At 40.8% G+C, this 72,089-nt stretch overlaps 2 protein-coding genes across 7 annotated transcripts in view; one reads left to right on the plus strand and one right to left on the minus strand.

The window, feature by feature from the left end:
• Positions 1 to 2,343: 2,343 nt before the first annotated feature.
• AGL (amylo-alpha-1, 6-glucosidase, 4-alpha-glucanotransferase) lies at positions 2,344 to 48,216 on the minus strand. Of its 4 annotated transcripts, none has more exons than XM_044432261.1 (35): positions 48,096 to 48,216; positions 47,396 to 47,545; positions 43,808 to 44,018; positions 41,884 to 42,050; positions 41,134 to 41,337; positions 38,591 to 38,772; positions 37,726 to 37,837; positions 35,231 to 35,351; positions 34,307 to 34,409; positions 34,106 to 34,203; positions 33,094 to 33,233; positions 31,923 to 32,110; positions 28,630 to 28,753; positions 28,109 to 28,303; positions 25,786 to 25,949; positions 25,080 to 25,181; positions 24,080 to 24,235; positions 23,507 to 23,657; positions 21,720 to 21,844; positions 21,506 to 21,618; positions 20,707 to 20,841; positions 19,158 to 19,288; positions 17,260 to 17,396; positions 16,998 to 17,131; positions 16,487 to 16,662; positions 13,598 to 13,700; positions 12,705 to 12,930; positions 10,936 to 11,047; positions 10,441 to 10,576; positions 9,459 to 9,571; positions 6,602 to 6,813; positions 5,148 to 5,245; positions 4,061 to 4,148; positions 3,829 to 3,962; positions 2,344 to 2,667 (listed from the first exon to the last, which is right to left on the minus strand). In XM_044432261.1, the coding sequence occupies exons 2-35, from the start codon at positions 47,475 to 47,477 to the stop codon at positions 2,550 to 2,552; spliced, it is 4,791 nt and encodes a 1,596-aa protein (XP_044288196.1). In that variant the 5' UTR covers positions 47,478 to 47,545; positions 48,096 to 48,216; the 3' UTR covers positions 2,344 to 2,549. The 4 variants fall into 4 exon arrangements, with proteins under 4 accessions (XP_044288196.1, XP_044288195.1, XP_044288199.1 ...); XM_044432260.1 differs by lacking the exon at positions 48,096 to 48,216 and adding an exon at positions 47,704 to 48,008; XM_044432264.1 differs by lacking the exons at positions 28,109 to 28,303; positions 48,096 to 48,216 and adding an exon at positions 47,704 to 48,006.
• A 23,026-nt stretch (positions 48,217 to 71,242) lies between these two features.
• The window catches only part of FRRS1 (ferric chelate reductase 1), a 28,392-nt gene continuing 27,545 nt past the window's right edge, over positions 71,243 to 72,089 (plus strand). The window contains exons 1-2 of one of the 3 annotated variants that reach the window (XM_044432615.1): positions 71,243 to 71,378; positions 71,681 to 71,802. The gene's annotated coding sequence lies outside the window, so the exon portion shown is untranslated. The remainder of the gene's footprint in view (positions 71,379 to 71,680; positions 71,803 to 72,089) is intronic. The other 2 variants (XM_044432614.1, XM_044432618.1) reach the window with 2 other exon arrangements.

Here is a 72,089-nt window from a genome sequence, read left to right on the forward strand (position 1 = left end):
GAATTCACTGACACAATTACACGTACTAAATGAAGTAATAGTGCAAGTGTCCATTATCAAGATCTTTTAAATTAATCACAGAATCAAAGAACCAATAAGAACACATTAAATATAAAGTTTAAAAAGGCGATACACACCACAATATTGCTGCAGAGTAGCATTACTTTTTTTTTACTACATGCTTCTGCCATTAGCATGTCCTCTGATAAACCTCAAACTATTTGCATTTGCTCTGGAGATAAGTATTACCCACAGTGCTAAAATAGTTAAAGCACACAGTAAAATTATTATTAGACACACAGATTGAAATAGGCAGTGAGATTTGCATTGTCACAACCCCATATGTTAAGTCATAGTTTACTAGTTCCTTTTGCAATAGAAAGGGATAGCCTTGCCTGATCTGGCTTTTGCTGATTAGGTGCACTGAGATAACCACACAGCTGAATTCAGGCTGCTGAGTTCCAGATGCTTTCACTAAACCCTAATCTAAAGTACCTAAAAACACATTGGCTTGAACCCAGGGAAGAAATCTCTTATAATAACCTGCTAAAGAGCAGTTCTCTTCCTGCAGGTTACCTAGGGCTGATGTACAAATTGACATTATGTGTAAGGGGATGTAAATGGTTTTCAAACTTCGTAGTTTCTTTTGTAAGCATCAGGTTTTTCTGTTGCATAGCTCAACTCACCCATGTTCCTTCTCAGCACCAAGTCAAGTGGGACTTACAATAAAGGGGTGATGTGAGAGTCTCAGTATATAATAACAACCCATGGAACAATTCAAGAACTGCCTTATTACTGTTTCTGCTATTATTATTATTATTAAAAATAATTCTAGACCTTGAGAAAACTTGAGGGTTTGTTACATGGTCAGGTCAGACTGTTGCATAGCATGAGTAGCTTTGCACAAAATGTTAGCCTTAGGGGTTAGTATCCAATTGTGCCTAGTGTAAGTATAAACCAGCTCTTGCACAACATTCCTGTCATTTGTTACAGCAACAGGGAAGGGGGGGAAAGAGGCAGAAAACTGCCTTTTCCTTTTGCTCTAGTGAGTATCAGCTGCACTGTGCAGGTATCAGTTTATGCCAATGCAATGTCATTAACACTAGTGCTGGGACACAGCTAAATGCTATCCAGTGTGTTAAACTAGAGCTTCTAGAGCAAAAATAAAGGGGACAGCATCCTTGAGAAATTGATGTTCCTGGAATGTGCTGTGATGGTCAGAAAACCTCAAACTGACAGCTGGGACCAAAAGTTCAGAGTTGGATTAGTCACGAAGAAGCATCTGCCACAACCATATTGGGAGTGGGAGCTTGGGCAGCCCACTCTGAAGAACAAGCAGGACATATCAGGAAGGCGTGCAAAATCTGTCTGTGTGGCATTAGCAACTTCGTATAAAGAAAACTTGCATAAAATGTTTTATAGATGGTTATCTGTTGCCAAATAGATTAGCTAAGATGTTTCCAAATATGTCAAATAGATGTTGGAAATGTAAACATAAATTGGGTACTTTTTATCATATGTGGTAGACTTGTGATAATGTGAAAAAGTATTGGATTAAAATACATAAATGGCTCGAGGAAATGTTACAAAAATCCTTAGCTTTTAAACCTGAAGTTTTTTTTTATTAGGCATTATACTGGAGGACATAGTAAACAAGAAATGTATTTGATTTTACATGTAATCACTGCGGCGAGGATTGCATTCGCTCAACACTGGAAAAGTGAAGAACTACCCACCGATGAACTGATTCTGAAAAAGATCCTGGACTGTGCAGAAATGGATAGATTGACTATCATTGAAGGAGAAGGAAGATACTGACTTCGATCAAACTTTGGTACTCTTTTTATTATTGACTAGCGAAATGGGACTTCGCATAGATTCAAATATGTTTTTTAACTTATCATAAATGTAAAAAGAAGGGTGTGGGGGCTGACCCAGCAGGCTCAATGTTTTTGATGGTGGATGTTGTTTGTAGTTTTCTTTTGGTTTTTTTAGGATTATAATTTTTTTTAATAAAACTTATTTAAAAAAATCTTTCTGTGTGGCTAAAATCTTATTTCCCCATGGTTGTCCTCTGATGCCACTTTCCCTTTACCTGGGCTCAGAGAAGGGACTTGGGAAAGGACTTACAGAATGGTAAATGGCAGTCTTGGGGAAGATTCCACTGTTTTTCCTCTTCTAAACAGATAATACTTTCTATTTGGTTATGGCAGCTCTAGGTTTAAACATATTTAATTTGGCCTTCAGCTCCTTATACTTGCTCAAATATGCATATATGGGAGTTCTTCCACCACCTTTGAATAAAACCTTGCTGCATGCAAGACATTTGAGTTTGAATCTTGGTACAGTATAATTACACTTTTTAATGTTTCTAGCAATTACATATATGGCATGATTCTCAAATGGACACCCATGAACACTATTGCAAGTTTCTGGAAAGTACAGGCACAGGCCGTTTCTAAAAGCAGGACTTTTTTGACTATAGGACACAAATGATTACTTGCGTTCAGGGAAAAAGCTAGCAGTTGCAGCAAGACAATGAACCACTTTTATAAGTCATAGAGAACCTCAAGAATGACAGCAATTGACCAGGCCTGGGTTTCACAGCTGAAAGGGCAATACTGACCATTTTCGTTAGTCAGTTCTGGAAGTCCCTTCCAAGGGGATCTGCAAACAAACAGATTATTATTATTATTATTATTATTATTATTATTATTATTATTATTATTATATTTCTATGCCGCCCCTTGCCGAAGCCTTGGGGCGGCTTACAACACAATAAAATACATTGAAATACAATAGAACATAATAATTGTTAATATAGCAATATCAGACTAATGGGACATGTTTATTTCTTAACTTGCAAGCATGCATCTCATACAAGGGAATATCCCACATGGATGCGAGTGTCTAAGGGTATGCCAAGAAGATCTGGGTGGAGGTACAGATGTTTCGCCATGGCACTGGGTTTCAAAACACACAGGCTCCCAAATGCACAGAACAGTCCATGTAAAGTTACTGAGTATACAGCAAAAATGGAGATGGAAAATAATGCTCTCTCAGTGCCCATCTGATGCAGTAGGTTTGGGCACCTGTTTTCTGGTTTTCATTGAGAGGTCTGAGACCCATAAGGAATTTCCGATTGCAATCAATTAATTTTTGGAGGTGGAAAAGGAAATGTGGTCCAAGTCTCACCCCCCAGCATTTTTTCTCTTGCTTCATTAAGGATTGGATGCTCCTTCTCAGATTTAATTCAGGGCAATTCTGTGTCAGGGACAATGTACTATCAGGGTGGCAAACAGAAAATACAGAAACAATGCCTCTCCCATACAACTGTGAATGAGCATCTGGACTGCTTTTTGATGCAGACATTTTGTACCATCTTTCTCTCTATCCTCATTCCTGGAAGCAGGAGCTGCTTATCTTTCTAGTATGCACAGACAAATTGCAATTTCCTGCTTCTGCATGCAGATTGCTGCTGATGGATCAGAATGATAAGTTGCTGCAATGTAAAAGCATTTAGGATTGATGTATAAACTTTTTACAAAAATTAAGTTTGCTTTGGTCTCATCCTCATCTATCATATAAAACTAAGAATCATAATTCCATTTCATGGGTTTTGTGAATACTAGTGGTAACGTTCACCCTGTTACCCTGTTGAAGTGCCTATTAATCTTCCTTTTCTACCTACCCCTCTTCCATGTTTGCTACACATATAAATATTTTATTTATTTATTTGAAAAACTTAAATATTCACACTGAGACCATTTTATATTGAACTGAATATCAAACAGTAATACTATTTCAGGTTGTCAAAATGAAAAGTACCTCTCAAGATGAACATAATGTCGAGAAAGAACGTTCTTAATCAGAAACATGGTCTTTGCATATATTTCTGGCCCAATTAACTTGGAGAAGTACAATTTGGCACGGAGGAAATATCCAATGGGCCAAAGCCATTCCTTAAAAAAAAAAAGCAAGTAAACCAGAATTACAAACTTAATTTTTTGATCAGGAACAATTAAATTATTGCTGAAAACTGCTAAAGTGCAAATCTTACAGGCCCTTGATGGTAATTAAATCCTTTAGCCACATTGTAGTTATCATTGTCTAAGGCATTGTCGTACACACCACAGTAAACCATATCACTGTAACAAAAGGGAAAAAATACAGACAGTAAGGCAATAAAGATCTTTTAGAAAGAAATTATTTTAGATCAGCATAATTTTATTCAGCACTTTTTCAACATCTCTTAAACCTATTTATTATTTCTAAGCAGTGTTCTGTGGTTGTGAGATTCCCTTCTCAGGGATGTTTGGCCTGCTCTCTTTCTTCCAACTGGTTTTCAAATAATAAGTTAGGTTTTCCTTTGTTTTTTATTTTCAAAAGTTTGGGAGGTTATCATTAAAACTCATTTTAGCTGCTGGCCTTCTGAGGAGAGTTTACTGCTGGTTTTTATGGACGTTAAGTCCATCTGTTTTTTTAAAAGTTACTGAAGTTTACTTTTAGTTTTTTCCCTGATTACTCTGTCAACACCTACTTCAGCTATGACTTCCAAAGGATGTGAATGGTGTGAATGCCATAGCTCACAGTAGTCCGGCCATCTTTCTCCAATTTTATGGGGCATTTTAAAATGTGTATTATCAGCCATGGATTCCTGATGCCCATAAATCTCAGAACTCACCCTGATGTATAAAGCTAGGGAGGTCTACTTTTCAAGACACCAGACCAGATAGGAAAGAAGAACCTGACACGTATTGATACTGGGGAGACCTTTTCTCAGATTCAACCGGAAGCCAGTTTTCTTGTTTGTGTAATCAACTATGCAGCAGTTGGAGAAGCACAGCCAACACCTGAATCTCTGACCAGCGATAAGCCAATCCTAATTTCTGATGGGATTCATATCACACAAAATGCTTCAGCCCATGGGACCATTTCACTTGGATGTTGCAATGTATTTATTTTTCCAACCAAGTGTGTTCCAGTGTTGGTTACAGTATAAAAGCGGATGGGGATTTAGGAGCTGAACGGAGAGGGGAATCTGGAAAAGTAGATGCTATTTACAGCCTAACAAGTTGAGAAGTTTTGAACAAATTCAGCGTGACTAAGGATTGTCTTTGTATTAACTAGCTCTCTATCATACTTACTCTGGGTCTAAAGTTTTCATGCCAAGTGGACCAAGTAGTTTTTGCTCTAACATTTCAAGTGCTTTCCAAGCACGTTCAGGTGAGAACATTTCAGGTGCCTACACACACACACACACACACACACAGAGCGAGAGAGAGAGAGAGAGAGAGAGAGAGAGAGAGAGAGAGAGAGAGCGCTTAACAAAATAACTCGAATGCAATATTCCTACTGGTCATATTTTAATCCCCCACCCATATGTCCATAATGTAATCTAAAATGTCATTTTAAAATAAGAGCTTAAATTATTAGAGAATAATCCTGTGCATGTTTAGAAAGAAAGAAATAGTTCTACAAATCCCAACATTTTCCAGCTTTGCTGCTGCAGCCCTTTCTTATTTTGGCTGGTCAGAGTGGGTAGTTCAACTTAAGGAAATGCAAAGCATTTTTAGAGATTAGAGACTTTATCACCAAGTTACTGCACAACGGCCACTAACACTGTTGTGGATGGCAGAAGCCATTACAACAGCTCAGCTGAGACACCCCAGGCATGTGGTTTTTATGGGGAGCTGTTGTGTTAGGACTTGTACAAGTTTTCTTAATAGCTGGGCAGCAGAGGGACTTTGCTGTCTCTAGACCTCAGATAATCCAGAGATGGAATCACAGTACCACAGCATCCTACAGTACTGCATAGCACAGCACAATTATCCTAAGAATTTAGGACAGCCTGTAACAAAGACAGGAAAAAGAGTCTCTAATGTGTTTATTCCTTAGCAATATTAACTGGTAGTCCTATTGTGATGCTCATAAGCCCCTGAACTTGGAGACTTATGGGCATCCCACATAGAGCGGAAGGCAACAGAGATTATCTTCACTTCCTGTTCCTCCCATCCTGCATCCTGTTGCTAGATGGGCTTTTTGCCTGCTTAGCTGGGGTTGCTCAAAGAGAGAGGGACGGAAGCTGGGGTGACTTCAGGATACCTTATATCCTTGCCTCTCCAGTTTCCTCCTATTTCCAACCACTGGAATGTTCCCTTCCCTTCTTAAAGGTTGCTTTCCTGACCTTGAAGAACAGCCATCACAGTTCTTTCCATGCCAGCTGAGAGTGTGTACATTCATGTATGACATTAATTTGATTCCCAGTTTTGAGGTTGGATTGCGGTCTTTGACCTCAGGTCTGGGGACCTGAAATATTTGGTGCCCCTCAGACAGTGTCCAGAAGCTCTCTAAACACTTATATCAACTAAGAACAACCGGTTAAGAAATATAAATACATGCTAAGGGTTTTGAGAGGGTTCAGAAGTAAGATTCAATGTTCTTCCCCTCCTAAATAATATCCAACCCATCATCAAAGATATAATTGAAACAGTTTGTAAAGCATCTGCAAAAGAAAATAAACAATGTAATGCAAGCTTATTTTAAAGCCAAATAAAATATGTATAGAATAATTTGTAAAATACATCTAGACAACACATACCACAACCATTGCTATTGGGAAATTTGGCCTTAGCTGATAGTCACACCAGGGGCTTGACGCCCCATAGCTATCCTTGTAGATGCCCCGCTTATGAACCAACGTTGGATGCTTCTCATTGGGATCTCCTGGGTTCTCAGAGACAAAGAATAGCTTTTCAAAGTTTGCTTGGATTTTTCTGTCCCACTGCTCATATGTAATGTTCTCTTCTTTCCCTGGAAAACAGTATAACATAATAGATTGATACTAGTGTATGACACAAAACCAAAAGACACATATATGTACAGTGTGGCAATGCTGTGATTATTTTGCAGTGGTGCAAATCTTCTTTCAGTCAGAGGACCAAATTCCATTTCAAAGAAACTTTTCTAGGGCTGGGCTGAACGCAAAGGAACAGCCATGAAATAACAGCCTACTGTAGCTCAACACTCTTACTGCCAGTAGCTAAGCCTTGAGTTTAGAATAAGGACAGATATGCATAGCAATGTAGCAGTGTCTTCTGTCCTTCATTTCTCCTGCACCACCACTGCAAGCCTGCAAACAGTGATCCATTAAAGCAGGGGTGCAGAACCTGCTCAGTTCCCCAATCCAGGTCTCAGGACCATGGTCCTCTGCAGAAATCCCCACTTTTATCTCAGATCTCAGATCAAAGATAAGAGCAGGGATACGGGAGCAGGGGACACACTGGTGCTGGCAACAGTGGGGGCCCATGAAGATGCTACAAAGCAAAGGATTCTGCTGCCACTGGCAGGAGAAAGCTGCTTCTTCCAGTGACATCCAGTCTGTCTTTGCTATTCTTTCTCTTAGCATGGACAAAGGCTAAAATAGGCAGGAAAATGACATGACTGAGAGGGGCTATACCTACTAACATCATACAGCTTGCTGAGGGCCTAGTGGGAGACAATCTAGCTCCCCTCCTTTATATAGGCCTGCATCCATGTGGTAAAGTGAATGGGTGACTCTTTTGCTCTATAAACTGCAGGCCTCCCACTGCCCCCCCCCCCATCTTGGTCAGGCTCATAGCATAGATTAATGCCCCTTAACCTTCATTTTAGGATTCTAATCTAGATTGGGTGTCCTGCACTTACTCTAGAGTAAAAGAGAGAGAGAGCGCGCAAGCATGATGAAGCCTTGAATGCAGTGCCAAGGAAACTTCTCCCAGTGTTGGTTTTACAATTTCCTCTGTGGATACAAACACAGCCTATGTCTGAGGCCTGCTCTACATACGCACCAGTATGGAGGTAGATGGGGCTGTGCCATTTCAGGCTACACATTAGATTCTTGAATATTTTGTGCAAGTAGAATGCTAGAATATCATAAAGAAGGATTAGAACCTCTTTTCTGGATATGCTAGTATCTGAGTTCTGCTGTGCTTTGACTTGTAAGAATGTTCCACTTATAAACCCAAGGGGGTATGAAAAAATGCCGCTGAATCCTTTCCAGTTTGTCCACATCTTTCTTAAACTGTGGTGCCCAAAACTGGATACAGTGCTAAAGATGAGGCCTAGTCAGTGCTGAGAAGCGATACTTCTGTTAATGCAGCCAAAGTAGTATTTGCCTTATTTGTAGCTACATTAAATTATTAACTCACATTCATCTTGGGATCTACAGTGATCCCAAGATCCTGCATTGTGTAATACCTGTGCATTTGGTTTCCTCTTGCTAGGACAGAATTTGGCATTTCATTCTGTTGTTTTCAGCTCAGTGCTCCTACCTATCAAGATCACTTTGAATTTTGTTTGTCTTCTAGGGTATTAGCTCTCCCACCCTGTTTTATGTCATCCATGCATTTGATAAGCAGTCCCAGCACATCCACATCATTAACAACAATGCAGACAAGTACGCAGGATTGGGTCCAGGACTGAACCCTATGGTGTCCCACTCTCACCAGTTTGAGTTCAGCAAGGGGTGTTTGGGACCACAGCTGTCTCTCAACTTAAGCTTCATGACTCAGAAGGAATTCCAATACAGCCCTCTTCCCCACATTCAGTTGTATATACTATCGTAATTCTCTACTGGATTACTCAAAGTAAAAACAATATTACCTGCACCAGACTTTCCCAGCAAGATACCCTCCAGATTTTAACTCCTATCTTCTCCAGCACTGACTGGTGATGACAGAAACTTAGTCTAACATTTAGTCTAAAGGACACCAGGAAGGAAGGCTCCTGTTGTCATCTAATGTCTTCTTATAAATTGAAAAAGTAAACAGGCCACAGATGGGAGAAGAGACATTATAGCTAGCTCTAAATATAAATCTGTAGGTCAAGAAATTTAAGCTTACTTCAAGCACTCAAGTTACAGTAGAAGATGAAATTGCACTTGAGAAACAGGCTATTCTAGCATAGCCAGAATAATATATTCAGGATAAAAGCCAAGAACATTAAACAGAAAAAAAGAAACAAAATTATGTTTCAGAAGAAAGGAAAATTACATCAGAAAAAAAAGTCCTTGCATATTTTGCATTACAAATGTAACACAGAGGAGATCTTGACCTGGTATTATTTTTAAAAGAAATTAGAGATCAACAGTAATTTGTTAATTTTTTGAAAATTAAAAAAGATGAAAATGGGATTAGATTCATATCATAATTTTTATGATGCAGATGTTTGAAATTAAAAACAAGAAGAAATTCATCCCATGTAACAGTGGGGAAAACGGTCCCTTAAGCTGAAAACTTTGAAAACCACTACCATAAAATATAATGTAATGGTTCACAAAATTATTATGTTTAGTTTACCTTACAATGGTTTAATAAGGACTGTAAACATTTGGAAGTCCTATACCAATGTTAAGTATGAATATTTTTAGTAATACATTTTCCCTGCTCCTATTGTACATTGGAGGTAGAACTACTTACCATGCGCTTTCACAGTAACTCCAGAATAAGGAAATAGGTTCTTCCTGGACAGCTCCAGTAACCAGTGAACTGTTGATTTGCACAAACCAACGATTTCCACAGCAGAACCATCTCTAAAGGAAGACCACACTGGCTTAAAACAGGACTCCAGAGATAGCTGCACTTAACATAAGCTAAGCATCCTTTCCATAATATATTCAAAGTCAAGTCTAAGGATGCTCAACTAAGATCACTCCAAGAATCACTTTGATATATTTCAACTAAGGCTGCATTCTCAGAGAGCTTTTTTTAACATTTATGAAAGGACTGGATTCTAGACCTTGGAGAACCCCTGCCACTCAGAAGAGACTCCAGTTGGCTGGAACAATCAACAGCCTGACATGACATAGAATGGTTCCCTACATTCTTGATGATGTAGAGACCTGAATGAAAGGATAGTAATGGATTTGTGCAATTTTAAATATACATTTATATATATTTGCCATTTGCACTTCAGATTAAATAATAGTTTAACATCATGCACACAATCTGGAAAGAACCTGAATACTTCTCCCTCCCCTTCCTGTGCAGCTGGCTAAGGGCTTTTGACAATGTTTGTTTTTAGTTTCTGTTAATTGCATGTGAGAACAGACTCCTGGCTTGTAACAACTGTAGCCAGTTTCAAAATAAGCCTACTTCAAACCATCAGAGATGGAGCTGGCTTGTTAAAACTAACCAGGGTTTGTTATAGACCACAGTTCTGGGTTGATAGGCAACCTCTAATAAGCCAAAGTTATAGAGGAAACTGAAAGAAAACATTACCAAAGTCTTCTGCCCAGCTGCAAAAGCAGGAACAGGAGCACATGAACTCAAGACATACGTGTGGTCATTGCAGCTGTGCAAAACCGTGATGCCTTCATGATTTAGCACAGGTTAGAGAACAGGACTGAATTCAAGTCAAGACTGAAGAGATCGAGAATACTGTAAAACTTTTACGCTGTACCTTGGTGTTGCTGGAATTCCCTTGTTCCGACCCCGATCACTCTCTCCCATTTTGTCCATCCACGTACCACAATTAAAACGATTTCCTCCATAAACAAAGCCAGTTTCCATGTCCACACCTGCAGTCACATTAAAACCTACACACCGCAAAAGGCAGATTACTTTCCAATAAACCACACGAATCACACTTAGAGGTAACACCCAAGGTAACACTATCAAAACTAATTACTACTTCCAGTTCATCAGAGTTAACAATTTATAAAGGACTACTTTGAATAAGTATGAGAACTTAAATATTGGGGTATAAAAAATTAAATGTAGTGAGCTGACAAAAAGTTCTAATCAAGTGCAAAAAATAGATTGCAAAAGTAATATTTAAGGTGGTTTGAAGGATGAATCACTTCATTTCTATTTTCACTGGCAACTCTGAAAATAAACACAAGAGCAGCTCTGAAAGTTCAGAGCCTTAAAAAAACCCTGTCAGAAGATTACATACCTTCATCTCTCATATTTCGATCTATCTGTGGGCCAGCATTCCTTTCTCGAAACTGTATGCCTTGCATATGTCTCTGCAGGGCTTCCTGTATCACTTCATATAGTGGCTGATCCTGAGTTATGGTAGTTTGGATTAAGGAGATGAAAAGGATAGAAAGTAAAAACAATACACAACCAAAGCATTGATTAGTTCAGGATTGTCATAATATTTTATGAGGTGCTTAAAACATTCTCCCTTCTAAAACATAACCAAAAGTATCTAAATCATGTCATATGATCAGTTACAAAACTATTGTAAATAGCTAGACATTTGTTTCATGACTATGGAGACGGTCCCATTTATCATGTTTAAACAAATGTTAGTTTCCATCATCAATAACAAATAGGCATACTATTCAGACAAAGAGATTACCGAACACAAAACAAGTGGGTAGTCAGTGGGGTGGTGCTGCATTTTCATTACTTTTAATGTTTGTATACCTGTGTTATTTTGGAATCCCACCCTTTCAGCAAGGAGCTCAAGCTGAATATAAGATCATAGGCAGTCTCCTTTTGGACACAGGCTGGAGTCAGGGCAGGACTTTGGGGAGGAAGTCCAAGACCCTTTAGCCCCAGGGGCCTGCAGATGCCATCCAGAGAATGATGGAGCTTACTGGAGCAGATGATATGTACCTACAGCATCCCTTCTTTCTTTCTATTTTAAAAATATTTTATAGTCATAAGGTGGCAAGCTAGCCACGTAAATCGTTACAGGTGCTTATTTTATTACAGTACTTTTACAACATGTTATCCTTTCCCCCAACAAAATGGTGCATTTTCACAACGAAATGGGTTTACCATCAGGGCAGCAGAAGCACACTCAATGTTATTCCCATAGTTATGATGGTACTAAAACGTAAGTGAATTTGAAATGCAAACCTGCACATGCTCAAAGTATTTCTTTTTAAAATCAGGGCAAGGAAATGGTTTGATTTCCTCTTTTATGTTCTAATGTATCAGGAATGCAGAAAACACTGTAAAGCATGGCATGTGGGTGGCTGGAGAAGCGAGATATTAGTTGTGTGCTTCCTAACTGAAGTAACCCATGGCCAAGCCAAGTCTCTCCCGCTCCATGTCCTTAAGGCCTTTCAGTGCAGAAGCTAAAATTACCTAGCTGCACCACTGCAAGCTAGGCCAAGATCTGCTTAGCTGATCAGATGCACTGCATGATCAGATGCACTACCTTCAGACTGTTCCTCGTGCCCCAAATAGCACCAGACACTGTCTTTTATCAGAGACCATTTTATTTACTTGATATTTTAAATTTTAAATATTTTAATTATGTTTTTATCCTCAGTCATGTGTTATTATGTTGTATTTGTTAGGTGTTTTACATTGTTAGCCATCCAGAGATGAACTGTAATGGACGGGTCAGAAATACTCAAACAAACAAACAAATAAATCAGTAAATCAATACATACATACATACTACAAATGAGGGTGGGACTGTTTAAGCTTCTTGCCAAAAAATCACCTGGCACCTGAATGTATCTATATGTTCCACAGGCCTATAACAGGAGGATTTCTGCCCAAGTGAAGCTTGTCCATGGCTCAACCAAGCAAGCAAGAGGGTAAAGCTGCAAGTTTATTTACACATTTAAAGCATTTCTACCCCATTCTTGAGAGCCAAAAATGCTCTCAAGTGCAGTGCAAAATATCCATAATAAAATAACCCCTGCTCTTGGGCTTATAGTCTACCACAAGCTGCAAGAGAAGGCAAGTTCTAATTACCTTTATGCCTGCTGGCTGAGGAGGGGAATCATCTGTAGGGTACATTCTAGATACAGGATACTTGAGAATGTCAGTGCCATTGGGAACAATTTTGCAGTAATCTTGGATACACTGAAGCCACCACCACACAGCATCACGGCAATTGAATCTGGCATGAGTCCCCTGGCCAAGCAAGTTGGGAATGAGGCCATGTCTTAGTGTACCAGCAAATGCTAAAATTATATTTCTGAAACCAAGAGATGGAGAAAGGAAGTTAACATCAAATGGCAGATTTCCAAGTTAACATTTATTCACATTTGATATGTTCCAGAAAACATAAACAGGCAAACAGCAACAAGAATACCAAAGGTAGTCAGAATGCAAGGGAGAAAGGGGAATTTTCTTTTACGCTGAGGATTTATTATTCTTTAGCACAGCAGAGTCTACTTGTTAACAATATACAGTTGGGCAATACCTTCATTAGGGGAAAGCAAAGTTCTACAAAGCTGTACAAGCTTTCCACAATTTCTCTTGGACCAAATTTAAAAAATATTAACAGTCCATCTATTTTGATATGTACGTATCACAAAACATACAATAAAGATAATGCTTTAAAGATACAGCTCAGATAAAGCTTTAAACATCCACACAATTTAGGAACAATTTTTAGTTCAGGTTCCCCAAGCCTATGCCTTTGAAATTAACAACTTGCTGTATGCAGCAGAAATCATGCACGTATTTATCTTTTAAGCCTCATTTGGAAACTATTAAGAAAAAAGTAAGCACAAACAGGTGTACGTGAGGCAAATCACACCATGGGAACAGTTTTTCCAAAGTGCTTCAAAATATCTATTTTTATTTCATGCTGCAACCTTATATGAATGGCTACGTCAGGATGTGCCTATGCATCTTACCTTGCTTCCAAGTAACGCCCAGTAACTAACATCAGTCCTCTTAGTGCAATGAATGTGTCCCTTCCCCAGCAGCGGAAAATACCGGCTGAAAAATGAGGTAGACCTAAACCGTGCAAGAAAAAGTAAATATAACTTTGGAATTCAGTGGCGCTCTGCTATCTGAAAATGGTCTTGCCCACATTTGTGGCTGGGTCCTGCTCCCCTCCCTATCAAGAACTTATTTCGAGCCCTACTGGAATGCATGTTGTTATGCTGCAACGAATCAACAAAATAAAAGTGGTGACCTGCCATGCCCTCTGTCTGTCTGCATCATTAACATGGACCTTTAACCCTTCTGCTTGTTGAGACTTACCCTGAAACACCTGTCTGCACATGAGAAACCATAAATGTGTCACAGTGGGCTTTACACATATTACTGGACTGCTTCCAACCCTCTGTATCTGATATCTGACTGTAACACTGACGCAAGTTCAGCACTGCATGGTGTGTTACCAACCCATTCAGTGTATCTCTGAGTGGCAATTCCTGTATCCCTGCTTGACCATTGCAACAGTAAACTGGAAATTAAGGCTTGGACTCCAGTACCTTCAAAATTACTATCTGTCAGCGCAGCCCACAATTCTTGCCACCTGCAGTATCTAGCGCAAACAGGTGGAGGATAAGGATTGGATGGAATTTCCAATGTTTCTTGACAGAGAGGCAGGACACATGGAAATGCCCCGAATGTAGGTTTGGCTCATTTCAAACCTTCCATGTGTATGCCATCTATAGACTCCCAGGAGGGGCACCACATGTACTGACCTTTTGCTCTCTCAAGAGCACTTCAATTGCTGCTGGAATATTAAATATATGTGTTAAGTGTTGGTAAAGCAACACTTGGGGACCTAAAAGCATGTGAAGTTTTGCTCAAGTTTGATTTTCTGCACAAGAAGCTCATACCATACTTGAAGAAATGATGGCATTTGGTTATTATAATAATAGATGTTACCAGCATTATTTTAAGTTCTATGCCTCCCAAGAGCTGCAGTCAAGGGACCACCAATGAGAAGGCCCTCCAAGCCTCCCTTGGAATTGGCACTCAAAGGAAGGCCCCAGAGGTTGCTTATGTTGCCTTGGTAGAGGGTGGTTGGGAGAGGCTTCATAGGTTAAAACCAGCACCCTGAAGGGGGCTCAGGAGCGTACAGGCAGTTAATGTGAGCAGGCCAGAAATGTTATCTTCTTATTTCTTGCCTTGTGCATGTGTGCAGCTTGGGAGTGCTCCTTGACCCAGAGCTGTCACTGGAATCCCAGGTGGAGGTGGTGGCAAGGAGCGCTTTCCTACAGCTTCGGCTGATCCACCAGCTGTGCCTTTATCTGGACAAGCACTGCCTAGCAACGGTGATTCATGCTCTGGTAACCTCCCAGTTGGATTACTGTAATGCGCTCTATGTGGGGCTACCCTTGAAGACGGTTCAGATACTTCAGCTGGTACAGAACAGAGCTGTTGCTGACGGGGACCGGTCGTTATTCTCATATAACACCAGTTCTCTACCAGCTACAGTGGCTTCCAGTTGAAGTCTGGGCCCAATTCAAGGTGCTGGTTTTAACCTATAAAGCCCTGAATGGCTTGGGACCAGGATACCTGAAGGAGCGCCTCTTCCCTTACATGCCCTCACACCCCTTAAGATCTGCGGGAGAGGCTTTGCTCTGAGAGCCCTCTTTAAAGGAGATATAAAGAACAACTACCCAAAGTAGGGCCATCTCTGCAGTGGCGCCCAGATTTTGGAATGTGCTCCCTGGAGAGGTGCGTCTGGCACCGAGTTTATATTCTTTTTGGCGCCAGGTTAAAACCTTTTTAATTGTTATTTTAAAAATTAATTATTTTTATCATTAACAGTTGCTTTTTTGTTTTTTATATAATTTTATGGAATTTGTATTGTTTTATTGTTTTTAATTGTACATTTGTGAGCTGTCCTGAGAGGCCGAGGCATGTGGTGACAGCATGGTAAAAGTTTTAAATCAATCAATCAATCAATCAATCAATCTCAGGACCATAACAGAAGGATATCTGTGCAAAGATTAAACAAGTTAAACTATTTACTGTAGACAGGTAGATAATTCAGTTGAAAATGAGTGCCTTACAAAACATAGTTTACCCAGCTGTGAAACCATGCAAAACTTTTTGCATTATATAGTCAGATGAGAGCCAAAGGGAGCCTGGAAAGCAGGTATGAGAGAACTCCCATAGAATGGGAAAGAGAATCTGAGCCAAGGGTACAGTTTATTCAAAAGCTACAAAGCAGTCATACAGGACTGGTAACCTGCAGGTCAAAGTATCTGGAAGGTCAGAATTCTCATGAGGAATTACTGCCAGTAGGCAATAATGAGGAAGACCAAAGCACCTGGAATTCATAAGTCCCCCATCCCTGCACACTGCACAACCTGCAGAATCCAGAAACCCATGAAAGAGAGCTAGTGAACAAAAGGGCCAAAAATCTGACCAAGCAGATAACTCAAGACAGTGCTCCTGTAGCATACATGTGTTTGAGATAAATGTTCAATAAATCAAATCCCAAAATTACTACATGCCAAAAATTTAGTTTAGAAAATGCCTCAGCTGTTGTTCTTGGTGGTATTCTTCACTTCTACACGAGGAATAGGTACAGTAAGTACAGGGCACCCAGAATCTCTTTCTAGGTTGGCATGGTCTTTCCTACTCAAGCACCGGTGACTAAGTTGTTAGTGCTCATCTCCCTCCCACAAGCCTTCCTGGTTTTCTAAGCCTTCTGAAAACATCAGCTCGCCTGCTTGTACTGCATAGGACAGAATCAAAATATTCAGGTTCATGATATTCCTACTCATCTTTAAGACAGCCTATTTCAAGAACCCACAGAGTGAATGTCCACTTACCAGCTGCTAAAGAAACACAGCACTGTTCTCTCTCTTTTGTAATTTCATTCAGCCTATAGGGAACGTCTTGTAAGGAAGAAGACAGAGGTGGTAAAGCAGGATATTTTCCTATCCCACACATCTGAACTGAACCCAAGGAGAGATGTTTAACAAATGTGGATCCATTCTGAACAAAGCTGTAATTAAAGCAACATTATTTCAAGGCCAAGAACTTGCTCCTCTTTCCAGAGTTCAAGGTAAATTTAATGCTCAGTGGGGATTTTAACTGTATTGGTTGTTGAAATCTGTGAAGAGTTTTGGATCGTCTGCTATTTGAGAATACATGAAAATGAGGCATGCTAAGTGTACTGGATGGAGTCATCAGCTGGGCTGGAGAAGAGTGCCGGTAACGGTCTTTGAGTCTGCGTTTACAAGGGCCAACGTCTATCCATTCCTAAAATACTGATAGATCCATGTTCAGTTTCCCAGAAGAGCTCATGCACCACCCGTAATAAATGCAGTGAAAACATACCTAGACATCTGTTTCCAAGCCAGGTCAAGAAGTGTGGTATATGCACCAACTAATATGGCATCAAAATAACATGGAATGAGATAACGAGGAATCCGCTTCAAGTATATAAACATTGCTTTCAGCCACTTGCCAACCTAATATTTCAAGGAAAGAAATTGCCACACTGAATTTAAAACATGTAATTTTTAAAAATCCTTGAAAATCACCATGCAATTTATAAAGGTCTATCTAAAAGGGACATGTTCTTTTTGCATTAACTTACTTCAGCACAGGCTCCAGCACGGGAAATTAAACGATCGCTCACATAATCTATCATCCAGTCTCCAGATCTCAAGTTTCCACAGAAAGGATGGCCCAAATCATTCTTTGGTCGTATATCTCCCATCACTGACATTATTCCTGAAAGCCCATAGAAACATGGTTCTGTATTACAGGTCATGAAACTATCATGGAGAGTGGATTAAGAACCCAAGAATAAAAACAAAGGAACAGCTATGAAAGAAATTATTTTCTGAAAATATAAGACACTCCAATCAAGATGGGCTTGATTAATGGGCTTAGAAAAATTAAGATGCATATGTTTTTTAAAAAAGCGACACTCTTCTGCCCTCAGCCCTCATGCTACTCCCAGTCCTGAAGAAGTAGAGCAACAGTGGGTAACCAAGCAAGGAACATGTATTACGTTCTTGTCAACTGCTCTTAAGGTTCAGCTTTGAAAATACTCTGTGAAATGGGGCCAGCAACTGGACTAGGAAAATCTGTCAGTTTCTGTTTCTCAGAGTTTTTCTTTTTTCCAAACCATTTCTGCATCATGCATTTTTTAAAAGTCCACACAGACTAAAAGTCCACATTTTTTAAAAGTCCACATGGATTTTTGAACACATATCTCCCAATAAGCACATCTCTGTAGTCACTTTTGCCCAGTATACACATTTTTGCAAATGGTTTGTCATCATAGAATGCTTTCTGTTTATTAATTTCAATACTGTATTTTTGTACACACTTTCTTCTAATATGCACATTTTTGTCTAGAAAACTGGGTCACAAATTCCAGAGAAAGATGAAATGCCTAAGGCAACAGTGCTCCAGTTTCTTTATTAATTTGGGAAATGTACAATCTGAACAGAATTCCCTCCCATCTCTAATTCCAACATAATAGCAAAAGTGAAGCCCTGGTTTAGATTTCTGTCTGACTCATAATTTATACAGTGCTATTAAGCAAGTTTTCAAATTACAGTTTGAAGCTGGTTTACAAACCATAGTTTGTGATGTGGTGATGTCTGAATCTACAAATTACTCAGAAACCAAAGTTAGGATCAGGGAATGAAAACAAAAAAGCGGCTTTAAAACATTGTTTGCCTTTCTGTATGCCTGTACATCAAGAAGTTCATTCTGAACAGTGCAGCTGTTTAATTAAAGCTAGCATAATCCATGGTTTGTTGCAATGTCTGAACTGAGCCTGTAGCACTGACCTTTCAGGTTCTTAAAAAGATATTCCCAATTTCACCACCAGGGGCCTACAATCTTGTACAAAAATTGTACCCACGAGCAGCTGTACCTCCTTGTTCCCCATGTGCCAAGCCTTCTTGCCATTCCCCAAGGAGAAGGCCAAGGAAAAGGGAGATGCATGCATGGTTAAGCACCACTGCCTGAAGGCACACACAGCACCTTTATGGAGCAGCATCCTTGTCTCCTCCCTGCTGTTTTCCTGCTCTAAAGGATCTGGCAAGACCATCTGTGATTAAGGATCTTCAGGCACCTTGGCCAAACAGATCCCAAAGAATCTCCATTCTTTCTCTCAGTTTAGAGTCTTCAGGGATCCTGAAAGTTCAAGTTCTCAGATGATCCCATTTTCTGAAAAAGGCTTGGCACTCACCCTACCTGAGTCAGGGTGATACACCACAATTGCAAGGGCAAATGGATTGCTGAAGTCTGTATTTCACCACCTTCCTCTATCCAGAAATCTGATACTAATTCTCAGAAAGGAAAGAGCAACATAAAAGCAGGATGTTATCACCCCCACAATATGGCTTGTGGGGCATATTTGGATCACAGAACAAAGGCAAAATTTTAATTTGTGTTTGGAGAATTTAGATCAGGAATAAGGATAGCCCAATCTGTTGATCAGAAACATGTAAACCCCTATATTTTTTTTTTTACCTTGAAGGCCTGCATATTTAAGTGATGTCCAGGTTGGTATGTTATAACATCCTCCACCATCTTCCTGTTCCTCTGCATCACACCGATATAACACGTGATTTAGGTCCGCCAAGGTTAATTTTGATGCAATGCTGAGAAAAGTCAGAAAGTGCATTAAAAAGTTTTTGTTAAATTCATTTTCAGGATGAAATCTATTTTTAAATACAAAAGGTACACCATATAAAATCTATGTTGTACAACAGATGGGCCACAGTTAACAAAAGATTATCCTCCTACACATGAGAAAATAATGTGATACTTCTGCAATGTTTTCTTAGGGCCAAGCTTTATGTTAGATTTCCACTTGTTTCTGTGTATATATTTTTAAACAAAACAACTCTTGAGGAGTGTTCCCTTGCCAATCTTGTTCTGACACAAATCTGGGATTATGGGGTAAAATACAGATAGAATTAAAATCCAAATGCAATTTCTAGAATAGCTTTATTAAGATAAAGTGCAGTTCAGTTCAATCCATTCACACCGGTTCACTCAGATACGAGTGTTACACATGTTGGAGCAATAAAGTCTGGTGACCAGTCAAGTCATTCAAAAGCAGGAGGCATCCCATATCTTTGCAAGATGTGCAAAAACACATCTGCTGACGATGTGTCCTGGCTGTACATTCACTGAGCTTATCTTACTCCTAAAAAAACAACAACAAGCAAACCTTCTTTTTGATGCTAAGATACTACCCTTACCTCAGAGGTCTTAAGTACTACTTCACCTTCTGGCACTCATAAGACATTTGCCTCGTGGCTCAAGACTTATCTTTCTTCATTGTTTCCATCTTCCAAACTCTGCTGATTATATCCATCTTGTTCTTCATGTTCTCTGGTCAGCTTTGCAAGTGTACACACCTGGTGTTTAGCTTTCTCCCCTTCTGGTCACTTTCTACGTTCTGTTTCCCAACACCTTCCTACTCAAACTTCAGGAACCTTTTCAGCCCCCGGGGTGGGGAGGGGAGGGATTTTATGATTTTCTGTAAATGGCGAATTGTGGCAGGGCTGGAGGAAAGGTTACACCTTGCCTCCTGCACTGTGTCCCCTGTGTATATAACCCCCAATTGTTATTTGCTCCCGAATGGGGAACAGGTTCTTGGCACCACTTTCAGACTTGGGAGAGTTAAGCGGGGGGGGGGGGGGGGGGATTTTAACTGAGGCTGAAGGATTGTATTTACCCTTGACCCATGCAATGATTCTAGTTTGAATTAGAGCCTCCCACAAACAGAAGAATCCAAGAACTCACCACCTCAGCCTAATTCCAGGTTTCAATTTCAGTTCTTCAGTTTTTAAAAACCATGTTAACACAGTTTGAGATGCTGCTGCTGCTAGCTTTTACTCTGGTTTTATTCTGTTTCAAAAACATTTTAGGCCTTTAGGTTACACTTCATTGTGGTTTTGCATTTTAGGGTTGAAGCATTTGCTCAGCAGACTGTCTCGACAGCAAACTATTAGGCAGCAGAAATGTAACAACTAAAGGAGTTTTACCCAAAACTCTCCACTGTACTTACGTGGAAAAGGGTTTTCTGAGTATAGCTTCAGAACCATCATCAGGAAGGCTTCCAGATTTAAAGTGAGGACTGAACTGGATCAGATGATTACGAAGTACTCCTACAGCATCTTGAGCCTTTGGGTCAAGGCTAACTCTGCAAATATTAGCATGGAACAAACATTATTAATCTGGAAATCTCCAACAAAAAACCTGGAGACCAAATGGCGTAGGCAGGGCAAACAGGGACCAGGGGACAGGTGTGGGGAGACATTAGTTGGCACACAGACCTGGAAAGGTTAAATAACTGGCCACAACCTGTATTGGTTAAAGCTACATAGACTTCGGTGGGGGCACACTGCAGAGTCACAGTTTCAGTTATCAGGCAGTGTGCATGCTTCTGACAACTGTGGTCCAGGGCTTCTACAGGGTATCTAAGGTGGGCAGATGCAGAAGCTGGTCTTGCAGAGTCTTCCTAGCCCTGGATGCATCAGTCAGCTTGTTATCCCCAGAGCTCTGGTACAGAAGCCAGAAGCCTGGCCAGAATTGCTCCAGCCCAACGGTGGACTGGAGCAAGAAGATTCTCACTCTGGTCTGTCCCAAAGCCACCCACCCGATTTGCCAGCCAACATTCTGACTAGTTCCCTGAGAACAGGTCCTAGCCTGCTGCCATAGGCTGAAGTAGCAGCTGCTGCTCCCACCTGCCACTTTCCTGCCTGCCATGCAAATTGGGGCTGCTGCAGAGGCTGTGAACTCTCATTTATTACGCTGAATAAATCAGTCACCAAATAGTTTGCACAACAGAAGGTATCATGTTTTACCTAAATATAATCACACTTCCTGGTGTTAGCTTTTCAAATTCTATCTCTTGAACAAATTCATTAGGGCCTTTTGTAGCAATCGAAGCTTGCTTTATGATTCTACTTTCATTGAGCTGTCAAGAAAAGAAAAACAGCTGAATTCTGTAAACTGCTTTACTGTGATGGCTACATTTTCAGGGAAATCAAATGAATGGGGAAAAACCCCCAAAGCTACCTGGATGTGTTCTCTGAGCTCAACTGTATAGTCAGGCAATCCATTGATTGAGTGCTCATCTTTATTATAAGGGCCAGCATTTCTCTCAACAGTTCTAGCCTCAAGGACCACCTCTTCAATTTTGCCTAAAGAGAATGTAAGACAAAAGACAGCTCTTGCATATAGCTAGCAAAACATCCATTGCTATGATTAGTAGAGGAGAGAGAAAATGTGTTAGCCAGCCATGCCACATGCTAGCCATACTAATTTGAACTGTCCATTAGCCGCACTACAGAACTTCATTTTAATTTAAAAAATAAAGTTTGACAGTGAGAAGATCATATATACCCTGTGTCAAATCCCTGAGGTTTTTATTGCTAAAACTCCAGGACAAGGACATATCTAAGGCAAAAGAATGAAGGCGAACATATATCCTTCCAGCATGTATTCTGTGCCCAAATGTATATTTTAAAAGGACGCAAAGTCTTTCTTACCATGGAAGGATATTGCTGCAAGGATATCATGACCAGCCTTAAGACAAGGAATATTAATTTAATCATGATTAGTTTTATTTCTATACTACCCAATAGCCAAAACTCTCTGGGCAGTACATAATAAATACAGTGTAAATACAATTAAAGTCAACGTAACTGAGAAATAAGAGCAAAACCTTCATAAAAATTACACTAGGAATTTTAAAACCAAATTTAACAACTTAGACTACTACCTAATAACTATTTTACTTAAACAAGAAATATAATTACTGGCTTAGCACATGGACTTGCTCTGTATCATGGAGATGGGAACTACTGTAACTCTCAAAGGGTGTTCGGCAGGCCAGTGCGACTAATACCCAAGATCTAACTGGTTGCACTACATATTAGATATTTGTGGCCGCTACAATAAACCAAATATCAATGCCTGTCAGCATGAACAGGGTCTGGTAATACCTTCTCCTTTGATGCACCCTATAGTGTGTGTGCGTGTGCATGCACAGCCTCACATTCTTTCCTGAACAAAGGCTCACTTACCGCAGGGATTCCAGGACAAAAATGGCATCCCTCTTACGAAGACTGCATCATTCCATTTCAGCAGTGGTGATGCCTTAGAGCTCTGCTATGTGGTGGAATGAGGCAGTTACCTCAGGTGGCAAAAACTGGGGGCAATAACAGGATGCTGGAGCTGTGGGTCATTTGGCCTTTTCAGCAGCCCCTAGACTAGCCCGCTGCCTTCATATGCAGCCAAAGATGCTGCCCCCTAGCTATTGTATTACAGTACGCTTCAACTGCCAGTCCACCTGGGCTCTGTACCTGGAATGGGAGGGGACACCATCTTGTTCTTTGCTTCAGGCAGCAAAGAATCTTTGCCCAGCCCTGAGTTCTGCTCATGCTTCAACCCTGTCCCTCAATCAGCATTTGAGTTCTGTCCATGGAGTGGGATGCCATCAATTTTATGGCATAAAGTACAGGGGTATATTGAGGAACACGGTAACACAGCAGAGTTAAACCTGATCCACTGTGGCTGATGCTGCCTATTGCATGGGGAGATGAGAAGAGGAGGGGAAGAAGAAGAAATATGTTGAGATACAGTGTGCTGTAGTGGTTCAGACTAGGACCAGGAACTCCAGGTTCAAATCCTGAGTGAGCCGTGGTTGATCTTGGGCCAGTTGCGATCTCTCAGGAATGTAGAGAAAGACAGCAATGGTAAGAAGACTCCTAACAGGCGTCCCTTTTTTGGCAGAAAGATGAGATATCTACTTAATGAACATTATCATCAACATGAAAGCTGTTCAATATTGATAATGTTACCTGGAATACACATCTGAGGAACTTCTTGGCTATAGAAGGATGTTTTGGGATTTCTGAAGGCTGTTCGGGAAACAGCTACAACAGACTGATGTGTGTTAGGACAGTGCCTTGTTACAGCCACAATATCCTCATCAACTTGATCTACGAATACCTAAAATTATTTTTAAAAAACCCGAGATTATTCATCGTACATGATTAATTACCATGTCAAAAATCATTTGCGTCCTAAGGCAAATGTTCAGAAATCCTGTACTCCTTTAATTAGTATCACATAGAGAGGGCGGGATGTTCAAATTATAGGAGTACCCCAAAGTCATCTGAATTTGAGTACAGGTAGGCTAAGTCACATTGCAAGTACCATACAATTTTCTAGGTTTATAAATACATTTAACATCTGTTCCCTTTAACCAAGAACCAAAACAAGATTAATTAAGACTAAGACATGAGCAAAGGACAACACAATGCCTTTGGTTGAAGAATTTACACAGCTTCCTCAGTTTCCACCCAGTTGTCCACTCATTATCATGATCACTGCCTCTTTTTGCTGCCCTCTGGAAATGACCCAGTTCTTGCCTGATTAAAACCTTTAGCTCCAAGCTCTTGATGCAGTCTATTTATAGCCAGCCTTCCTGCTATAATTCCAGTTTTGAAGTTAACACCCCCAGGAGTTGAAGGCGTTGCTGCTGGTTGCCACTTGGGATAGAATCGCTCTTCAGAGACCACAGAAATCTGCAAACAAATGGAAAAGGAGCAATTTGTCATTGTTCCATGCTCAAAAAAATTCAAAGGTTTCTTCTTACACTGTGGTATCCGTTTTCCAATATTGCAGAAGTAATATTTATTTAAAACATTCATATATTGCTTTATCAATGATTAAAAGCAGTTTACAAATAAGTCAAACTACACATGCATTCAAAACACCCGGCAAATAGCAGTACAATTAAAAACCAGAGAGTTAAAGATAAATTAAGATGGTATGTTTTTAAATGCCTGGATGAACATAATGATTTTGCCTGTGATGCAGTACAGGGGGTGCCTGACATATGTTCCTGGGGAGGACACTCCACAGCTGAGATGTTGCTCTGATGGAAGTGGTATCTGGAGAAGGGCCACTGGCCAACAACCTTATGAGGTGGGCATGTGAAGATGCACTCCCTCAAATTCCTGGACCAGCCAGAAGTGAACAGGCCATCACTGAATCATCCACTTTTAAGCGGATGTGATATGATATGAGGCAGTCAAAAGTGGCTGCTGCAATTTTTACTAACTGAAGTTTGTCAACCATTTTGGGTGGTTCCTTGTAACGTACTGTGGGAAGTCTTATGAATGTAAGAAGAGCCATGCTGGATCAGTCGAAAGACTGATAGCCTGGAATTCTGTTCTCACAAGTGCAAACCAGAAATAAGCACATCTGCAGCCTGGCCCCTCCCTGTTATGCTCTCCGCCAGCAGGGTTATAAAAAGGCACACTGGAAGGAATGTATAGAGCCACCATGACCAACAGCCATTGATAACACTGTCTTCCAGATTATCCCTGCCAACATGTTTGAGATACATATTGCTAAAACACATACCTGATGTGGGACTAATTCATCGTATCCTCTAGTGCTTCCTGTAGCACAGCAGGCCATGGAAACAATGGTTGAGCTGGGAAGGGCATCATAGGCAGATCGATGCTAGCAGCAAGAAAGGAGGGGCAGGAAACACAGTCAAATCCAAGGCCCAGTGTTCCATATGCATTAAAAACGGGATTTGCATGCTGTTGTAGCAAGTGGACTAATGAAATCACGCGGGTCCCCACCTACACCCTGGACACAGAGGTTGCAATCCTGTCTGCTGTGAGCATCTGCTCTAAGTGTACGTAGAACAAGGCTTGTGTGAACTGATTCACTTGAAACTGTCCAATATATCAAATATAGTCAGCAATCCAACTTATAAAAAGTACACGATTGTGTCACAAAGGTCACTGCTGGGCATGTTAACAGAATTGCAATCCTATGCAAGCCAGCTGTGCTGGCTGGGGGGGTGTAGTCTTTTTTTGGGTCTAAATTTGTGCCTTTATGATATTTAACATTTTAATTGCAGGCCATAGTAATTTTTGTCTTTTGTCTATGAGAAAACAACACTACTACCTGCTGCTAAAATATTAAAAGCACTTAAATCCCATACACCTTGAAGTAGTATTATGAAGTCCTTATCGTTTAACATTTACAAGACTGCCAACACAGCCAATAAAACCTAACCAGTAGAGACCCATTTTTAAATAGGTACTTTGCTTACCTGAATTGGACATTCATTATCGTGTGTAATGTCCATGAAGAGTGCATGAGCAATAGCAGGAACTAAGGGCCTCAAACGTGGCTGAACAAAAGACCCAACAGGCTCTCCTCCAAAGCGATAAACTAATCTTCCTTCTTCATGACTGTTGTATGCACTCATTGCCTCTACAGAATAATAATTATAATTATTATACCACTTAATAATATCACATATTATACCACTTAATATCACTTACTTGGTAACACCACTTACTGGAGCGCCAATACCAGAGTGTAAAACCTTAGCCATAGCAGCCAAATGCCCCCTCGAAAACTCTTCTTTTGGAGCTGCAGTGTTCTCCAGGAAGCCAAGTCTTATGTCTGTGGCCTGTTCTCCTTTACCCCGAGGGGAAATTGTTTTGTGCAGCCGCCCTCCCATTTTAAAAGGCTGCAATGCTTAGAAAGAGCTTTAAGCTGAAGAACATTTTGGGGTAGGGCACTGGGCCTTTTGCCCTTTCCCTACCTATCTCTGGAATGTGGCCTTGATTTATATGGAGAATAAATCATGCATCAGACATTTGGTGGGACTGCAGAACTAATGACATCTAGACATTCTTTAATATGCATTCCAGCCACTGAATTTTTTGATAGCTATTGCAGTGGGGACCAATATTCCAAGAACAATTACATAGAGCCCTTACGTGCTATGAAGACTATCTGCCTTGCTTCCCGTAACAGAAAGAGGTTAATACTCAAGCCAGGTGATACTGGATTTACCTACAGACAGGACAACTCTGAGGTTTAGGCATAACTTTTTTATTGTTTTGGCACGGAAACACTGGTGGAATATGACAGGGCTGTGCTCAAACCCAAGGCTTGCTTCTTCTTACACTAGAAGAGCAGCCTCTGAATAGGCCCAGAGTCAGCATGCTATGAATGGACTATGGAGGAAATTACTGGATGTTCTTTGCCAGCTGATAAGGTGGGTGGAAGAGGACCATGGAAGCCACCTTGAATTCCTTTCAAGAGGAAAAAAGGTGGGATACGTAATAAGTTTGTCTGTTTATCATCCGTAAAATGGTAAAACCCTAGTATTATACAAGTGTAGAATACAATACTTTAGACTAACATGCAATTAGTAATAAATTTGTTAACAATTACTAAAATATGTATTGCAAGTTATTCAAAGAAAGACCATATACTTATTTCAGATTGGAATTTCAAGGCGTGGCATGTTGTGGTAATGTAAATTAATTTAATTTTTTTTAGCAACTTGGATAATTGGACAGGGAGTAAATTCTAATGGATTTATAAGAAAGTGAGTATTGTTTGTAGTGTTTTGGAATAGTAAATTGTTGTTGTTAGTCGTCAAGTCATGTCCGACTGATCGCGACCCCATGGACAACATTCCTCCAAGGATATAATACAATCAAGTGTGTTTGCCTCTTTTAGTTGATTCATGAAAGCAGGGAATGGAATATTATACTTAAACAGTGGAGATGAACAATTAAATTACACTCCAGCAGCAGATCATGCAAACTATATAACTAACCTTGTGTTTTATATAGTCTTTTATTCATATATAATGTATATCTGATAATAGTAATAGCAATAATGATGATAATAATACATAGAATATTAAAAATGTAAGATTATAAACCAGCTCTTCATATATTTTAATGCATAGCCTGTCCCTTAACCATGCTTAAGGGGCAGGTAATGTGCCACAGACTCGCTTCTCCTTGCAAGTAGGAGATGGAGGATTAAAGGTGATATTGACACCAATCTTAAACTTGCTTAACACTCTCCAGGTTGTATCTTAACCAGGTGCTCCCATTTTCAAGCCCTGGTTAGCAACATGGAATGTGGTTAGTGCCAGCCATGCTTAAGATCAGTGCTAATGCAGCCACTGAGCAGGGAAAGAGCCGGCCAGAAGAAGAAAGGACATGGATTTCAGCTCATCTCTCTATCATGATTAAGAGATAGGTTATGTTATATCTGTAGCAATCAAGTAAGAGGGATCCACTGGTCATATAACAATACAGTACAAAATTATATCTTACATGCGCGCGCGCGCGCGCGCGCACACACACACACACACACACACACACAATCATACTGCGAGTTACTTGGAAATGGTCATTGCTACAATTGTCTTACATAAGATTCTTCTCCTAATACTTATCACAAAACTACTATTAATGTGAAAGATGCCATACTGTTAAATGCATTGTCTTGTATTTATCAAAAAGGGATGTGAATAACATTTTACGCATTGGTGTCCTTCCCAGTCAGCATATCATGCATAATCTCAAGGATAAGATAGCAGTTGAAAGCAAGCCTACCTCTGATTAAAGAGCTAATGCCCAGTTTATTCACAAAGATATTGTCCAGCTCCTCACTTCCAGTGAACAGTTCAGCCACTATATACAAGCTGGGCCGCAATTTCCTAGCTGCATCCATCATGTACTGCAAAAAGCACAGCCAAGGAAGCCACAGACAGGAAAAAGGCAGAACCGAAGAAAAGAAAGGATGCAAGGCTAGGCATGGATTTGGGCAACAGGGAAAATGCCATGCAGCAAAACAAAAAGAGGAACCCAAAGGAGTAAGAACCAAAAAAATTCATTTGTGAAGAGACATGAAAGTTAGGACAAGCCAATGAATTGAGAATTAGATGCAAAAAAGATAATAACCCACAGAATAAAGAAAGAAAAAGGGAAGAGGGAAAGGCATTTAAGTGGGCAAAGGACATAAGAATAAATATAAATAAAAGACAAAGTTAGTTCCACATAAAGAGCTTTTGACTAACATAACACAGCAATCCTGCAACAAACCTTTCAGGCATGGGTGGGGGTTTTTTGGGTACCTCTAATGAGACTGGTAATTCCAAGGTGGTTGACAAAGACATTGTCAATGACCTCACTGCCCGTGAAGAGTTCAGCTATCACATAAAGATTAGGTCTGACTGACCTGGCTGCTGCCAACATCTCCTACAGATCATAACACATTTTTAAGAACAGTTTTCTCATGACAAGTGCCCTTCCTATATTGTATGATCCTGGTGCTACCCAGATAGGGCAGTGGTCTCACAATAATCTTGAGAGAGAAAAGGTGGGATTTAGCCAATGTTTGACTCTTCCATTGAACTCAATGGGGCTTAAATGTGCTCAGCTTAGCTGGATCCTTGTAACAAATGTGTGTAGACCTCCCTAAAATGCATAGTATTTATTGTAAGTTATGCAAAGATTAAATCAAAGTTGAAAATCCTTACTGTGGACATCAATTCATAAAGTTCTATTGACCGCAAAGAAGTAATGCTCTTTTGGAGGCTTTAAAGATATGTGAAATAAATTTCATGTTTTTGTTACTCTAGGGGGAAGGGTATGCCAAAGTATATGAGATTATGCTTTCATCTGAAGGGATAGTCATTCAATTTAACTGGAAAAAAAAAAGAAATTACAGGTTTATCTACAAGGTAAGTTACCCAATGGAAACACAACAGACAATATTTTAACACTGAACTAATTTCAAAACTGGAAACTAATTCCAACATTCTCAACTGTGAGAAAAATTACTCTTTTTTTAAAATTCTGGAAAAAACATTTTATACAAATTATTATACAGTCTCTACAGCTACTATCTTGCCTGGGCAAGGGGAAATTGACCTGTTAATCTAAAAATCTGTAATTTGGAAAATGTTTAACTGAGGGAACGCCAAAAATTGAAATATCAATGCTAAGCTTGTATCTAACAATATTTTGTTACAGTGGTTAAAGCTTTGGTAGAGGAAGTATCTGCAAGGTGTACTCAAATAATTTCAAGGAACATTAATAAACAACTACTAAATTTAAATCAACTACTACATTTGTTCAGATTGATCAAAAAGTCAAGGGATAAACCTTTGACAGCTTCTCTAACTTAGATTATTTCATAATATTCTATGTTAAAATGGATTCAGAGTTGCAAAAGTTTATAGACTGAGGACTGTTCTGGAGGGCCACTCCACACCATCCTACAACTGTTTACACATGTTTCACAATTTGCTCAAATGCTAGTTTACCATTTTTTCTATATCATTTCTAATTATGTTTAACCACTACTTATAAGACCTATAATTTGCATTCCAATTGCAACCACTGCTTTAATTCATTAATTTCATTTATGCTGCCTTTCCTCCAAGGAGATCAACATGTTGTACATGCCTCCTTTGCTGTGTGCTTATCCTCACATCAACCTTTTGATGATGGACGGAGAGCGTAAGCGTCTCCCAAGGTCATCCAGTGAACTCCACAGCTTTGGGGAGATTTGAAACTGGGTTTCTCCACTCCTAGTTCAATGCACTGAAGACTTAACGATTCTAGCTCTCTAATGAAACAGTGCTAAACCGTGGCACTGTTCTCTAAAGCAGGGGTTCTCAAACTTTTTAACCAGGGGACCAGTTGAAAGGGGCCAGTGCCGGACGCGGGCCGGAAAGGTGGTGCCGGCAGTGCGTGTGGGCCGGCACGGGGGTGGTGTGTGTGGGCACATGCGCTGAGGTGGGGCACAAGGCATGGCGAGGTGGGGGTAGGCACGTGCCGCAAGGTGGGCGCAAGAGGCAGCGGCTTGCTTGCTTGCTTGCTTGCTTGCTTGCTTGCTTGCTTGCTTGCTTGCTTGGAGATCGTTTTCTCCGAGTGAGCAAACTGCTGCCTCCCTACGTGCAGGGCAAAGTGGGCAGCAGCGGGCGCGCATGGTGGGTCCAAATGGGCATGGTGGACCGGATCCGGCCTCCGGGCCGTAGTTTGAGGTCCCATGTTTTAAAGCAAACAATGGAAGGAGGGGAATCTATACACAAGAGGGGAGGAGAGACACCATTTATGTCCATGTCCTGCTCCCAGTCTCTAAACAGTGAGGGATGGTGCTGACAGTGTTCCCAAAGTTTCATTAAATCCAGCTACTCACTCTTAGCATACTTTTCAGTGTTTTCAATTGTACAGTGTTGGGAATAATTTTGAATCACTGAAACAGAGCGAGTCAGAAGGGGGCTTCCGGGCCATCTAGTCTGACCCCCAGCTCCAGCCGGCTTCACTAACAACATGCCCACCATATGCATGTCTAGCCTATCTTTGAACATCCTCACCGATGGGGCCTCAACCACCTCTCGTGGAAGCTCATTCCATACCCTCGGGGTCCTCACTGTCAGGAAGTACTTTATAATAAGACATCTTGGCTCCAATTTTCTTATTCAGAATCCGTGTGGAACAGGAAATTTTTCCATCACCTACAGCGTTTTCCATATTCTGCCAACGTACCCTACCCTTATTTCACACAAAAATATGAACTGTTTTAGAGTGACACCAGCTTCACTGATATGTTGCTTTACTACTAAGAGGTATAGCTGGATTTATGAACCAGGACATTCTAGTGAATTCACAAGATAAATTCAGGGAATCCTGATGCACCCTCCAGATGTTTTCAGCTAAACATCCAGAATTCTTGCCAGCCAGAATTCCAACAACTGGATGGAGCTTCTGGCAATCAAAGTCAAAAATATATGGAAGGCATCAGGTTGCTGATGGCTGCCTTACAACTTTCAAATATATTTTTTTAATTTAAGACATGCCTATGCACTTCCTTTGTATTCTATACTTCCTGTTAGGAGAATGTGTGGAGTGGTACCATATTTTTCCTCCTCATTACAACACTATTGTGTACATTATATGCAGAATGCAGTCTCGGCTGAGCAGGGATAAACCCAGGCTTGGGTCCAAGTCCCATACTCTAACCACTACACCTCAAAAATCATTGCAAAAAATCAGCAGTTGCAATCCTATGCACACTTACTTGGGAGAAAGCTCCATTCAACTCAATGCAGATTACTTCTGAGCAGATATACATAGGATTGTACTGTCAGGCTGCAGTATTTCTCATATTTAGGAGTAAGCCCCATGACTACACTTGGATTTACATTTGAGTAAGATGCACAGGACTGTGCCATACCTGTGCATAGGCAAGAAAACAACAGCTTGCCCACTCCTAACCACCCATAAACATCTAAAACCTAGGAAGGTGCTAGAAGATCACAATTAATTTGTGATGAAAATCAGCTGATGCTGACAGAGATTTCAAAACTGGTTCCACAGTTATTTCCATAAGCTATGGAGAGACTTTATTTTTCTATACCTCAGCTACATTAAGAGGCGTAGAGTGACAGTTGTCAAGGCGTACTCCATGGAAATATTTAGCAGTAATTTCAGTGTATTTTTTCATGTGAGCCCAGAGGTAAGGACAGTCTTCGGGTTTATTCCCATAACGTAGCTTCACACTGTCACCCCAGCAAATAAGCTCTCTTCTCAGGTAGACATTTGAGCCTGCAACAAAGAAAGATATTATGTATTTAGGTACAATATTGTAGTTGTGGCTTTTGACATTTTTACCGATGTTAGAATACAAATTGCTTCAACTTACATACAAATTACCAAAGGCATTCAATGAAAGTACAGGTACAGAAATTCTTAGGGTTTAAAAATTAATAACCTTGCATCAGTCTGAGACAATGCCATTGTAAGTGGCATTATAAACCTTAAAATATTTAATAGATAAAACAAAGAGCTTAGGTTAAAGGAGCATAATGAACCACAGAAGGATTTCTCCTGTCTTAATTCATCTTTGTATAAAAGTACGATTTAAATTTATCTGTCAAAAGCAAAGCGATAAGTTAGTATGGGCTGATCAAACAGTACAGATCTAATTGTCCTTCCATTAGCAGGAGGCAACAGAAGCAAGAATCAACCACTTGATAGGCATTCCGCACCACTCTCTATCCACACAGAGCGGCAACATTTGAATAGAAGCCACACAGATTAAATCCAATGGAGACAGACACAAATCACAGTCTATTCTCAATTTTTCTCTTGGAAATTGTCCTTGTGAAACAGGTCTATGAGAAAGGATTTAACCACATTAGCCCTTACTTGAACATTACGGCCTCCCAGGGGCAGCCTTTTTTTATCAAAGGAAGGATAAGCAAACCATGTACCTTGACACAGGAAGGTACATTCTTGGTCCCACCATGTGAAAGCATGCCCTAAACAGGTTCAGATTCACTGCCATACCACCTAACATGCAGCTGGAAACACTTAAAGGCAGGAACTGGTCAATCACTAGCACAGGTAGTTTTTATTCCTTCCATAAGGCTGCTTATAGGAAACCTGAATTTTATTAAAAATCTCTTGAGAACTACTCAAGCATTACAGTGGCTTCGTATTGCTTCTTAGTACTTCTCTTCAGCTCTGAATACTTCTGTTCAGTGAGATGGATCCATTTATAAGAGATGGCATTTAGAATTACAAACCTGGCTCAGCAAAATTTCTCAGAGGATCATCTCCCATTACCCAGCCATTATGGGCCATAAAATAACTCGCTTTGTCAGGCTGATGCATCATAGTTTCCTCCTGCTCCAGGGTAAGCTCTTTAAAGGGGTAAGTAAAGTACCTGCAGTGTGCAGAAATTACTTTTTTTGAACATTGGAGAAAATAATTTGTATAGGACAACTGAAGTATACCTCTAAAAAAATACATATTTTAAGTGTTCATATCTACAAAACTGCAAGAACATATGAGTAATTGCTTTTTTCCTCCTCCAGCCAATCTAGTAGTGAACACTCTGCTGTTGTGCTATTTTCTGTTGGACCCAAAAATGGACCTATCTTTATGAGTAACAACAAGTTAACTGAAGAGTAGACATAGCTACCTAATATATCATTCTAGCTATTTTCAAATGCAGAAAAAGATTTTTTCACACAATAACCTAACCAATTCCACTTAAATATCACACAGGACAATGCTCGGAGGTCTTTCAATGAATAAGAGGGAGGGAAGGTTAAACAAACATTTTAACAGACAATATGCTTCGAGACGAAATGGAGGTCCTTCATGCTTTAATGGGTTGTTGGTCAGATTATTGTCAAATGCCCCATAAGCAGCCAAAATCACTCCCCCACACACATACACCCACATAAGTAAATTCCTATTCTGTATATATGGATATGAGTATAATATATATATTATCACAGACATACTATCATCAATTTCAGACTTTGTTTAATTACTATAAAAGGAGAGAACATGAGGGCAAGAGACTTGCACATTTCTTCATTTATTGAACTACAATATGATCATTTATACCAATCACTGTAAAAGTTACATACACATACTTTATATAAAATCAGTATTTCTCCATATCCTATGCTTTCTGACATTAAGGTATATTCTTTCTTATTAAGGGATGCCCACAGTTTTTGTGCATCATTCAGGAAAACATGCATTTCAAAATAAAATGTATTTAAGATAACAAATATGAAATACCTTGTAACTAATGGAAACTTCCTAGTTACAGAACCTAGTTGAGGTCCATGGCCAGCCAGTCGTTCATAATTCACTGTTGCCAAAACACAGTTGATTGCCTAGAAACCATTAAAACAGTTGTTTCAATAAAAACTCGGGATACTATGAGAAAAGAACCAAGACCACAAGAAAGAATTTCAAATATGTCATCATGGTTACAACCTGCTCTTGGTGGTAATTTGTTTGTCGGAACTTTTCGTTATTGAGTTCTTCAACTCTCTTGCGGAACCAATCACAACACTCTTCAATTGCAGCAGGCCCATTGCTATAACAATGTACACAGAATATAACATCTTTAGAAAGGGTATGGAATGCCAATGTCACGAGCTTGTATTTAATACATTCATAACCCTAAGGCTATTTATGTCACCTGACTCTGACAACAATGTTGTGTAAACCCCTGAATCCTAAGTAGTCAGGTCTATTTGTATGTTTTCCTAATTTTAGCTACATTTGATATCAAATATATTCCTGTAGCAAAACTGAGGCATTAACTTTTTCTAAAAGCAGTATTATTTTACCAATAGTGGCAAAAGATGTCTCAAAGAGTTGGCTGGGTACTTTAATTTGCCTAAACATAGATGTCACATCATATAAAACTTCACTGAGTTCAAAGGTTGCATGGGAAGAATTAATAGAGGAGTTGAACTTTTGTGATGCACAGTTTCCCAAGCAAACATCTGATGCTGAAATACTCAAACTGTGGAAAAGCTGCACACCATGAAATTTGGTGTTTTGAGGCTTGTGGAAAAAATATTCTGCATATCTTTTAGTCACTTTTGCATTAATGCACTTTTGCATTAAAGTTGCCTTGAAGACCTGTAGCACTTGTGAATTTTGAGAAGTTCTTCAGCCCTTTCAGGTAAGAGTTGGAAGTACAGGAGGTAGGTTAACAGCAAATTTGTGTATAATTTCTGTGTATGTGCTATAGTCATCTGGACTGGAGTAATGGCAATAAAGGCTGCTGTAGCACAGTCTGGTGGTACCTTTATGCCAGTGAACGGAATACAGGCAATGTTTTGATCTCTGAGTGCCAGCTATAATTTTGCTCTTGGAAAAAGAAGCCAACACTATGCAACTACAAACCTATGTGGTATGAAGGTATTCAGTGCAATATTCATATCTACAGTACAGCCAAGTCTCTTAAATTCTGGATCCTGAATGATGGCAAGATGTTGCTTGGGATCAGTTTTAACTTTTGAGCCACCTGTATTCAAAACAGGAAATATTGCAGTGAGCTTAAAGGCATTTATTGTTCTTATTTCTGCTCAAACCTAAAAGGCAGACAAACACAGATGCAACCAAACAGTCTGCTGCAGCATATGGAGTAACTCTTTGCACGCTGCAAGGAACCACAGTGACCAAATAAATGAGCTGGCTTTTAAAGTTTTCCTATCACATGTGCTAGATGAACATTCTGATACATGTTACCAATTTTACTTGCAGTCTTATTGCATACTTTTTCAGTACATCTTCCTGGGTACCTTCCTTGGGCTGAAAAAATAAGCCCATACCTGATCTCATGTTTTGATATATTATGGTACTGGGGTCACAAATTATTGTAGTTTGGTCAATCAGCAACAGCCCCTACTTGTCTAGTAAACTTATACAGATAAATCATTCCCCATGGAAATCCATGGATGGTAATACATGCCTTTAAGCATGATTCAATTGTGCTAACCCTACCAAGAGGACATCAACAATAAGCAAGAAGGAGATGCCACAGGATTTCTGTAGCACATGCTTTACATTATGCAGAACCACCCTTGGATCCAGTAAGGCAAATGAAGGTAGGAAGGAGTCATATAAACTGCGAAGGAGAAATGCCTTTCCATTGTTTAAAATCAATTTTATATTTAAAGTTGGGGGAGTGGAAATGTTTGCAGGTGAATACATTTTCTCATAAAGGAAATCAACTATTCTAGATGGAGCTTTACAACCGGTCTTAGATGAGATTGCCCTCCATGTAAAAGATCGAGTGCATAGTCTGAAAGTCCTCCTGGACTTTTCACTAACTTGCGAAGTTCAAGTGGCTGTGGTACTCAGAAGTGTGTTTTACCAGCGGAAGCTGGGATACCTCATCCCATATGTCCCTCCCTGGACCCTAAGGTCACCTTTAGGGAACTTTCTCTGGGAGCCCCCTCCAAAGGAAGCAAGGAGGGCAGCTACCAGGAGAAGGACCTCTTTGGTTGTGGCAACCTGGTTATGGAATGAGTTCCCCGAATTCTGTATTCTTTTCAGTGCCAGGTGAAAACCTTTTTTCCTTTTCCAGTATTTTAACAGTTAACTTTTAAACTTTAGTTTTAATATTGCATTTTATCTGCTGCTCTACAACTGTGCTTATTTGGTTGGTTCAATTGCTGTGATGTTGTCATTTTTTCTCTTTCTTGTTTGGGTGTTTTTAACTTTGGTTAAACATCTAGAGAATTGCAGCTACTGGGTGGTGTAAAAATGAAACAAACCAACCGCAACTCTAGTCCGGAGAGGACCTATTTTTCCATGCACTAGTGACATACAGGTTGGACATGCAGGTGTAGCGTATATGGGACTGGCTTTGAAGATGGGGCAGAATGTGACCAAAGAAGAACTGGCAGGAGCACAATGATTCAATCATGTAATGTCTACACGGTGCCAGCTGCACTGGTTACTGGCATATTTCTAAACCCATTTTCAAGTTTTAGCTTTGACCTTTACAACTTTAGCCAGTTTGTGACCAAACCAAAGGACTGCTTTCATGCTCTCACTTCAAGATGAAGAAGAGAGGCCATTCTCATTTGCCCACCTCTGAGAATTGCCAAATGGGTTACTACATGTGAAGGGGGCTTCTCTGCAGGAGGCCCACACCTCTCCAATGGGGCGCATTGCCAGCAGGACTTCATCACTGCAGGCTTTTATGGAAGCCCTGGAGACATATTATTTTGCTCTGGCCTTCTTCTGATAGGACTGCTGTTCTAATTGTTTTTGTTGCTGTTCTTTTGCTAGTTTTATTACTGTTTTTATTACTTTTAATATTTATTGGTTGACGTGTTTATTGTTGTATGTTGTCTTGGGGAGGCTTCTGCCTTGAAAGATAGCTAAATAAGTAAGAGAGACTAAAAGGCAAGATAATGCAGTACCTGAAGTACTACCAGGGCAGAGATTATTGTATTATAGCTATATTTAGTGGCCAGAGTAAAAAACAACAACTGTGAAACTACTTCTCTGAGCCCAAGGAAGCTTTAGAAAGTTTTTTCTCAAAGAGCAGCCCCCCGCCCACACCACTCCAATCCCACCTCACAAGACAAAGTACTTTTGAAGCTGAGTGAGGTTAACATTTCTCTACCCCAAGAAAGTAATCAAACATTCCACTGGAGGATGAGCTTAAGCAGTTCTCTGGATAAGAATGCAACAGCCATGCTAGATCAGACCAGGTGGATCTTGTCACGCCTTGGTCAACCAGGTGACCACAGACAGTCCACAAGCAGGACATGACAGCAACAGCACCTTCCCACCCAGATTCCTGCGACTGCTGTACTGCCTCTGATAATGGACAGTACCCATGCTTTCTTCACTGATTAAACTGTGAGCAGTAAGGTTATTACCTTGAGTTAAAAGGGTTTTAAATTGTTGCACTGCTTTGTTAACATCTACTTGGAAGAATTCCCATAACCTTATCCGGGGGTAAACATCCTCCCAAATGACTTTACGGATACACTGTTAAAAATAAATAAGAAATACATCAGGAAGGCAATATTCTCTGAAACATTTGTTCCACAAGAAAGCAAGCAGAAAGCTATTCAAGAGAGGAAAAACACAATTTTGTTTTTTATGGAAAGGTAGAAACAGTTTTGAACAGCAATAAAGTGCAAAATTAGGTTGGTTATATGTGAACCTATGAGTCATCCACATAGGTCAAGGTTAGGCCACTTGCAAGAACAAGAATTCAGGCAACTTCAAAATGCAACATAATGAGAAAAAGCACAAGAAAACCGTTGGGGCATCTTCCATGTGAAATTATCTTGCCATTTCAGGTGGGTTATTCATTTGGAGGGTTTCTGACAACTTAAGATACATGGCCAGCTACCATTGTTTAGTTTAATGAAATATTGTTTTATTACATTTTATTGATTGCTTTCATTGTATGTTATCAGGATTTTGTTTTGTGAACTGTTTTGGCTTTTTAAATGAAAAGTCATACAATTCTTCTGAAGAAAATATAAAAACAAAAACCTCTAACAGAAAGAACTAGCATCCAAGAACCACCTTAAAAATGACCAATACCAACCTAAAAGGAAATGTTTTCTGGGACTGAACAAAACAAAACAAAACAAATCCAGTCAGTGGACAAGGAAAGATGGGAGGCAAAATAAATCTCTTTAGGATAAGACTTGCATCAAGTGGCAATATTTTCCCTCAGTCAGTAATAACATGCGTTATCAAAGAAGAAATACATTTCTCTTTTCTTACATTTAAATGATGGTCATTTTCAATCAGTGCAGGTATCCCTTTATCACTGCATTTGCCACCAGCGATCTTACAGGTTAAATGCCAAAGGGCTCTGTCCAAAAGCCAGGCTGGTTTCAAGTGAGGAGAATTAACAAGATTGTATGCACATTCTGGATGCTGAGTTATCCATTCGCTATTTGCAGCTTAGAGTGAAAAAAAAAAGGGAATATAGAATTGGCAATGGAAGGACCTGGAATAAATTCCCATGTAACTTAACCTGTCAGGATTCTACAACAATTATTCTAACTGTAATATATCAAGTGATGACTTGTATATTGCAATCAACCAGCATGTACACAGTGCTTCCTTCAGTGTGAAGAATTCAAACATTCACCTGTGTATCATCAAGTGAGATCCATATATGTGTCAATCAGCCTGTTATCTTTGAGAATCTCAAATACAAGAGTGATAAAAAGGAACATTTGACCCTTGCATTGACCTCAGGAGACTTTAAAAATGGTCCATGGAAGAAGAAGGTCTATGTTACTATTCAAGTTGTTCTCCTTAACCTAAAATGTCCCCTGACACTGAAACTCAAGATCTTTCAGAATTTAGATTCTAAACCATGAAGATCTTTCTTTTCACTGAAGGTTTGACCTTGATAAACATGAAACTCTTCCATCAGCAGTAAACACAAAAGACAGCCTGAAGTAACGTAAGGTTGCACTCAACTTGCAACACTTTTCAGATGCCTCTTAACTGTACAAATATTTTCATTTTTGGTCAGTTTAAAAAACATGCAGAAATTGTGCTTAAAAATGAGGAAACAGTGAAGGCTTCCTTCTCTTGAGTGATGCGAGATGCATACTAAGACATGCTGTGAACAGAGCACATCTTGTTAGCTTTGAGACATTTTGAAAATAAGTCATTCTGTCAGATTAAAATCATTTGAATTATTACAGATATTAAAAATTATTTCCTAAATCATCAATATCCTCACACCTATTTCTCCCAGATTAGTTCAGTAAATTTTAAACAATGAAACATCAATACTCCTCACCCCATCAGAAATAGTCTATTATGAAAACTACTGCCAAGGTCATGTAACATTTTAAAGTTACTTTCTTTGTAGACCATGTCACAGCAGATGTTATGTCAGATGTACACATATTACTGATGTAAATATTTGCTAAAATTTGTGTGAAATTGCAGTGCAAGCCCATACATGTCTATTCAGAGTGCAACCCCACAAAGTTCACTGTGACTTATTCTTAAGTAAATGCAGCCCTTGATACTATTTCAACGTGCTGGTAAGAAGATGAAAGCTGCACTGCTGATCAAATTCATTGTAAGACTTATGGCTGTCCTATGGACTACACCCTTGAGGTTTAGAAGCTCCGAAATTCAGGGGATTTGAGATTCTTCTGTCCTGCTGGGCTAAAGCCGGCAGGCCCAGAGAAGCAACAGAGGCAATCTTTACCTCTGAATCTTCTATCTATGGTGTTTTTCACAAAGTGGGCTTTTCAGCCTTCTGAGGGCAGTTTGAAGCAGGAGTGAAGGAGGCTGCAGGAGGATCCAGTCACTCTGTTCTTTTCCTCTTTCCAACCCAAGAGAATGCTCCTCTTCCTCCTCTTCTAAGGTTGCTTTACTGACCTCAGAGAGGACGCCTGGACACTTCTCTTTGAGCCAGATGCAACATGGCAGGGTTTGGGATTGGATTATCATGAGGTTGCAGCAGTGCTTCTGAGCCTGGCAGACTTTTCTGAGCTACACTATGGTTCCTGGGACACTTGCACAGGGGCCACAGGGCTGTTCTCTAAATTAGAATTATTAATGCAAGGAGATAAAGAGGCATTTGAAGGTGGATGAAGAAAATGTAAGATCATGGGCTTGTTTTTATATCTGTGCCCTGAAACTATCAAGTCATTAATGGGTCTGGGAAGAATACCAGTCTTGGAGCTAATGCAACCATCTGGACATCGCAGTAACAGTGGGGTGGACAGTGGAAGCAGCACCCGAGCAGCAGCAGCTGAAAGCAGAGCAACAACATCTAATACTCTCATTGTGTGTTTATTCCAGTTATAGGAGTTCCCATGCTTGTAACAGGTACTGCTAAAAACATTCAAATAGCATGGACATTCTTTCAGTGATTTGGACAAGTCACATGATGAACAATTGTCTAAGTTGAAAATGTTTCAGAATGCAAAAATCACATACAATTCCATTGCCTGTGTGGGACAGCAGTGTACTTATCCCTGAATACTAGAAGCCCAAAGTCAAGGAAGGATGAGTATAGCCAAATTAGTCTCAACTGTACAACTAGGAACAAGACCATGGAAGTGTATCTTTCTTATTAAGTAATAATCTAAAAAGCCCTTTCAATAACTAAACAGCAAATCAGTCCTGGTTCTAATTATATTTATTTTTAAATGTAAGTCATACATGTATTTCAACTTTCCTGAAGACATCTAATTCCAAGCACAGAGTCTGGAAACCTGCAATTTCAGCTGCTTCTTTTGCATGTCAATAGTAAGGAAAAAAAGGCTAACCAAAGCCAAACTTACCAGTGTGATTGTAGACTACATCTGTAATACAAAGCATATTCCATTCATTTTTCATTTTCTCCACTAGCTTTCCCATTTCACTCCAAGAACACTTTTTATCAGGGGTTGAAAAATCAGGATTTACTTCCATCTGATCAGCCAATGAATAACATGATCTAGACCGACCAAGTTTCTGCACTGGTGTTAAGTGAATCATGTTGTAACCTGTAAAGTAATAAAGAAACTTCTTTGCATCCTTTCTCATCTGCCCAGGATTAGAGGACATGCATTATAAATTGAGCAGTCATAATCACTACAAATTCATGTGTCAGAGCTTTGGTTTGAAAACAGTTGATGTAGCAAACTTTAGGCAGGTCTAAGCATGGTTAGTGCCCAGACAGGAGATTGCCAGGGAACCTTATGTATATTGCCTTGCGCTCCCCAGAGGGACCACCCAGAAAGCTTCTGTGAACCACCCAGAAAGCTTCAGCTATAGGTGGTATAGAAAGGATAATGGCGGCGACGACGACGATGACAATGATATAGCTTCTCCAACCTGGTGCCTAGCGGATGTGTTATATCCTTAGGTTAAGACATTCTGGAAACTGTAGTTCAACACAAAAGGAAGGCATCAGGTTGGGATGCATTGCTATATAAATACAGCCGATAAATGAGTGCTGGGTACCACAGAAGGTGCAAATATATAAACTAGCCTTACAAAATAGAGTATCCATAAATCAGGATTTGACTTGGAGTCAGTGCAGTTATTACCAGATTCTTTTGCAACTTTAAGACGATCTTCCCATCCATCAAATGGTCCTAGACACTTAGCCAGATATGTCTGGAGTGTAACACAATCCAAGGGCAATTCATGATTGTCAGCACCAACGCGCAAAATAGGATCCACAACTATGTAACCTCCACCACTTCTCTGATCTCTGGAATAAAAGCACACACATCTTCTATCAACATTAAGACAAATACATGCTAGGGACAATCACCTTTTATCATCAAAACTTACCCAGATTTTTTGGCCTTGCTATTTTAACAATGCAATGCCTTTAAAAGTATCATAAAAATCTACAATATTTCCAAGCACATACACATATTTCTTTAAAAATACTTTTAACTATGCCATTCCTACTTACCCTACTGAACCCAATGAGACCTATTTCTAAGTTGATATGGATTGTGCTGCTAGAGAACCAGCTAGAAAAAATGCAAAGCACAGGTTTATTTCTTTTTCAATTTTTATCCTACCTTTTCCTACAAAGGGCTCTAGGCAGCTTACATCATTCTCCTCTTCCATCTTATCCCCACAACAACCCCCCTGTGAGGTAGGTTGGGCTGAGGTTAATTGTGATCCCCAAATAAGAGAGGTGTAGGAAGACCGCACTATTTTTTATTTTGGCAAAGAATCCAGGATTCCCATTTCCAGACAGCATCTCAGATTGACATCTGAGCTTTCTGACATAACAGGAGTTTTCAGTTTTCTTATTGTTGTCCTACTGCTGCATTAGTGTTCAAAGTGCTTTATACATATACACTTAATCTCATGAACCCTTAAGGCTGCAATCCTATACCCACCTATCTGGAAGTAAGTCTCACTGAACTCAATGGAACTTACTTCTGGGTAGACATGTATGGGAATGCACTGTAAGAAGAAAACATAGACCACTTTTACCCATATGTAGCAGTTAAAAGGAAGCCCATACATTACACAATATTTAACTGGAAAACTTTCCAGCTCACACAGTGCCACTACAATTTAAAAAAAACAGATGTAGAAATAAAATGTATTTTATTTTCAAAACAGGTGTTATAGATTTATCTGAAGATTTGTGAAAGTAGTTTGTGAACGCTACTATGCTTTTCAGGATCTCCTTGCAGAGAAGCTATGCATATTCTGAGTCTCGTATTACATTTTCACATATATCTTCCTGGCTATCTGACTTGCAGCAATGCTCCGCTACCTTCAGAAAGTAACATGAGCAGAGAATCCTGAAGGAAGGACCAAAGCCAAAGAGCACACAACTCTGTAATATATCAAGTAAGCTAGACTAGAACTTGCTTTTCAAAAAGGTGGCACATCTCCAGAATTTCTGTATGCTTCATACCTAGTTGAAGCCAGTGGCGATGCACAATGCAGATTCCTGCACTAGACCAAGTGATAATGCCATAAATATATTGTGGAGTTTCAGAAAGAAACATGTACAGTTAGGATTGCCACTACACACACATTTATTCTCAGCAGCTGCTAGCAGTTTTCAAGAATTTAATCTAATCAGTGTAGCTTTACATTTTTCCTTAATGTTCTGTAAGGTATTATAGAATGTGCTAAGCATTGTGCCATTCTTTGAAGACCAATGATTACACTTTTACCAATCAGTTATTTTATTAGTGAGTTGTCTCATTTTTAATTAATAGACAGATCCTCCAGATTACGATTCCATTGCTTCAGGGAGAAATGGTCATTGTTCTTTATCATGCACCCAATGTCAGAAGAAGGCATCCCACAGAACAAGGCTAAAGTATGCAGGGAACTCGTTTGCTTCATTATCCCCTCCTCTTTTTTGAGATGGAAGAATCATGAAAATTAGACTTAGAAACACAGAGGATCGTGCCTTAAGCAGAATTGGCAACCCAATATTGATTACCAGCTGGGTAAGGCTGTGAATGAGCAACATTCACTTACTCTTGGCAGAAGTAATACTGGTATGACCCAGAAATCTCAAGATCTAGTTTACAGTATTTGTCAGAATCGTCTTCTCTTCCTGTTGGGTTGTGCCAAGAGAGGCATCTGAACTTGTGACGGTCAAATGTTTCTCCAGGAGCCGGGTAGTTAGTATATACTGTAACATGCTTGCCTTGTAAGGTAGGGCCCAGTCGGAACTGAAGCTCAAAACCTGAACAGATCAAGAAGACACTGTTAGAAAACAAACACAGAAACGGAGCAAGTCAGAAGGGGTCTCCTGGGCCATCTAGTCGGACCCCCGGCTCCAACCGGCTTTGCTCATTAACTTCAAGCAAAACATGGTATGAAATCCCAATGATTTCAAAATTAAATCATCCTAAACTGGACCACTGGAGGAAGCAGTTCCAGGTTTTTATACATGATTATATACTGTCATAGCTCTAACTCTTAATCTTACTAGGAGGACCTTACTCTCTGCTTTGTTTTAGGAAGGGAAAAACCCATTTCCATTCCACCTTGCTTTTGCCAGATTTTTAACAGCACCCTCCGATTTGATTTTCAAGATATTTCAAGGTATTCTTATTGGTAATTGGATATGTAGGTCTATTTTTCAATTGTACAACATATTGAGAGGCCTGGTAGACAGAAAAACAATATATAAATGCTTTAAAATGAATACACTAGTAGGAAATTCTTGTCAATGGCACTGCTGTTTTAACTTTGTTTCAGTTGCCATGTTCAATTCTAGCTAGTTAATTGATATATATATATATATATATATATATATATATATATTCGTAGTGTTAGAAATGCAAGGATATTAAGTTGTATAAAAGTAGTATAAATATACATCAAGCATAGATATATGCTTGAACAGAACCCAAGGCATTTTCAGTCCACTTCGAAGCAGAAAGCAACTGAACCAAGATACACAGTACAATGCATCAATTCAACTTGCAAATTAAAAATTTTCACATGAACTCTCTCTTAATATGGTTTGAAGGCATGAGAGCCAAGCAGCTTGCTGAAACTAAGCGGGTCTGGGTCAGTGTTTGGAGGGAAGACCACCTGGGAACTACACGTAACTACCTTATGTTTCACTATGGAAAGAAGGTAGACTATAAATGTAATAAATAAATAAATGCTCTTAGATAAGACAATACAACAGCCTTAGGGCAGTGCTGGCTGAGAAACTGTAGAGCTTGTTCTGTCTAAACATGCAGAAGACTGCACCCTTAGAAATCTTTAGATGTTATTGATCCTGTTATTGTATGCAGTATTTGCATGACCTTTAGATTTCTTTTTCAATGAGACTTTGCTGCATGGAGTGAATGTGTACACCTTTTCCACCAATGTGGAATGCTTTTGCAATTTTAATAATATCCTCAAATTATTTTTCTTGTATTGAAGAAAAAATACAGTTCAGAATAACCAGCAACAATTTTCCTCATTAATCACAGCAAATTTTCCCTGAGGTCTACAACTAGTCACATGCCAAATTCTAAGATCAAATTATCTAAACAAATTAATTGTTTCTTTGAATGCAGAATTTTATTTCAAAAACAACAGTGGTTTCAAAAGTTTCTTGAAGTTCAGCAAATAAGATTCTTACAGCTCAAGCATTATAATTGTATATGCTTGCATCCCAGATCATATGTGCTACAAGTCACATGAGCTTGTAAAGAAAGCTGGAAACAAATACCACAAGTGTATTTTGGTGGTATAGTCACCAAAAACATTTTCGCTTTTTCCTTTTCTGGGCTGCAGAAATTTATATTAAGTAGAGAATTTTATTGTAAGCTTAACTATAAAACATTTTTGTTAAAATTGCTTCATCAACCTGTTGCATTCGATAATCCTCAACCTTCCTGTGCACTTGGGGAACATTTGAGCAACTATACGGTTGAGGCTCAATTTCATGGATCTCCCGAAGCACACTGCCAATTCTGTGATCAACCAGCCTTCCCCACCACCTGTCCTGTGGGGGAGTGAGAGGGTATTCCAGTTTTGCACATGCTTTCTCTCTCTCATACATCCAGAGCTACCTTTCCTTTCACCCCACTGCTCTGATCTGAGCACTGCTTACTGGAAATCCCACTGATTCCAACAGAACTTCCTTTCGTGTTACAACAAAGACTGCAGTCCAGACTGTTATTCTCCTTAATCTTACTGCAGGATGCAACTCACTGAGTTCCTTCATGTATTATTTGAGGACTGCAACCTTACAATGCCAATCTTTCTTAAGAGATTATGTTTAGGGTCAGAGCATTCTTCCCTTGTAGAAAATGGCACATCAGTCTTAATACTTGGAAACAAGTTCCATTCATTTTCAAGAATCACAGTGTAACTATTTGCAGTATAGCTGTGTGAGAACGATATTTAATGACTTATCTATTAAAGAAGTCTAAGCGACCAAGAAAATAAAAGCACAATAAAGGGAAGCTTCTGCAAGCAGAGATTTTATACCGGTAAACTTACATTGCAATCTGTCAGTCAAATGATTTCTGTGAGCCTAAATCACAGATGGTAGGAGGACATTCTTTACATGTTTACTCTGAAGAAAGTGCTCACTGAGTTCATAAAGACTGATTTCCAATACTATAATCAAACTAAGTGCTCAGTGGCAAGCTTGACCCCTGCTCCCACCACTTTGCAGAAGAGAGGCAGTGAATAGAATGCAGTTCACAGGGGAGCAAATATGGAAACAGAGCAACCAGAGAGAAGAATCACAGAATAGGGCTTATGGGGGACTGCTTAGCACCCCCCCATGTCCTCTGTTGCTTTAAAACAGAGATGTGGGGACCTTTCCCTCTGACCTGTATGGCAGCACTCACTCTGTTCCTAAAGTAAAAATCATTACAAGGCTGGTGCCTAATATGCATTATTCAGACGATGGAACTGTGTTCATCTGAAAGCTTTAGTGCCTTCCAAAATATCAACAGCAATATTGATTTCTCTTCTTCATGTATTATGCATATCAGCCAACAAAACTCTCTTCTCTCAAACGCCTCTGTCCATTTCCCCACAATGCCCTTTTTGTCTAAATGCGTCCCCCTTGCTTAACTCCTTAAAGCCAGATATAAACCTCTTTTCGCAGAAGCAAGCTCATCCCCTTTCAAATCCAAACCATAGATTGTCGGTTCCTTAGGGCTGGAGCTTCTGCATTTAAAAAGTTTGCTTCGGAAAACACTATGTACAAGTCTCAGCATATGCAAGGGCTTCCAGATGGAGAGCTCCTAGTGCTACCAGTCCAAAGTCAGGAGTAGTTATTTCATCTTTTTCTTCTTAATGGATAATCCATGGTAAAGAAAAAGACTAAGAAAGCAGCAGTTGGAAAAAGGAGGATGGCTGTAAGTGGAAGAAAACATAATCTCAGCCTCCTCCACTCCAATACAATCCTGTGAATGAGACAGGCAGAGAGCTCACGCAAACCCTCATCTGGAAGCACCCGAAGAGACCAGGAACAAGGTGAGATGAAAGAGCTGTTGACAGCCATTTGAATTTCCTCTTGCATAAGGTCAGTCTAGGATCAAAGTTGACTTGTTAACGAAAAACGAGCACGAACAGGCAGATGTTGTCGATACTGACCTTGCTCAAGCCGGAATAGGGTCTTGTCCAGCTTCTCCATGTCGTTGAGGAGGAGAACTCGGGTCTGCTTACCATGGGGCATCTTGGCTGCCTGGGCTTTTCTCCACTTGCAGGCGGCAGAGATTAACTTCAGAAGACCAGGAGAGGCTCCTAAGAGGCGGAAGAGAGACACACAAGTCAACCGTGAAATATATCGAGAGAACGCTGAAGCGTATGGGTTTTTTTCACCAGGCAGAGAGGAGATGGGTTCACAGATAGGTCACCTTGAAACGCCTCCCGAGACTCACACAGACAGACAAGACACTTACATTTTCCCTCTGCTCAGTCCAAATAAAACAACTTGGCAGAGAAGTGGAGCGGGGGGGGGAGTGCCCAGGATTTTTGCCAAGGGGGCGCACAACCTCTCGCCTCGAGGTAGAAAGTCTGCGGAGCTGCAAAGCAGGCGAGCGGCGGCTCGGCTCTCCGTGGGTCTGCAGCCCGGGCCGAGGGAAGGAGGCAGTCCGAGAAGGGAGGGCTCTGTCCCTTTTGGGCCAGGGGCTGGCGTCTGTCACTCTCGCCCCCATTACAACGCGACCTGTCCCGGCGCCACTGAATATCCGCCACCCCCGTTGTTCCTCCTCCTCCTCTTCTCTCGCCCCCATTTTCGCTGGCTGCTGCGGACTATAAATACAGAGCCGAGGGCAGGCCGCGCTTCACTCACCGGGGACGCCGCAGCGGGGCAAGGGCGGCTCACGAGCTGAAAAGGAAGCAGGCAGTGAAGGCAGGCCGAGGCGGGAGCGCGCAAGAGCAACGCCCGCGATGTAGCTCCAAGCGGGAGGCGGCTCCGTCTCCCTGGGGAGGCGGAACTGGGGAGGCGAGCGCGCAGCCCCGCCTGCCTGTTGCCTGAAGGGCTCGTAAGGGGAGGCTGCTTGCAATGCAGAAAGTGGCCCTGGCGGCGGCTTCCTTTACAGCCTCCTCCTCCTGCTGGTTCGCGAGGAGACACGTTCCGTTTTTGCGGTCGCGGGCGGGCGGGCAGAGCAGGGGAGAGAAGAAAAGAGGAAGGCGCATCTGAACCAAAGGGAGGGCGCCGAGACGGACGGGGAAGGAAATTGCACATTTGAAACTCGGAGATGTCGCTGCAGAGGGTGCTGCAAAGAGCCTGCTGAAACAGGCATTACCGCTAGCGACCGTGTCTTACTCTAGAGCAGGTGCAGGGCCCCATCTCACTGTTAAAACCGCTGCTCTCCCCTTGCACCTGCTCTAGAGTAAAAATGGAGAAGACATGGAGTTAAAGTCTCTCTCTCTCTCTCTCTCTCTCTCTCTCTCTCTCTCTCTCTCTGTGAGGTCTCTGTTACACGTGTACTTCAGAACTAGACCAGTAGATTCAGGCAGTTTCCCCGAAGCGCTTGCAGAATCTCAACAACTCAGCATCCTTCCTCTCCAGACCCATTAGTTGTCCTAGGCGTCCAGCACGGCCTGCGCTTTGAGAAGAAGCAATACAACATCCTATGGTGTCAGTGTTGCGAACAAGTGTTTTTAAGGCTTCTCCTTATATAATTAAGGAGAAGATTATATTTCCTTAAGATTATATTTCTGTCGCTACTTTGAAAGAAAGGTCTGTAACTTAAGGTACAATGTGTGTTCTTGAAAAGGCAGGTTTTGTCATTTTTAAAACTACAGTAAAGAAATAACAAAATGCTGGATAGCTACATCTTCAGTTCTGGCTTAAAGCTTTCTCTGCCTACTGTCAGAAGGTTAGGCCAGAACAGTTGGCTAAATGATATATATAAAAAAGATAGTGTTTCTTCCTGAACATGGTGGGCATGTCCTGAGTGGAGCTGGCTGGAGCCGGGGGTCAGACTAGATGACCCGGGAGGTCCCTTCTGACTCACTCTGTTTCTATGTTTCCTGATATTTGGAAGGCCTCCATTTCTTTGCTATGGTTAATTCAGTGATGCAGAGCCACAGAAAGGAGGCCAAAACTGATGATCCAAATAATTACCAATTGGCCCCTCTTAACAATAGGTGATATTGCCTCCCATCTAAGATAAGTAACCTGTTATTAAGACTGTTTTATTTCCTACTATTTATATATTTTTTTTGCTTTTTCACTAGACTGTGTGTAGCTGTATATTGCTTATTTTTACCATTGTTTGAAGACCATGAGGAAATGCATATTCAGGAGTCTTTGGGAGTTTAGGGATATTTAACTATGGCATCTTCCAAATCCAAGAAAGGGGTCTGACTTTTACCAACCCCTTCTTCTCTTAGATCTCTAAGACAGGAACAGAGTGGGAGAAGGAGATCAAATTGTATAACTTACTCTTACGTCAGTTTGCCACCTCCCCAAATGCACAACTTTGTGCATTTGTTAAATATGTGCAGTATGTTCAATATGACTTGAATAATTTTTATTCTCAGCAGGCAGAATTTGCACTAGCTTGTTTAAGACAGAGATTTTGGGAGAATGGTGACCAGCCCAGTAAAATATTGGCAAATTGCCTTTGGCAAGAAAATAATCTTGGTGATTAAAGACAATCATTGCAAGGTACATACTTGTCCTAAATATATAAAGAACTTGGTGCAGATAGATTTCTATCTTAGTGGTATAAAACATTCTTAGCTTTATAGTCCCCAAACTTTATCATTTGTCTGACTTTGTTTTTGAATCAGTTTCTCTTCATCAACACTCAGTGATGCTTGTAGTACAGTAATTCCTAAAACCCATCCCCTTGGATGTAGAGAAGGCCTTCAATAGAGCTTACTGGAAATTTATCTTGGACTCATTGAGGAATTTCAGTTTTTCTATGCTGATGACATGTCTTTCTATATTTTGAAACTCCAGTCATCTGTTCCAGCTTTGATGCAGATGTTTAATGAGTTTGGATATTTATCTGGTTATTCTATTAATTGTTCAATGTCAGAAGTTGTGCAATTTATGGGCAATTTAGATGTTGTGCTCAGTGTATTACCTATCTGGGAATACTTGTTCAAGAGACATATCAGAAATGATTAGGGTAAACTGATTAGCGAAATTTCAAGGGACATGGACAAATGGGTGTCTATAAAATAATCCTTTGGGGTACACTTGAAATAAGTGTAATGTCTCAAATTGTTTATGTTTAATGTGGTATTCCTTTGTGCCTGGCAGGTTTTTCAGAAATGTAGTGTTTTGTTCCATAAATTTTATGGGGTTTTACTCCAGGAGGACTATCCTTTAATAGAATGCAACTCTTAATAAAAGAAGGTGGATTTGGCCTCCCTGACCTACCCATTGGACCTATTTGTTGACTTGCACTGAATTTTGGTCTTTTTTACTACTCCCTGCTCAGTTCTGCAATCTTCATTTGGATCCTCTTCCCAAGTGAATTGCATTGTATACCTTGTATTGCACTGGGTTCTTGTCATACCAAAATAGGTAATGTGCCCCCAGCTTGTGGCAGCTAGATAGCTGTGGAATGGATTTTCACATCAGTTGCAGGTTGACCTTTTTCACACGCAAATTTAACTTTATGGAAGACAGCTGGTAAGACAATATTAATTTGGTGGACTTGGATGGATAGGCTGGTTTTTACTTTGAATTAGTCTGTTGGACAGGACAATTTTTTGGCCGTTTTTTCTTTTGCATGCTAAATATAAATTGCCATGACTATGTGGCAATATGTACAATAGAAACATTTGTTATAATCCAGGTTTGCTTTTTCTGCTTTTGGAGACACAGAATTGCCCGTATTGATTGAGGCTGAACAGGTACATTGGCTTACATGTAATGTGTCTGAAGATTGATTATCTGTGAATAAATATGAAACATGGTTTGTCACCAAGAATGGAATAATGAACTGCTGCACCCCATATTGCCTAATCAAAAGTATGCTTCATTATCTATTTCACAAGGGTCATGAGCCTTAGACTAAATTTAATTCAGCAAAAATGGTTTTTTGGAGTATTTTGAATGCCATAATGTCACTTTAATAAGAATTAAATTAAGTCAGCCAGTTGTAGGTTCAGTGCTGCTGATGCGTCTCTTCTCCCTCTGTTTTGGCAATGCCCAATGGCAGCTTCCTTTTTGGAAGAGGTAGCAATTTAGATAAATCTTGTAATGGACAGTTCTTTAATATTTCAGGATATCCGTGTTTTCAATTGCCTACCCATAAATGCATTTTCCACACCCTTTTGACAACTAAAGCCAGTGAGCTAGGAAGCATCTGGATCAGGTCAAATCATCCCTATTCGATATAGAGGAGGAATTTTCAGAATGCCCCATTTAAGAATAATTAATAACTGTGTAGTTGTACACTACCCAGAATTGTTGTATAATTGTTGTCCAGAGAGCTTCAGCTGTTTATTAGTACAGAAATAAAATAAATTGTGTGGGTCAAGTGATCCAAGCACATTGTGTGCATTATCTCAGGAAGTTTTACAACAGTCCTGTAAGCCAGGGCCTTTATAGTTGTTCCAAGGTTTTGCTGAATATTCATACTGGTAGAAACTGGTTTGTGCACTTGCCTTAGAGAGCTTTGGGGAGGATTTTGGTGACTGGAAGAACAGGTAGGGAGGGGGCTTGACTTAATGCCCCATGCTGGCAAGAGTATGCCTTGTATGCATGGCAAGGACACAGCAAGGTCCTCAGCTCAGAGAATCTGCTTCTTCCATGGAATGAATGGGGGTGCTCATGGCTGCGTGTACAGCTGGGTGCCAATTACTACTGGCATGTACAGAGTATCTGCAGCCTGTCCGTCGTAGCATTATAGACCTTGTAGATGAGCATTAGACCTTGCGGAGTAGGAGGGTCTGTTTGCAGCATTCAACAAATGTGATCATTGACAGACAGACAAATGGCTGGATTGTACTGCAGCGTGCTCCCAACTTGCCTGAACAATGAAGTGCTCCAGGGACAATGGCACCGGGTTTATTTTCCTTCAAATAAGATCCTGCTGGAAACATATATACTGGAAAAAATACTATCTTTGTAGTACTTGTTTTCTTAAAGTACACAAGCAGAGCACAAGTGGAGGCAAAAAGCCACTCCTGTGCACAACTGATTTGTTGGATCTGCAGAGAGCCAAAGCCTGCTCCCCAAGGCATTGCAGCCGGCTTATAGCTCTGTCTTCAGATTACAAGCTAATGGTTCTAACAGGCGATCTGATAGCAGGCATCCCAGCCTTGGAGGAAAATTGCTCATCCAGAACATAATTTACAGCCATTAAAAGAGCAATTACCATTTTTTCTGTCTCTAGTACTCAGAGGGGGATGCTGGTGCTTACGTGAGCAAAATGGTACCAGTCACACAATTGAGTGATGACCCTCCACCCAGTGAGGGCTGTGTGGGTGCGCTAGCTGTGGAATGCTGACCGGCTTTTGTAGGAAGGAAACGGAAAACTGTGAGAGTGGGAATGGAATGGAGCATTATGGAGGAGGGCATGGCTGTTGGTCTGGTATTTTGTTGGAGGCCCCACTTGTTAATTGTATTGTCGAATCCTTGGCTCCCGTTTGGCAACAATTTATAAAGCCACAGTGCTATTCCCATCAGAGTGATCAGGTGGCAAATTTACAGCAACATGTCAAGCACTCTGTGCCTAAGATAACTGAAATTAATTTAGGTGCTCCTTACTTGGCACAGGGTTGCAGCCTCAAGCCTTTTCTGGACCATATTTACTAGCTTCTTAGATGCTGCGGTAGTTATTATCTCAAGATATTGAGTAATATATATTTCTGTGCAAATTCTTGTTGTAAATTGCATAATCTGAAATATTGATTCCGTTTGTTGTAACTTGGCTTCTCTCTGAGATTTGCACCCTTCATCTACCACTTCATCTACCACTAGAACATAAGCAAGGACAGTTGCTTACAAGTGTCTCACCAATGAAATATTTTTAACTCCATTTCACAGGAAAGGTCAGTCCTGCAGTCGTCAAAGGTCAAACTATTTTCAGTGACTGCAGCTGTAAAAAAAAGTTCTCAAATTACAGTCACTGTGGGGAAGTGCTCTGCATATGCAAGGGCGGGCATATTATGGAACGAAGACAGTGGGACTAGAACATTGAGATGAACATATCTTGATTTTCATACCATATATTACTACAGAAGTTGGACAGAATGCATCAAAGACAAAGTAGGCATCGTTATGGATAAAACAGCTTGCTATTTCTATGGTAGATGTAGCATTTCCTTAAAAGGCCACTTGATGAACCTAAAATGCTCCAAGGAACAGGATGTTACTTTCAAACGAAGTCGTATTTTACTGTGACAAAATGAATGCTAGAAAACAACAGATAAATAGCATGCAATGGCTGTTCACCTTTATTAAAATGCTAGTTAATATCCCTTATCCAAAGGGAACGGGGAGGTTGGAGAGTGTTCAGTACTTTGGAAAAACAGAGCACTGTTCATTTTCTGTGCCTGACTGCAACACATAGCTGAACAAACTGGATTGTTGGTGAATGTTTTAGTCAAGCAGTGAAACTGATGGGGCAGAAAGAATACCTTTCACATGTTTTGGACTTCCTCCCAGAAGCCCCTGTCAGCATGGCCATGGTAAGGAATGGTGCAAGTTGAAGTGTGAAAATTTCTGCCCACTCCTGAGACATGTGGCATCCCTGAAATACAGGACAACCAGAAGCTTAAAAATTTCTCTCTGTTCTATCTATGGTTACAGGATAGGGAATGATAGAGTACAAAGCTACTAGTTCACATCTCTACAGGATCTCTCTTGAGCTGCTCTCAGCTGGAGGACCTGATTATATTTAGGAGATGCTCCGCAGTACTGCCTCCATTGATGGACAAGGCCACAGGTAAATGAGGCAGGACCAAAAATTCCTGCCTATTTTAGTTTAAAGCTCTCATGGCCAGGATCAAAGCCTTGAGAGAGGCACCTCAAAGGGTTAAGAAGGGGAAAACTGCAAGGGACTGATGCTGGGCGAAACATGGTAAAGCTAGGAAAAGGGAGGTAGCCTTCTGGGGAACACCAGAGAGCCAAATCAGAACCGCAGATTGGCTTGAATCCTCCCTGCCCAAGCCTGATGTAGAATCTACCTTTTTCTTACATGTCCCTCATTTCATAACTACCACTGTGCTAGCTGCAGGATTTTGGGATTTCCCTGGTCAACATGCCCTCACTGGGCCTTCCTCCCCACCACCCACTCTTTCCCACTTGCTCTTCCTCTGAGTCCAGTTGTCACTGCTTGTAAAGAAGAGCCAATGAGAGAAGACAGCTGTTCACTCCCATCACTTACTGGGGTATTCCGCCTTTCTTGGGGATAGAGCAGGTGGGTGTGTAGCAATGGCATGCGGAACAGTAACAGAACTGCCCAGTGGTCAGTAGAGTGCCTTCCCTGGCAGGTGCCCAGCAATACTGCCCTCTGGCACCAGCCTAGAATTCATGGAAGCTGCCAGTTTTAAGGTGAATTCTCTAGTTGCTTCACCAAAAGGAGGCGAACATTTGCATTCTTCAGCCTCGAAAGACATACTCATGGTGCACTTCCTACTGTAGGAAAACTTTGTCATTTGTAGAACCCCTGATTCCCAGAGCAAATATTACTTTAAGCCTTTGAATAGCTTTGGGGAAATAGTAATTATGGGACTCAAAAATTAAGGACCAGGCATTTACTCAAAGCAAGTTACTGAATGATCTAGAACAGGGATGCAGGTTTGTTTTGGCATGGAAGCCTGGCTTTTATCAGGACCATGACTGCTTCTCTGTCATTACACAGAAGAGCTGTCCCTGCCTTGAACATGCCCTGTTTGCTTTAGTGGGTGGCAGGTGCTGGCGTTTGCCTGTGTGGGGACAAACAGCTGAGCTTCCCTTGGTTCAGGCAAGTCAGAGATACAAGACCAGAGATAGTGGGAACGATGAGAAGCAGTGGGGCTTCCCTGAGTGGGTGGGAAAGAGCACCTGTTCTCCTTATGCATGAGTGAGTTTTAATCCCTGATGAATCCTGGAAGAGCACTAAGAGGCAATGCACCCCTGATTTAAGGATTTAAAGAATGGTCCAGGAGAGGCAACAGAATTTATCTGGAATCAAGTCAGCTCAGAGTAATGGTTAAGGCAGTACTCTGAAACATCCATGAAATCTGCCTCTCTCAGTGCAGGAGAAAACATTTTAAAAATAAGGCATGCAAGGTGTATCACTCCAGTAAAATAAAGTTACATCAGTCAGGCATTTGACACTTCCTACATCATGCAGAGATGGCACTTGAAAGGGGGCCTTAGAAAATGATTGAAGCTGATGTTCAGGAACACACATATGACAGTGGCTGACATATGTAGAACCCAAGCCATGAACAAGTACCTTGAACTGAACCCAGAAACATAGTGGAAGTCATTGCAGTTGAAACTTCACCAGTAGGATCTCTTTCTGACACTCTATAGCAGGGGTCCTCACACTTTTTCAATGGGGCCAGTTGAAAGGCGGTGGCGGTGGGCCCGGGCTGGGCGGGCATGGCGTGGCGATGGCTTGCTCGTGAGGAGAAGGCCACGTGGCTGGCTGGCTGCCCAGGGCTGGGCAAGGCAGCAGCTGGCCGCCCCTGGGCTCACATAATTAAAAATAGATTTTAAAAGTTACATTTTATATACTTTCAGTCCTTTTTTAGTTTCTTCATCTTCGCCATCTTCATCTCTTTCTCTTCCACCTGCCTTTCTTCTATTTCTCGCTCCGATTCCCGCTCTGTATATGTGTGCAATGGGGAGGCGGGGGAGCTGGCGCACGTGCTGTTATACTGTTGCAATTTGGGCATGAGCCAGCTCACTCTCTGCTCAGTTTTAAAGATTGCCTCCACCGGCTCAGACCTCATTTTCTCTGAGCGAGTCCAAAACCTCTGAGGCGGGCTGGATTAATGGGCCTGGCGGGCTGGATATGGCCCGTGGGCTGTAGTTTGAGGACCCATGCTCTACGCCCATAAAGTACCGCAGTGTTTTGCATCACTTGAAGCTTGAGGGTTGTCTTCAAAAGCGGTGCCCCACAGAGCTTGGGTGGCCACTTGCTGCCAAGCATTTGCAGCCTGAGGTGGGCTGAAAAGTCCATACAAAGCCCTAAGCAACTTAGGATGGGATACCTAGCAGACTGCTCTCTCTTACATTTACCTAACCAGCTGGTAAAATTACCAGAGAAGGCCTTGCTTGACATTCCAAGATTTTCTGAATGTTGCCATATTGATGGCGGGCCTTCTCGATGGTGGCACCACCTTGTGGAAAAAACTCCCTTGTGCCATTCAGGAGGCAGCGCATTTGGTATCATTCAAAAGCCTCTTGAAAATGTGCTTGTTCACTCAGGCTTTCCCTGATTGTAATTCAATGATCAAAGTGGTTTTATGTTACTGCTTTTATACTGCTCTGCATCATTGTTTTGTTGTATTATTTTACTCTTCAAATTGCATTTTAAATTTAATTTTTATATGGAAATCTCTCAGGGATTTCTTAAATATTTAGCAGTGTGTGTGAGAGTGCATATATGAGGAAATGTATCATTCCAAAAGGGTATAAATTACATAAATTTATTTTTGCTACTATATATGTGCAGATATAATTGTGGAAACCATTACCGTAATGGAAAAAGAAATGTACTGCACCTTACCAAGTGACCTATCTGCTTGCTCAGTCTGCTGCCTAGCTGTTACCTGTTGATGGGTAACTTCAAGGCCCATGCTTCCCCTCCTAATGGCTGTGGTCTTTAGGCTGGACTTGAAGTGGAGAGCTCTTCAGAGAGAGGACTCCTTCAAACAGAAGACTGTCCTGTGTAAATAAGACGGGTGATCACTCAACACTATAAAACCTGCAGGGATTTAAAAGCATGAATTAGCATTGCAAGGTCTTTCAATCCATAAGTGAAAACAAAGAACGCAGGAGAACTTAATCAAAGTTCCTTCATGTTATGTCTACTTTGGTCTTTGTATTACTTTAGCAGCACAAGAAGAGTGACTTCCTTCCAGTATTGATGTGGTGTAGCTCCTTCCAGTACTGATTAACATCATTGGCTTATTTTATATTGTATTTTTGTATTTTTAATCTAATGTTTATATTTTTTAATTTAATATTATAATTTTTTTTAAATTTATTGTTGTAAGTTGCCCCGAGGCTTCGGCGAATGGGGCGGCATAAAAATGTTTTAATAAATAAAAATAATAAAATAAAAATTGGATGTTCAAGGTCACATTGGAGGAGTCCCTACCTGGATCATCATCATTCTTGCTGCAAACTGGAGCAACACTGGTGTAGGAAGGAAAAAGGTGGGATATAAATCTAACAAACAAACTTCATGTGGACTTTGCCTTCTGTCAGGATTTCAGACCTGCAAAGAATGAATGTCCAGATCCAAAAGGGAGCGTACAGTCAAGCATCCAACAGTTTATTTACAGCAAACAGATATTCCTAAATCACAACAACACTGAGTGGACAGTGTAAGACTAACTATGAAGAATAGAACATACACAGAGTGTTTCATGGAATTGGTGTCATGTATACATGGCACTGGGGGGAGGGATGAGACTTTGGGTGAGAATAAAAAACAATACAGAAGTACACAAGGGAAATAAAGATTGAGAAATCATCAGGGAAACATTGGGAAAATATAATGACACATCAAGATCTTGAGTGACAGATAAAAAGAGAAACCAATCAGAAGTTACTACATTTAACAGGCTTCAGTGTTTGCTTTTTACAGTCTGAGGTAGGAAATTGCAGAAAGGCAATGACAACGAGAAGCTGGCCCTGTAGTTGAATATTCAAACTAGTTGCATTGTATTGGCTGTGTTCTGCATTTGAGAACAATTCCCCAGCAAGTGAATCATTCATATATCTGGGGGCTTCTCTTCTTTTCCGATAGAAAGAATGTGAAAGGAAAAAACCCTGCAGATGGCTGGGGGGGGGGGGAGCATTGAGGAAGGGAGGCCAAGCTTCCTATATTCCAAAATATAAAACTCCAATTATACATGATCTCAAGTTTCCTGTGTTCTTAGCGGGATGGTAATGCCTTGGGTTCCTCACTGCCTCAGCCTTTACCATCAGAAGGATGCCGAGGTGGGTATACAAGTGTGGCTCATTTTCTGTCTCTGAATAATGACCCTTTTTGCCATCCCTCACTTTCTTGCCTTTCTAAAAAGGAGCAAAACATTTACATCATAGGAATCTGTGTTTTGTCTTAATCATGCACTTTGGATCATTCCCTATTTAGCAGAAGTAGTGGTGATATTTAAGCTTATTGGAAAGAGAATTCTGTTTAAATCATCGGTTCATATATCCAGATTTAATACAGCAGTAAAGAATACTTATTATTTATTACATTTCTATAGTGCCCATAGCTGACACTCTCTGACAGAAGAGCATTTAAAAACAATAAAACACAGTAGCTAAAACAACATTTTTAGCAAAATAGCATAAAGTACATAAAAATACATTGAATAAAATGAAGAAGATCCAGCCAAGAAGTGGGGAAAAGGTACCTGGATAAACCCATCAGGCCCCTGGATGACCAGGGAGATCTTTAAAGGCTTCCACAAAGGGGACTGTCTTCAGCTGGCACCAAAGCAGATGGCAAAATAAGAAACTTTTTGCATTTCACAGTTATTTGGAGGGGGGCAGGAGGGCCTATACATTTTATTTATTCACTTATGTGTTTTCAGTGTATAGAGAAACCATCAGGAAGTCATTGGGCCTGGTTGAAAGGCATGGGTGTAAATGTTTTAATATCTACTACAGGAAAAAAAGAAAAGAAGAAAGACAGAGAGAAAATAAGAAAGAGAAAAATAATAAAAGGCAGTTGGTGAGCAACTCAAGAGGCAATCTGAAGAGTGAAGTGTAGTGGACAGCATGTTAAATTCTGAGCGATGATGCCTGCATTCTAGTCGCTCAGTAACGAAGTGCACTGGGCCCACAGCCAGCCATGTCATTAGGCCGTCTGCCTCAGGCAGCTGGTTCTCAGTGTCATGAGGAAGGTATTGTTCGTTCTTTTCTGTAATATCATAATACTTCTATTGCTAAGGGATGGGGAAGGTGGTAGGGAGGTGCCTGTGTGATTTTCTGTCTTGGATGCCAAAATAACTTGAGCAACTATGGGCACTATGCACCTAGAGCAAGAGGTGGGATGCAATAGGTAGGAAAATGTTTGGGGCTAGCCATGGGGAAAGCAAATGTGCTACTGAGTTCTTTGGAGGCAGAGTGGAATAAACATGCAATGCATAAATAGTTTTTAGCACTAACTTTGTACTTCTGGTTGTGATTAGCATTTGGCGCCATCTTGTGGCCTTTGCATAAGAAACAAAGCCTTATCCATACTAAACGGGACTCTTAGGTGGCACCAACAGTTGTGAGATAAATACGAGGTTTGCATGTTTTCCAGTAAGGTGGCAGGAGGGAACTTGTCGGAGAGAAAATGAGATCAGGAAGGAAGTGCTGAAATTCTTCCCACATCCACAAATTCTTCCCTGAAAATGCCTCCAAGCTTGATGTAGAAACTACAGTGCGGAGGAGGAAATGGGCAGGGAGCATAAGTGCGATTTGCAGGGGAAAATCAGTGGGCGTGAGTAAGAGGGCCACTTGTGAATTCCCAAGACAGAGGAATGTATCACCAAAGAGAGAGCCAAAGATGACACATTTTCATAGATGGAATTGAGAAATAGTTGTTATAATTAGAAATATAGAACTTTTCAGCATAGTGTGGAAGCCTGTGATCTGCTCTTTGGGTGCTCACTGTTAGTGGGCAAAGTTTTTAAACCTCTTCCTCGTTAGACCAGAATTGAAGAGGACAGTCCTTCCAGTGGTCGTCTGACAACACTTTAATAGAAGACCATCTTCTCTAAAAGAAAAGGAAAAAAGCCTGGACTCATGGCTACCTTGGGGCTTTCCATTATAATGACATTTTACTAGTTCAGAAGTAAATACTGCAGTCTAGAGAAATATTACTAGATTTTTATATCCAGCAGAATTTACCTGTTTCTGAAAAAGCACAAGCACAGACTTTGGAAACTTTCAGGGAGTTTCACTGCCTGTTTTTGTTGACTTGGATGAACAGTGGCAGTAGTTGCTGATGCTCAAGTAGTCGTGTGGCAAGAAGTGTGTAAAATGGGGAATGTTCGGCAAACTGGGTTACAAAATCCTGTGCATTTATTGCCCTCAGGGAGAAACTTTCAGGGAGTTTCACTGCCTGTTTTTGTTGACTTGGATGAACAGTGGCAGTAGTTGCTGATGCTCAAGTAGTCGTGTGGCAAGAAGTGTGTAAAATGGGGAATGTTTGGCAAACTGGGTTACACAATCCTGTGCATTTATTGCCCTCAGGGAGAAAATATACCTTGGTGCCACTGATCACACATGCTCTGCGAGGAGAGGAGAGGTAAAGGCTCAACTTAGAAATCCCAAAATGGCACATGGAAACTGTGTCTATATCCACTTAGTGGCTTTTGTGCTGATGACACTCAAGTTGCTCCCACAGACAGACAGAGTTGCTCAACATACAGTCAACAGGACACCTCCCTCTACACAATTCAAACAAGGGTACCATGGCGCCTCCCCTCCATCAGCTCCCACACCGTAGGCCAAAAGGATCTGCAGTTGTGAGTCCCCAGGCACCACAGGCAGGGGTTTGTGTCTCCTTGAGCTATACCTGACTAAGAACCACTAGTTCGGAGCTTGCCGAGCAGAAGGAGGGAGGGAAGGAAGGAGGGAAAGGAGACGCCATATGGTACAGCACTTCTATAGCTCGTGGGAAGAGCCTATGGAGAGGAGACACAGCCTATCTCAGGGTGCAGATCACCAACCCTTTTGCTAATTAGAGAAGGGGAGGAGCCAGGATGTAAATGTGGGGAGCTGCAGCCCCAAGTGGCCACTGGAACAACCCTACAATGGCCTCTGTAAATGGGATGGGGAGGGAAAGCAGGAGATGCGAGTTTGAATCTCACCAGTGGAAATTATGGGAGGTTAACTTACGCATGCCAACAGTCACAATTTTCTAGGTTGGAATTGAATGGGCAATCTTACTATGGATATTCAAAAGCAAGCACTAAAAAGGATTTTGGAGATTGCTACACCTTCAAATTGGGCTTACCTGGCTTCAATGGAAAAAGGGGCCCTCATTTACTCAGCATGCATTTTGAAGCCCATCATCACCTCCAAAGAAAACAGCTTTAACAGTGCACAGCATTTTGCTACTGTGCAGTGAAAGAGTTTATTACACTCTGAAAAACATACAATGCTGCTTTGTGCAGTAACGAGCAGAGATGCGTTCCAAAATTTGTTTCTCATTGAGTGCATGCATACACAAACCATTCAAAATTAAAGTGCACAGTGGGAGAAGCACAGTAGCATTATTTAGCACAAAGAAGTAGGCATGGAATTGTTGGGTAATGTATGTAGAACAGCTGACCTTTAACTCAAAGCATATTTCAATCAGAAGGACTGCAAATCATCAACTTTTGTCTTTAGGATGATGATTCAATGTCTGAAGAAAAAAAATCACTTGGATATCTTGTTACAGGTATTATGTTTGTATTAATGTGCACATTATAGCAATCAAGAGTGGTATTTTATAAATGGATGTTACTATTTAGTGAGCATGTATTTATAACAGCTTTTTCTGCTATTTACCTATGTGAGGCTCCAAATTCCACAAAAAAATCTAATTACAGTAGATCCTCCCTGTTAAAAATTTGCATTATACTCTAATTTCATATAATCCAGATATTCGTATGATTGCCCCCCAGGAAAAAACATGGTAGGTATGAATTTTGTAATAATTTTAAATGAAGATTTTGGTAAGCAGGGATGGAAAAAATAAGCCTTGGAAGCCGCCCCGAGGCTTATGCGAAGGGGGCGGCATATAAGTTGTCTAAATAAATAAATAATACCGATTTTGCCTCTTGTGCTCATTCCAGATCCTGTTTATCATTCAAAGCGTAAGATCAATTCATATGTCATTATACCTGCAAATAACATGTAAGCAGCATATCAGGGAGATCATAATCCTTTTCTATTACGTTTTTGTTTAAAAAACACAATGCTTTTAACTGAGTAGTTACACTGCAATGATTTCAAGCAGGAAATTTTTAAAACCAAGTTTTCTCCCAACAAGGCACTGAATCAGATTCAGTGTGTATTTCCTATATGTCTCCCCCATGTTGAGTTTATCAACATCCTTTTTCTTGACAGTTGATTGAATACTGTTTTGTGCCAGCACTGAAATGTAAGGGCTTGTTTTGTATTCTATCTCTGTAAGTCTTATTCAATAACAAGGGTATCAGTTTTGAAGATAATTTCATAACTGAAGTGTGCTCCAGGAAACTATCTGAAGTTATTTGGTGATTCTAGTATAGAGCTTGTTCTGAGATCATCTGAGATAAATCACTACAAAGAATAATTATAGTTCTTTATGCTACTTGTATTTGGGGCTTCTGGTTGATATAATTAAAAAGGCTAGGTAGAAATTATATGGTACCTGCATTCCCTCCATCTTAAACCGCCTAATGGTAGTCTAATGCCAATGAAATCACTTCAGCTATAGAAGCTTATACGTACACTATTAAGCACAAATGCATGTCAACACAGCATCCAGCCGCACAAAAAATGAGGTGTCCTGGCCTGATTTTGATGGTTAGAATGTGTTTAGAATGGACAGAAATGTTGAGCTGTGCAGAAAAATCTACTCAAGGAAGGCCTTTTCAAAATCTCCATCTTTTCAATGGAACTTCCGCCCTATATTAGGGTTAGGGGTGTGCACCAGGGTAGGGTTAGGGTTAGGGTTAGAAAAACTAGGTGTCCTGGCATGATTTTGATGGCTGGAATTTTGGGCATGCACACACGAGGGCTTAGACCAGTGGTGGTGAACCTATGGCATGCATGCCTCAGCGGGCACGCAGAGCACTCTCTGTCTGCACGTGAGCCAAGTCACCCCAAGATCGTCCCAGCAACCGAGCATCGGATAACAGTGCACATAAGGGCCATGTGCGTGCTCGGAAAGGAATAGTGGCACCAGTTGATGACTCATTAGGCACAACTCACCAGAGCTTTCGCATTGCAGGTCAGTGCGCTGCCAAGGAAATGTATATTTTTGCTTGGTCTGGCTGTGAGTTGTTTTTTTTCTAAACTAAACCTCAGTATTCAGGTTTGATAGCAGTGCTGGCACTTTGCGATAAATAAGTGCGTTTTGGGTTGCAGTTTGGGCACTCGGTCTCTAAAAGTTTCACCATCAGTGCCCTAGACCAACAGAAAGATTAATAAATGTGTCTTAGATCAAATTTAGAACATGCTGTGGAATAAAAAATTATGTAACTGCCGTATTTCAGGCGCATTATGAGGTGTCCAGAGTTGCTGGAGAGGCACTAATGCTAGGAAAAGCTGAAGGACGAGGAGAAAGGGGAACACCAACTATGAGATCTATTCCATAAAGGAAACCACGGCCTTGAGTTTACAAAAGCTAAGCAGGACTGTCAAGGACAAGCCATTTTGGAAAGCATTCACTCATAGGACCCCCTAAATTGGACATGACTTAATGGCAGGTAACAGCAACAAGCTCTGATGAACTCCAGTGAAGTAAGCTTGGTGTGACAGGTTCATTTGGTAAAACAAACAGTCTTTGAACTTGAGCAATCTTTCTTAGCTAAAATGTAACCTTTAGGCTGAAATTCTATACTCATTTGGGAATAAGTCCCAATGTATTTAATAAGACTTAATTCTGAGAAGATTTACATGGGATTGCACTGCTGGCTTTTAATTGGAAATGCGAACAAGCATGCCATGTTATCTTTTACTAGATTGAAGCAGGGGCACTCCCACATCCAGTCTTAACTTAATTATCTTCCTCATTCTCAGAGTTCCTCTAATCTGCCACATGGCTATAACCTTGTTATTACCTTGTCCAATTGCAAGAGAAAAGAGGGCCCACCTCCTGCTCTGAAGCTGATAGACATGCCATTGTCCCACTTGGGAAAAACATTCATCCCCAGTGGTTTTTGCTCCGCAGTTACTACAAAGATACTCCTCATAGCAAGGATTACTGTCCTGGCTGAAACAATAAAATAGCTTATTGAGTGGATGGCCTCATCTCTTTGTTGATGGCCTCATTTCAAGAACCTTCTTAGAAAGGAGGGAAAAAAGCTATGTTTATGATGGTTCAGTGGAAGGAGCTGAGCCGTACTGCCAAGGAAACGAATGAGGGGAAGTTTTGAAACTGGACAACAGTAGCACATAAGGGATCAAATCCTGCATAAGAGACATGCTCTTTAGCCATTACTTGGAATACTTTTTTCAGTATCACCTTTGGAAATGATACAAATGCTAATAACAATGGTTCAACTGCCATTCTGCTATTGGCAGCAGAGTCAGAATGTCCCCCAGTTACACAACAAAATGTGGGCAAACTGGAAAAGTATAATCCTGCCTGAAGTTTTTAAGAGGAATCTTGAATGATGGGCCAATTTTTTTTCTCATATTAATACAATAGGAATCTTCCTTGAAGGGTAGATAAGGATATTTCCAATTTATAAGAAAGGAAACAAATCTAAGCCTCGGAACTATTGGTCAGGCAGTTTACTTGGATATCAGTTCTTCCTCCAGAAGTTATTTGATAAGGAGGATGAACATAACATCTTATACCAAGAGCAAGCTGGGTTTAGGAAGGGGAAAGTACAGTGGACCAGATTTTTTTTGCACTATTTATTTATCACTTTTGTATGCCATCTCTTATGCATGGCATCTCAGTACGGCTTACAATTGTTAAAATCAAAATACAATAAAACAACCATATCTATAAATAAATAACATAATACCAGTAAAAATTTAAATCAAAATCAAAAGAGACTGTTAAAATGTTAAAATACTAATTTTTAAAATGATGATTAAATTAAAAGGTTTTGACGCTGAAAAGAATATAAAGTCAGTGCCAGGTGAACCTCTCCGGGGAGTGCATTCCACAATCTGAGTGCCACTGCAGAGAAGGCCCTGCTCCAGGTTGATGTCCTTTTTACCTGCTTCAGGGAAGGTTCCCAGAGTAGGGCCTCTCCCACATTTATTTATTTTATAAATGTACCAGCAATCCTTCCAAAAATGCTATTTGGTGCTTTCATTGACTCCTCCTTGGTTTTTGAATCAATTGTAAGGGATGAAATCCAAGCAGTGATGAAATGGGAGGCAAAGTACCAAGCAGTGACAGTTTAATACGTTCTTGCAAGAGTGGGCACCCACCACACAGGCAGCGCCCCGTTTTCACACAAGACATTGCTTTTTATTCCCTTTTCCCGGCTCGCAGACCCTACCTCTTTTCTCCCACTGGCTGGGTTACTAAGAGTTTACAATCTTCACTGTCTGTCTACATCATACCACTTCCTGATACGTTCCTCTTCCCGTTCATACGTGCCATGTTCATGCTAATGAGCCCATTACCTATGAGAGGTGTGTCAGTTACTATTCATGAACCTATTAAGCATGCACAGTACCTTCTAAGAGTTCAACAGGTCGGCTTGGCCTTGTAGCCTCTCACTTGATGCCCACTTATTTCCTAAATCTTGTGGGAGGATGAGATAGGACGAACAGGCCTTCCTCCAGGCTCATTATGGCCAGTTGTAAAAGGCAATCAGTTTCCTACTCCCTTCCACAAAAGGTGACAGTTTTACCACTGCCCCCCAACTTCACCCCCCTTGTGTTCTTCAGGATGTTGATGTAAGAAGCACTGTTACTTTTATTACAACTATCTACATGGTTCTGTCCTCAGGCCCTTTGGCCTAAAGGGGTTTCAATGATCCTACCCTAGCCCTTTATTCCACCCTTTTCCAGTTTTCACCTTACCACTTAGTAACAGTAATTTTTCATTTCTCACAATCCACCCTTTTTCTTTTATTAACATTTACTGTTACTAACTTGAATTGTTCCCTAAAAATTCCTCCAGCATAGTCTGTTCTGGGGACGATTTTCGACCTTTTACTACCTTTAAAGTCATTATCCTTTCCTCACACTGGTTTGTTTTGGTACTGGGGTCACCTGGATAGATTCCACAGTTCGTTGAATCATTGGTGTTATCAGGGGTATGAAACAAGGCAGCAGTAGTAGCCCCACAACTGCCATCAATAGTACTCCTCTCTATTTCAATAAGCCTCCACCAAACAACTCTCCCCACCATGAGGATCACACCTTTTTTGTACAGAAATTGTGTAGAGGAAGACAATCAGGGCAGTGGGCGCAACAACAGCTCTCACATCAGCAAGAGCACTTGCAAAACCAGCACATCCGAGAGCCAGGCAGTGTCGCCTAACCCACCCTCCTGTGCTCGGTCTTTTGGAGCTTAAGCTTCAAGGACCCATCACCAGGATCCACTGTCCACTCCTTTGGCGGTGGCACTGGTCCCTTCACCCTTGTGTAATGGGTCCACCCCTTTTCTTTTGTCCAGACAGCCATTTCGGTCATCAGTAACACCAGTAGTGGGCCTTCCCATTCAGGTTGCAGCTTGGAGTCCTTCCAGGATTTTACCAGAACCCAGTCTCCAGTTTTGAACAGTTGTACTGTGAAGTTCAGGGGAGCTGTGTATGCCAGTAGTCCCTTCTCCCTGAGGGCAGATAAAGAAGATATCCCCAGTATATAGTTCTGCAGAAATTTATCTTTTGACTCGAAACTTGGTAACTCCCCCACCTACCCCAAGTAAGGCAATTCAAACAGCATTTCATAGGATGATATCCCTGTATCTTTCCTTGGAGCAGTTCGTATCCCGAGCAGGGCTATAGGTAAACACTTTGTCCAAGACAGTTTAGTGTCCATTATTAGTTTCTTTAATTGCTGCTTTAGGGTCTGACTCATCCCAATTCCTTCATCCTTGCTACTTCAGCCTCATCATACTTAAGGCTTATAAAAAGGAACTTCAACCAAGGGGATCAAGTTCAGTATTGATCACCAAACCCAGAATGATCTCCCTTTACATGAATAATTGCCAATTGTTTAGGCAGAGTCAATTTTTACAGTACTTGCACCAAATTCTCATGCACCAAAACTTTTTCTCTACTCATGATCAAACTCCTTTCCTGTCAAATTTTCCCAAAGGCATGTGCTAGCCCAAATACATCCCAATGCCACATCAGTTTTTAGAAATTAATCTACAAGAGCCTTAGCTCCCCAAAGGCTACTTTCGTGGAGTCTCTGGATTACTTGCCTAGCTAGTCCCTTAGATGGCCATTCTTAGCCATCAGACATTACCCATCTTCCAGTCTAGATTCTTCTCAGTTCCCAGTTCCTTCCCACAATTTCAGGGCTCACTTCAGAGCCCATAACTCACAAATTTGGGCTGACCAGGAGGAGGACAGTCTCCCACTATCCCTCACCTGGTTCCCTTTGTATCCATGATGCCTTTCCCCTTACTTTAGTGTCTAGATCCGCTAATTCCACACAATCATGCTCTTACTCCAAGTTGCAACTGCCTCCTATCAAGATATCTACAGGATTCACACTTCCTCCAGTAGTTAAAATCAAATCTAGTTGATTCATCAATACAGCCTTATACTTAATAAGTCAGGAGTCAGTTAGCCACCTTCCAGCCCTGGTGGCTAACAGAGCTTGCACTGGGGGTGCCACTGTTACCACCAGAACTTCCCCAATGGCTAACTTCCTGGCTTCTTCCACCAATAGGGTGGTGGCTGCACAGGCTGTTTCCTCCAACCCTTTACCACCAGCCCTCTCTTTGACTCCCCTTCCTCAGTAAATACTGCAGTAGCAAATAAAAACGGCTCCTATTCACTATAGCCTCATAAACTTTCCTTTAGCTCTCTTCTCCATAGGGCACCTGAGCCCTTCAAGAGGAGATGTGCAGCAACCTTTCCACATTTTACCTGAGCAGGTTCAAATATTTTCGCTTTTACCAGATTACCTGCCACTCCTTGAGCCATCAATTCCCCCTTTCCCAATTTCATTCCATCTGGAATCATATTCCTTGTGGAGCAGGTAGCTCCAGAGCCTACCATAAATACCATGTCTTTCCCAAATGGTCTCAGTTTCAAATTTATCAAAGGTTCCCAGTGGGTCCTCCTATGAGGAGACCCCTGACCTTCCTAATCTTTGTCCATATTCAAGAGAGAAATCAACCTCTCCTCTCGCTCAGCTCAGGGCACTCTCGTTTAAAGCGCCCAACCTTTCCGCATTGATAGCATCCTGCGCTTAATCCTTCATTCATTCACCCCCTTGTATTATTTACTGCACTGCCATCTATATTTCAAAATTCCAGCGGAAGATTCTTGGGATAGATAGGATAGAATTTGGCATTTTTACAGGGTAAAAGTATCTATGTGAAAATTTGCTGGTTGCTGTCAGAATTGCAACCCTTAAACTGCACGCAAAAAAGCCTTGTTTGCTAGGGCTGCACAACTTATCTGTGCAGTCACTCTGAATGTGGTTGCAGCTGACAGTGCTGGGGATATGTCAACTTGATTGATGTTTCTATTCTGCCTATGCACACTCTATTGAGTTATGTTGCTTGTAGTGACTATTAGAGATGTACAGTAAAATGTTCTACTCCAGCCTTGGCCGTAACAATAAATCAACGTATTGTATGGGCAGCCTTCTTACTTTGTGAGTTTTCACACCTCTGCCAAAGGCTACCAACAATATAGAACAAAGATACGGAGACTCCCGGCAATATAACAAGAAATATAACACATGTCTTATAAGCCTTTCCCAACAGAGTTCCCCCAGTTGTTTTGGATTACAACAACCAGCGTTCTTCACCACTTGAAGGCCAAAGCATCTGGGGGAGAAATATTTTGAGGAAGGATACTTTGTACTTTGGGTCCAAAAAGTGCCTCACTGGCCACAAGGAAGCCTTTTCCAGCAATAGCCCTGTGGTGACCCAGTGCAAAAACGAATGTTGCTTAAGTTCCTTTTTATGGCCTCCCATGTGGTTGTTGGGGATAGAGAGGTTTTCTATCTTTGCTCTGTGTTGCACCACCAGGAATTTCTCACCGCTTGGAGAAGTGAGAATCAGTTTTAAATGCATTCTTTTTTAAGCTAGAGCTGGTTTGTATTTGCTTAAAACGTAATATGTGTGTGGGTGTTTTTCAGTGCTTTTGTTACTTTCCCTGAGCATTCAGAATATGTTGGAGGTATAAATCCCAATTAATCCTTTGTTTGACATCCGGGCAACCCAAAACGTATGGTCCCAACGAGATGGCACAACTTAGTTCAAAGCAAGCCTGCCAGGATCCTATGCTTCAAGCAGTCCAGTGCCAGCCGTGAGTGCATATACTGTGTTTCTGATCTGTCTCACAGAAGTGTGAGGATGTGCAAGGCAAGAGCAGAACCAGCTTTAACACCACCCACTCCGTAACAATGGCATTTTAGCAATCACTGAACTTTGATTCTCTCAGGGCCAGACTGACTGGTATGCTATCCACAGAGTGCCCCCAGTAACACCGCATTCCACAGTGCTACTAACCACTCCATCATTTCTCTTTCCCTTTTAGTTGATTAGATTGCAACCTCAACTATTTTTGGGGAATTCATGCAGACAACCGTATGTGTGGCTGTCTACTCTTTTCATGCAATCCCACATCAAACCTATGCCAGGTGGTTTAATTCCCATGCAAGGTAGTTCCAGCGACACATGCGATAGGAGGAGTTAGACTTATATAGAAGGACCTTCTCTGCGGAGGTGCCCCAATTGTGGAATTCGCTCCCCAGAAAGGTTCTCCTGGAGCCGTCACTTTATTCTTTTTGGTGTCAGGCCAAAACCTTTTTATTTTCCCTACGTTTTAAGACCTGGCTGTTTTAATTGGGGTTTTATTATTAGTTGAATTTTAGGACACTGTGTTTTTTTTTAAAATTTGTATTGTTAAAACATCCCAAAACTTCGGTAATGGGACGGTCTAGAAACCTTTTAAATAAAAAAATAAAAAAATATAGGACTGAGCAACAGTATTACTTATCATGCAGCTGTTTTGTTGAATACAGATGATAGTGTGAAAGGATAGACTAAAGCTAGATAAAGTCTAGCAACTTGATTGGCCTAACTCTTGCTCTGTAAATGCTTAACAAGGATGGAAGAGAGATTCTGTATTTAATGAATGAGTATACATTGATCAAACTTTTAAATGGTTAAATTCTGTTTTGAAGAATCTTGGGATTTTTTTGGAGTGGGGACAAGTAAATAAATTGGTCTTAAGAAAATGTACATTCCAGTGTCCATGAGATTATCACAGTTTATTTAGTTATTTCATTTTTACACCATTCCCTAACTGAGGCTTGCTGGGGCAGTGAACAAGTTAAAAACACTCAAACAAAAAATATTAACATAAAAACCAACAAAACCACAGCGTTTGCAACTGATTCAGCATAGAGGCATAGCAGTGGTACAGGATAAAATGCAAAATTTAAAATATTAAATGCAATATTATTAACCTTAAAGCATCAAACAGTTACAGTGCTGGGGGGCGGAGGTTTTCATCTGTCGCCAAAACAATGCAGGCACCAGGCACAGCTTTTTGGAGAGCTCATTTATTAGCTCGGTAAAGGTAGCAGGACAAATTTTATAACAAGGTGGTACTTTGGGGAGAGAACATGCGGTCTAAAAGTTCTACTCAGCGTAAGCACGCATGCTCCCTGGGGCTTATTTCCAACAAAATGTGCATATAAGTCCTGCCCTGAAACCCGATCCTGTGCGTGTTTGCTGGGAGGGAAATCCTACGGAGATCACTGCGTCTTTACTCCAGCCGGATCGATAAAAACGCATGGAGAGATGAATTCCAGTGCTCCTTCTGTATCCCTCGACTTAGTATGGTCCTTTACTAGACGCTAAGCCTTCCCACGGAAGTCAGTAGGGCTTGCTTCCGAGTAAAGAAGTGCACTCGGGATCCAGCCGTCTTAAAGCGTGGTCTCTTCTGCCTATGCCGCTCGAAAGCCGCGTTTGCTTCTCGTGAGGTTCGCTTGCCCCGCCTACCTCGGGGATGCGCTGCAGGCTGCGCGAAAAGCAGGAAGAGTTTCCATATATTAGCGTACGGATAAGCCTGTTTCCGAAGTGTTTGCCTTTCACGAAGTTTAGCAATTAAGTTGAGGCTAAAGGTAAGGAACAGGAGGTTTTATTTTGTTTTGTTTTTTGCTTTAAACGGGCGTGTATTTCATGTGATGTATTGCGTGTGCGTCTGTTTTAAGAAGCACGATGTGATGCACCTAAGAGGTTTTCTTCGGATTCTATGGCTTTTGCTTCAGTAAAGGGACTGTTTGCTCCTTAAAAGGTAGCGCTGCTAAAACATCCTAAAGTTTGCAAGGGGCTTTCAGTCAGTTTGGTAATGGAAGTGCAGAAGCTTTTTGGTGGTTAGATGCAGTTGTGCGTGCTTTCATTTAATTGCCTTTTTTCCTGCAAGGAACCCAAGGCTACTCACAGAAGACTCCTGCTTCTCATCATTGCATGCCCCCAACAACCTTGTGAGGTAGGCTGAGACAGTGTGCCTGAGCCAGGATCATCCAGGAAGCTTCATGGTTAAGGGTAACTAGAACTCGGATCCCCAACGCTTTCCTACACCTTCCTCTCCCTCTCCCTCTCTCTGTGGATGCCCATGTTGCTTGTATGGACTAATGCTGCAATAATGCAAAGTACAGGTGAGAATACCGTATTAAGAGAAGGTGGTTTGTTAACAGTCATTGGACGAAAAGCAGTCACATCCTACCCTCAAGCAACCCCTCCTGCATTGACAGGCAGGTCAGGAAATTCCTGTGCTTTATGGGAGACTATTCCAGATGCTGTCTAAGCTTTTTGGGCCTTGAAGTTACTTT

The sequence above is a fragment of the Varanus komodoensis genome, unplaced genomic scaffold (assembly GCF_004798865.1).
Source record: "Varanus komodoensis strain SLA01 unplaced genomic scaffold, ASM479886v1 scaffold24, whole genome shotgun sequence".
NCBI lineage: Eukaryota > Metazoa > Chordata > Lepidosauria > Squamata > Varanidae > Varanus > Varanus komodoensis.

Excerpts from the sequence above, each read along its gene's own strand:
- AGL (XM_044432261.1), bottom strand. The coding sequence starts at position 47,477 with ATGCCCCATGGTAAGCAGACCCGAGTTCTCCTCCTCAACGACATGGAG. Across the intron at positions 17,397-19,157 it reads TAAATATGCAGGCCTTCAAG|GAATAATGTCAGTGATGGGA; the intron begins GTAAAAAAAAAA and ends ATGGGCTTTCAG. Across the intron at positions 5,246-6,601 it reads TCCCAATAGCAATGGTTGTG|GCACCTGAAATGTTCTCACC; the intron begins GTATGTGTTGTC and ends GTGTGTGTGTAG.